This window comes from Solanum verrucosum, unplaced genomic scaffold (assembly GCF_900185275.1).
Source record: "Solanum verrucosum unplaced genomic scaffold, falcon-dt-bn FXZP01000038.1, whole genome shotgun sequence".
Lineage (NCBI taxonomy): Eukaryota > Viridiplantae > Streptophyta > Magnoliopsida > Solanales > Solanaceae > Solanum > Solanum verrucosum.
The window spans coordinates 467,159-539,247 of NW_026020564.1; the positions used below are offsets into that span (position 1 = coordinate 467,159).

A 72,089-nucleotide genomic window follows, 5' to 3' on the forward strand; every position below is an offset into this window, starting at 1 on the left:
ATCCCCTACAACCCCCCCCCCCCCATCCCCAATTAAAAAATTCTTTTATAAAAGGCTCTTAAAAAAATCTTAGTTTTCCCCCTCCCCCAAACCACCCACTCCTTCTCCAAACATAAGATCGATATAATCAATCTATCGCTAAGAATCATCTACAAGTGTAGAAATATGTATAGATATAGGAGAAGAGTCCCAAAACATATTTCAAAATAAGGTACATTGTTACTTAAAATGAAGTAGATCCACACTTGAAATAAAACTGTAGTCAATCGAGAGCATACTGAAAGATACTTTGAACAACCTTGGTTACCCCAATATAGTTAGTTATTTACTAATGTAATATCTCCAATCACTATTGTATTGGTCTATGATCTATAGAGCGATTCATAACTACTATGCATACGTCTCTATAGATGTCCTCATATAGCTTATACAAGTATCCTTTCCAATATCGTTTAACTAAAGAATTTTTCTCCACTCGTGCTTTCAATTAATATTACTAATCCTCAATTCAATATTTGAAAGGCTCCTCACAATATAAATTTATCACTGTTTGTTATTAACCGGCCTCCATTTAATTGCCCCTGCTAACTATATTCAATTTTGCCTTTTATAACCTCTTGATGTATTAGACTTAACCCACCTTGTGACTTTTATCAAATAAATATCAACGTGGTCACCATGACATCCGACTTGAACTATTCAAATTATCTTCAGTATACCTCCACTTTATAGGATAAAAAGGAAATCTGTCATATGAGTCATTTAACAAGTCTTACCCTCTCAAACGTCATTAGAAGCGATCACATTTTATGTCTCTGTCCTTTCTCAACTGCTCCTCATAGACTTACCATAATCACTAGCCTCTTATTTGATCAATTGAACTTCCTAATCTTACATTTCTCTTCAAGACATCAACATTATACCATTTCATTACTGAATTATTCTCTTATCATAAACACGGGTCATAAAATTGTCCTAATAAATTCAAATGAAGTTCAAGTATCTTTGTCTAAATCATACCCCGAGCAAACCATTCTTACTATTTCCAACTTTGTTGATTTCATTCTTTAGAATCAAAAATCCCATTACCAAGTTATTTCTCTATCCCCGTAACATCCATACTAAATTACACGGTATCATCCCCTTTCACTGGGTCAAATTTGAGAATGTTTCCTCACTATTGATGAGAGAAGGAATAAAGTTTTGACCTTAACAAAATCACAAACGCACGATGAGGAATAAAAAAAATTCCTCAAGTCTTATATCCTCTTGAAGATAAGTAACGAGCGTTTTTGTACCGATTTGCAAGACTCTACTAGACTCAGCTCATGTACTGGTGAGACTAATGAACCTAGGGATTTGATACCAAATTGTCACGACACAAATCACAAGTTGTGATGGCACCTATTTTTTCAACTAATAGGTAAGCCAACCCAACAACTTTACTATTTCCATTCATATAAATAAGCGACAATATAATATCCAAATACTACGTCTTTTACAAGTGTGAATGCAGAAAACTGAAATACCAACCTAAGATTTGGTGTCATAAGTACAAGAATTTTAAACTAGGATGCAAGTATAGAACTAAATGACAAACCTAGACGTAAGGAATATTCTGTGTGAATACCAATAAAATAATAACTAAGACATAGAGGGAGGTGTGGGCCACAGAACAACTAAGAAGCTCACCACAATTCAGAGATAACTCAATCTCAACTCTGTAAGCTCCACTGTCACGACCCAGACCGTCGTGATTGTCACCCACAGTAACCCTCCGGTGGGAAAACCATTAATACTAATTAGCTAACCAAGATCTACATAACTAAATAAAAAACTAAGGCATTTAAAGTTACAGAAGCAGGTTTAAATGCTAAAGGAAAAATAAAGTTCCCATAAACTCCAAAGTCTAATCAAACAACTACGAAAATAATGCCTAGAACCTGAAAGTCAATGTATCAAAACTCTAACAAGGATCATAAGTCTAAGGAAATGGGTACAACCCAATTAAACATAAGAATATCTGAAGTACTAGTCTAAGTCCGAAGATGTGGACATAAACGAAAAGAGAACTCATAGTAGCCCGAAAGAACTGGCTCACCCTTGAATTCGATTGATCACTGATCTTTTAAGCGAGGTTTGTCAATAGCCGTCGGGAGATGTCCTGTACTCAACAAAGAAATACTAAGTGCAATATCAGTACACAACCACGGTGTACTCGTAGGATCACACGGCTATCCCAAGAGGCGAAACATATATAAGTCATTACAACATAATAAGCATGCATACACCAAACATTCACAGTTTCAATTATCTCTTACGAACAATGTACAATTTCACAATTCTCAAGATATACAGTTATGTCAAGTCAATGGTCCTCTCATGGAACCCACACCCAAACCGTTAGTGTACCGGTACGTGGTACCCATTCCAAGTTAGTGTATCGGATCGTGACTCCCGTTCCAATGTTTATGCCGGCATGTGGCAACCGATTCCAGTTAGTGTGTCAGAACGTAACACCCGATACATTCTACAAGCCACAATCACAATGTACATTCTCATTATCATACAATCAAGACATGATTCATGGCATACAATTATTCAATCATCCTCATTTACGATTAGTATGATCAATAATGCAACATTCGCATATATACATGAATCATAATGAAGTAATTACAAATACATATCACACCAACATGAAATCACAATCATCACCTACCTCGAACAAATTTTGAATTCCCTAAGAAACTTGTTTCTTCTCTTTCCAGATTCTTTCCGCTTGTTCTTGGTCTACAAACAATCAATATAACACGGGAATCAATAAACTATGTCTAATTACCTGGATTAAAATCAACATTATCAATCCTAGATCACACCAATTATTCCATTATCCAAATTAGGGCTTTTCCGACCATCCAAAAAGTTCCAAAACCTTTCCCCAACAATAATCACCTAAGAAACTAAGTTCTACGGATCAAAAAATGGATTCGGGGAGTGAAAACCTTACCTTTAGTCTCAAGAATAGTGGAAAACTATCAAGCAAACACCCGAGGTCGTTCCTTATCTCTCAAAGTCGAAAAGTGCAGAATAAAAAATTTTGGGGTTTATTTCCGACTTAAGTTGCATCTGTCCTGCCACGCAATCCTTACCCCGCTACAGCAGCCTCGCCCTGGCGGGAAAATCCCGCCTTAGCGGCTTGCACGGAAACAGTGAGCAAATTTAAGAATTCCAAACCCCCATTTCACAACACACCTTCATCCAATGACACTTTGAAACTATCCTCTCACGCTAAGATCGATTTCAGGTGTTCTACTCGCCCAAATTCAATTCTGTAAAGTCGTACGAGTTCATTAACGTCTTAGTTATGTGCTCATACAATCAAACTCATAATTAGATCTCCTATTTACTACCAGATTTTCCTAGACCTCACTGACTCTGATTTCACCCAAATCTGGACTATGTTGGGAAATTTCAAGTTACTACGAAAAAGGTTTCCAGCCCAATTTTTTTCCCCGTTGGCTTTTCTATAACGACAAAAATCAGTCGTTACAATAGATACCAATTTAGCCATCACTCGTCCCTGAGTGACAAACTAGGTAAAATAGGCTAAAGCAAGAGTGGAGTAGTACCTGAATCGACGAACAATTGGGGATACTTATTTCGCATGTCTTTCTCGGTTTCCTAAGTAGCTTCCTCAACTGGACGATATTTCCATTAAACTTTCATGGACTTAATCTCTTTGGTCCTCAGCTTTCGGACATCACGATCAAGAATTGCAATCGTTTCCTCCTCATACTAAAGGTCTTTGTCTGACACCACTGAGTCCCATTTTATGATGTAATCTCTGTCACCATGATATCTCTTCAACATGGACACATAAAATATCGGATGAACTCCCGATAAGTTAGGAGGTAAAGCCAATCTATAAGCCACTGGCCCTACACATTTAAGAACCGCAAAGGGACCAATGTATCGCGGACTTAGCTTGCCCTTCTTGCCAAATCTCATCACCCCTTTCATGGGTGATACCTTAAGAAAAACTTTCTCGACGGTCTGAAATGTCATTTCTCTTACCTTATGTCCTGCATACTTCTTCTGTCTACTCTGGGTTGCTAAAAGCTTAGCTTGAATACTCCTCACTTCATCTTGAGAATCCTTCACTAAGTCAACCCCCAATAGTTTTACGTCTCCAGCCTCGAACCATCCTATGGGTGATTGATCTTAGGCATATTTATATGCCTAGAATGCTAATTATGCCCGCATTTATGCCTAGTTTGAATTCAAAATGTATTTGTTTGTAGTCTTATCGAGCCATTTGCTTATTTATGAGCTAACCAACATGATTAGTTGTGTAGGTATGCTTAATGGGATAAACGAGCACAAAAAGGGATAAAGGAAGAAATCTGAAGATTCGAGTCAAAAGAGAACAAGGAAGAAGCTGAGGAAAATGTACCAAGGCATTTACGTGTTCTCTCCACGTCGAGCGATTGAATGCAGAATGTGGGTTGCAAATATCAACTTCTAGGCAGAACACCTCGTGCTGCTCGCGCATCGTGCAGAAGGAAAAACTATCGTGGACTCGAAATTTGGAAGTCATCGCGCGTCGCGCGCATGAGTACCAGATTTGGTCATTTTGACTTTTAGTATAAATAGGGTTTTATTTTATTTTATTAAGGATATTTTTCTGGGTTTTAAAGGACGATGATTTGGAAGAACGCTTTTCTTCAGTTTTAGGGTTATTTTTTAAACTCTTTTCCTTTCAATCGTTTGATGATTCATAACCATTGTATGATTGATTGTTGGACTATGAGTAGCTAAATACCCTAGTTCTAGGGTTGTGGCTACAGGATGATTGCAATTGGTTGAGTTTTGTTGGGTTTATTATTGACCATCACATGAATCTTTCTTGTGTTCTTATTTTCTGTATTTCATGATTGATCACCATAGAAATAAATTTATTGTCCAAATTGAACTCGGGAGAGGAATAAGAGGATAAAACGTGGGGCATAAGGAGCTTGTTGAATTCTACATAGCTAGGGTTGATTCGTTTCTAAGATAGGGATATACCTAGAGACCTCGCTTGGATCACCATACATGAAGATAACTTAATGCTCGGTAGGTAATCAATCTATCCCCGCTCAATGATGTAGTTAGGGTGTTATCTATCGTAGGCGATTAGAGGTCGGGAGACCATGATGATTCATTGATTCTTTCCCAAATCATTGTTTGAAACCTGTCAAATTGAATCTTGTATTTACATTTTGTTTTAAAAATTTAGAAATAGAAATAAACAACTCTTTAAATCTGGAAATACATTTGTTGTTAACTGAGAACTAGAGAAATTAATAGTTTCTAAGCGTGAGTCCATAGGGGTACGATACCCGACTCTCGAAAAGAGCCACTTTATTACATGTACGATCACGTGCACTTGCGTGTGCAATTAAACCACAACAAGTTTTTGGCGCCGCTGCCGGGGACTTTAGAATTAGAAAGTAGTTGAATTTTTCTTATTTCTGAAGTTGAAACGCAAGTGTTGACATCTTGATCTTAGCATTCCATTGTTGCATGTTGTTTTGAAACTACAAACTGGATGACGATCAAGGATTGTTATCGCCTCTCTCAGAACCTGAAAGATTCGTACACTTACATAGAAGGCAGAGATGATTAGCATATCCGGTTCCTCTAGTTATAGGTGAGCTAGAATTTCCGGGACCAAAAACAAAAGAAGAAGAATTTGAGACAATGGCTGCTGAGTTGAAAGTACGAGACGTGGCAATCTCACGCCCCACCAATGTGACTTTGTGCATATAGAAACCTGAACATGGTGGGAGATTTGAGCTAAAGCAGAGTATGGTGCAAATTTTGCACACGAATGGGCAGTTTACTGATCTTTCACATAAGGATCACATAGTTCACATTCAGAACTTCCTCGAGATTAGTGATACTTACACTCCAACTGGGGTGAATAAAGATTACGTGAGGCTCACCTTATTCCCTTTCTCTTTGCTTGGGGAAGCAAAAAGATGGTTGAACTCAAAGCCTGCAAATTCAATTACCACCTGGGACGACTTGGCACAGAAATTCCTCATCAGATTCTTTCCATCTGGGAAAACAGCCAAGCTAAGGAGTGATATTCTGAGTTTTAGGCATAAGGGTGGTGAGAACTTGTACCAAGATTGGGATAGGTTAAAATTGATGTTGATGAGCCGCCCTCATCATCATCAATCTAATGAGGTGTTAGTTCATACCTTCAATGAAGGGTTGGAGCCTAACACCAAGATTTTTCTTGATTCAACTGTAGGTGGACAGGCCTTAGAGAAGACTTATGCAGAACTGTTCACCTTGCTGAACCGGATCTCTCAAGGTAATCCGGAGTGGAACGGAGGGGGAATGAAACCTGTAGTACAGAAAACTGCAGGTATGCTGGAAGTAGATGTGATGACAGCGCTAATTGCATAGATTCTGCTATGCAGAATATGATTAGTACACATTTCAGCAACATGACATTGGGACAACAACCACCATCTTGATGTGAGATCTACGGAGGTAGCGATCACGGTGCAGAGGTATGTGGTGCAAACCCAGACTCTGTTAATTTTGTAAGGAATGCCTAGAGAGGAAGAGGCCAATAAAACTATGGAAATTCTTATAACCCCAGTTGGCGTAACCACCCAAACTTTTCTTGGGGTGGAAATCAGAACCAGGGCCAAGGGCAAAACCATTATAGGCCACAAGGCAATGCCAATGGTTATCAACCACAGGCATAAATGGAGCAACCCAAGCAGCAAACCGGAAACATGAGTGTGGAGGAGATGCTGAAAAAGATTATGGCTGATCAAGCCCAGTTAGCTGCTGATGTGAGGAATAATCAGTTAGCTACACAAAATCTGGAGAAGCAGTTTGGGTAGTTTGCTAGTGCCCAAAATTCATGATCGCAAGAAGGTTTGCCTAGAAGCACTGACCCAAATCCTAAACAGGTGAATGCATTAAACACACGCAGTGGTTTGCAATTAGAGGAGTTAACTCCTAAGGAAAGAAACACTGAAGTTATAAACACAGAGAGTGAACCTAAAGAGGGTGAGCTTAAGGAGAATGAAGTAGTTGCACCGGAAGAAAGTGTGCAACCATTAGTGAGACCACCCCTTCCATTTCCTCAGAAGTTCAAGAAACAAAAGGAGGATTAATGTTTTGGTAAGTTTATCTCTCTCCTGAAACAGTTCACATTAACTTGCCATTGGTGGATGTTTTGCATAGTATACCAGGTATGCTAAGTATGTGAAAGAGATCGTAGCAAACAAAATGAGGTTGACAGAGTATAAGACTGTGACACTTACTGAAGAGTGCAACTCCAGAATTCAGAACAAGCTGCCCATTAAACTAAAAGATCCAAGTAGTTTTACTGTGTAGATTACTATAGGGCAAAGCATCTATGCTCGAGGGTTGTATGATCTAGGAGCGAGTATAAACTTGATGTCAACTTCTCTGTACAAAAAACTGGGGTTGGGTAGTCCTAAACCAACTACCATAATTTTGTAGTTGGCGGATAGATCTGTAGCTAGACCTGAGGGTGTTGTGGAAGATGTGTTAGTACAAGTGGGATCTCTGATTATCCCAGTAGACTTTGTAGTATTGAATTTTGAGGCTGATCCTGAGATCCCTTTCATCTTAGGACGACCTTTCTTAGCGACTGGTAGGGCAATGATAGATGTAGCAGCTGGGCAGCTTACTATGAGGGCTCATGACAAGTGGAGGTGTTTGATGTATACAAAGCCTTAAAATTGCCAGCTGTGTATGAGGAGTTGTCTGCCACAACCATGATAGATCTTGGGGCAGAAGCTAAATATATTGCAGCTAAGGATCCTCTAGAGCGAGTGTTAGTGGGTGATGACATATATGGGGATGCTGAGGCACATGAAATGGTGTAATTCCTTGATGTGTCTCTTATGGTTGGAGCCTCTGAATAGGGTGTTGGGTCCTCCACCTAAACCCTCCATTGAAGAAGCGCCCAAGTTGGAGTTGAAAACACTGCCAGCCCACCTCAGGTATGCATTTTTGGGTAAAGATGAAACTTTACCGGTTATTTTGTCTGCAGCATTATCTGACGAACAGGTGGAAGCCGCACTACTCAAACATGGAGGTCAAGCAAATCCTCCAAAAGACTGTGAATGCCCAAAGAAGAGATTGGGCTGACAAGTTAGATGATGCCTTATGGGCATATCAGACTGCTTACAAGACACTGATAGGGACTTCTCCTTATCGAATGGTGTTTGGGAAAGCTTATCGCTTACCAGCTGAGTTATAGCACAAGGCATATTGGGCGATTAAGAAGCTGAATCTAGATGCTGAGTTAGCAGGAAGAAAGAGGATCACACAGTTGCACGAGCTAGAAGAGTTTAGGTTTCACGCCTATGAAAATGCAAAGCTGTATAAACAAAAGACCAAAAGGTGGCATGACAAGCACATTGTGTCACACACCTTTGAGCCTGGTCAGTTAGTGTTACTTTTCAATTCTAGAGTGAAGTTGTTCCCAGGGAAGCTTCGGTCTAAGTGAAGTGGTCCGTTTGAGGTGGTGAGAATGACTCAACAAGGTGTTGTAGAATTGCGAAACAAGGATAAGAGCTTTACTTTACTTGTAAATGGTCAACGGGTCAAGCACTACTTGGGTAAGGATGTAGATCATGAGCTTGAAGCGCTCACATTGAATGACGAATGAGTCATGAGATGGGTCGTGTCGCGACGTTAAATCAGGCGCTACACGGGAGGCAACCCGTGAACCATTGTAATAGTTAGGATTTATTTGTTCTTATTTGGTTATTTCAGTTCTTAGGAATTAGTAAAAAAAAAGATATATCAAGAAAAATACAAAAATATGTGTCGTGCCGCGACCAAAACTAAGGCGCTGGATTAAAGGTAACCCATCATGTTTTTGATTAATGGGTGTTGAACTGATAATATGTAGGATGAGGAAATTTTACCCAAGGAAACTCCGTGTAGGGAGCGCATCGTGGAGGTGAGGAATAATTTTGCCTCACCTGGTACCATTTGAGGCAGAGGACCCGTGTATGTAGCGCGTCACGAAGGAGGTCTAGAATTTTGAGTTCGACGGTAAGTTACTTTTATGTCAAAAAGAAGACATTACCGTGCTAGCCCCGCGACGCGGAGCAAGGGCCAAATATTGGCCTCGCCTGGAATTAAATTTCCAGTGGACTCCGTGGCAGTCGCGCCCAAGGTGAGTAACTTTCATTTTTCATTAACTAACCGGGTTTTGCCTGGTTTCATTGGACATTACCCGACCCCAAGCCCTTTTTAACCCCGATTTCTCCCTCTAAATTCCCCATCTTTTTCCCTTTTCACTACAATCACCACGATTTTCACCCCTTTCCTTCACCTCTGCACATTTCTTCAAGGAGTCCCATATCGCGCAGCTACGCCCTTCTTGGTCTTCTTCATTGTTTTGAAACTCCGCGTCGCCAAGTATATGCTCTTATTTTGTTCTTGCGATTCTGGGACAGTTTGAGATGTCTTGTCATGGGTTGTTGGTTAATATTTAGGGAGTTGGGAAGGGTGTTTTATGTTGTCATTATCGTGTGTTTCATGTTGGGCTATGTGTGTTTCGAAGTCTAAGTAGAAATACAGTGTTGCCTGATTCTTGGGTTAAATTGCTAGGGTATAGTATATGGGAATGTTTGATAAATTGTTTTTGGGTGTACTCGATTCCTTACGTGTAATGTGCCTTGGTTAAACATAGGTTTCTGCGTTGGGCGATATTGTGGTTATAGGTGATTTTGAATTCTTGAGTAAAAATCACTTAATGTTCACTGTTGTTGATCTAGCATGGGGTAAAGATTTGTGTGTTATGTTTGCTCGTGATCAATTGTGTCTGAATGGTTAATGATTGATATAGTGTTTGCAGTGAATTGAGTTAGCTTGCTTGAATTGAGAGGTAGTATATGGGTTTGACTACCTCGACTATTGAAGGTTTAGTATCTTGAGTAGATACTATTTTGGCACACACGGAGTGAAGGATTACTGTTGCTAGGAAATGTTGGTTGGGTGGCAGTGTGTACTCAGGGGTCTATATTAGTTGTGTGAAGTCTTGAGTAGCACTTTCCAATTGTTTTGTGGTTATCTCTGATATTGTGATGCCTCATCGATTTGATGAGCTTGGTAATTACTTGAGTATGTTGCTGGTAAATTGCGGGAAGTCTGAGTACCTAAGCTGAGACTGCATTGAACTAAGTGTGGGGTGGTGTGCGCACACCACCCATATTATTATCATTGTTTTGCAGTCATGGGGGCTGAACTTTAGTATATTTTGCAGGTCACCATGTCTAGCTCACACAGACCCAACAAGGAAGTGGCCACATCAAGCAATAGGTAACGTTTCCAACGTGGGAATGTCCCACCCGCACATGCACTTCCCATGGGTCAAACTAGGCGATTTGGGGTGAATGTTGTCACCAAAGAAGGAAAGGCTTGGTATAAGAAGCACACCGAGGCCACTTATTTTTCTGATGTCTGTATTGACAGGGACAGTCTGGCACGTGAGTTCCCCCAGATCCGGAGGCAAATTAGGGAGCTCGGCATGGAGTTCATCTTTGCTGACCCGATCTTTGCTGACCCGAACGAATGTAACTTGCACATTGTCCAGGAGTTTTACGCCAACTGGCACCCGAGGCCCGATCCCACTATGTGACAGAGCGTGGTAAGAATGTGCCCATCACTCTCACAGGTATTAATGATATATTGGGTACACCGCAGGACACCGACCCACTAGTGCTGACAGGGCTGAACATATGCCCTCCATACTAGGCCATCCGACATATGCTATGCGGGCCACAATCCATGGCTCAATGGACTAAGCACAGTGGGAAGAGCTATCATAAATCTCTCCCTTACGCTCACATGTTGCGGGAGACACATGTTTGGCTAAAGGTGATGATGAACTGTCTGATCCCGGGCTTACATTACATTGATATCACGCGTGACCGGGCGTGCCTGGTTTATGCTTTGATGACTGGTATGAAGTGAACATCGAAGCCATCATAAAATCTTCGATGAGGAAGTCCCGGTTTCACAAAGGGCATAGGTATGAATTTGGTGGTCTGATTACCAAAATGTGTCGTGTTGCAGGTGTCCCTGAAGAGAATTTAGATTACATAACACCATTTTATCCAGCACCGGTGGACATCACTCGCACTAGGGGGACGAACACTGACTTCGGCCCAACACTCACCACTGCAGAGCGCCACAGGAGAGATGAGTTGATCATGGCTAGGATGTATGGCCTGGAGATGCTACGACACAAGACTGGTGGTCGACCATCTACTGATCTGGAAATAGGGGAGGTCAACAGGCGATATCTTCTGAATGACCATGCTAAATCATTACTTGGCATTGGTCCTGAGTTTCGGGAGCCGACTGAGAATGATATCCCGACTGATGAAGAGAACTTGCGTACCGGCTCAGATGTGGAGTCTGATTCGGATGAGGAGATAGACCCCATATAGGCCAAGGCTGAGGCCAATGGGGGTGATATAATGGAGGACTGATCAGGGAGTTTCTTTTTCACTTTACCTTTTCGAACTTTATTGAGATTTTGACATGCACTAGGGACAGTGCTATTGTATAAGTGTGGGGTGAAGGTCGAAAGCATATCTGATTTGTACATATATTGGGTCGAACATTGTTTTTTGTTTTGTTTGATTTTGGGTTCCTTGGTAGTTGTTTTTGGTTCTTTAGCCAAGGATAGTCCCTTTGAACCGTACAAAAATACAAAAATATTTTGTTTCTAGGATTAGGTCTGTAGTCATAGATTGAGTCAAGCTACCCAATGATAGATGGATGACGATCGTCTTAAGGGTAATTTCGTCATTAAGTCTTAGGCTTGGTTATGCTGAAGCTGAAAATCTTCGATGTATGAAAAACATGGTTGAAATTGATGTATGAATGCAGTGAATTCATGTATATGATTTGAATGTGCAACTTAAGCTTAATCTGAACCTTCTGCGTGACTTGATTGTGTGTTGTGATTGATCCATTCTGAATACAACTTGTGCCAGGAGCGGTGAGTTTTGTATGATATCCATGATTGCATCTGAGTCTAGAACTTGCCCAGGTTGTTATTGAAGCGAAATACAAGTGGTATTATGTTTGAAAGGCGATAACAGGCTTTCTTTGAATTGTTTGAAATTTGTGCCTGTTCAGAAAAAAGATCCCTAGACTAGCCCAATTGAGCCTTTTAGCCTTGATTTTGTTCTAACCCACATAATAAATCGAATCCCTTTTATTGATACCGTAGTTTTGATCTTAACCCCTAATGCACTATTGTTAGGAAGAAAGATAAAAACAACGGAAATAGTAGATAGAGTGGAAATGCGTAGTTATTAGGGAAGAATGAAAGAAAGGGTAATTGATACCCCATGATTGTGAATCTGAGATTGGCCCTGGTCCTAAAAAGGACAATGTGCACCTTAACTCAAGAGAAATCTCCGAGTAAAGGGTGGCTAGTGTTGAATAAAATAATAATAATAATTTGAGGAAATAAAGGGGAAAGTAAGCAATAAGGCAAGGTTAGTAACACTAGTGAAATCTTATGAAGAAGAAGGGGGGCTAATGAAAAGAAAAAGTTGTGAATGAAAGAAAAGAGCTGAATATAGTGCATTAGGGAGGACGAGTCACTAATCACATCTAAATGAATCCTCCCCCACCTTAAGCCTGCAACACAACCAAACCCAAGTCCTGTTTGATTTTGAGCATTTTACACTTTATTAGTAGAGATGTACATAATGGGCAAGCTTATGGTTCTCACTGCATACATGTGTGATGTTGTTTGCTGAGTGAGAGTGCATATTGTCTGCAAAGTCCTTAAATTATATTCAATGGGCTAACTCGAGTGCATGGACTATTCCTTGGAGTGAGGAGCACTTGTTGTATGAAGGATAGGTGATAGGTAATGGTGCATATGTTGTGAATGCGTTGGTTGCAAAAAGTTGTCCAGTCATCTACATGAGTTATGCATATTATAAATGAAAACATGCAGTGTGAATTGTGAACAGATCCTTGGAAGTTAGTAGTGGATGCACAATCCAAGGTAGTGAGTCTAGGTCTAGGAGTTGTTCGAGGACGAACAAAGCTTTAAGTGTGGGGTAGTGATCTTAGGCATATTTATATGCCTAGAATGCTAATTATGCCCGCATTTATGCCTAGTTTGAATTAAAAATGTATTTGTTTGTAGTCTTATCGAGTCATTTGCTTATTTATGAGCTAACCAACATGATTAGTTGTGTAGGTATGCTTAATGGGATAAACGAGCACAAAAAGGGATAAAGGAAGAAATCTGAAGATTCGAGTCAAAAGAGAACAAGGAAGAAGCTGAGGAAAATGTACCAAGGCATTTACGTGTTCTCTCCACGTCGAGCGATTGAATGCAGAATGTGGGTTGCAAATATCAACTTCTAGGCAGAACACCTCGTGCTGCTCGCGCATCGTGCAGAAGGAAAAACTATCGTGGACTCGAAATTTGGAAGTCATCGCGCGTCGCGCGCCTGAGTACCAGATTTGGCCGTTTCAACTTTTAGTATAAATAGGGTTTTATTTTATTTTATTAAGGATTTTTTCTAGGTTTTAAAGGACGACAATTTGGAAGAACATTTTTCTTCAGTTTTAGGGTTATTTTTTAAACTCTTTTCCTTTCAATCGTTTGATGATTCATAACCATTGTATGATTGATTGTTGGACTATGAGTAGCTAAATACCCTAGTTCTAGGGTTGTGGCTACATGATGATTGCAATTGGTTGAGTTTTGTTGGGTTTATTATTGACCATCACATGAATCTTTCTTGTGTTCTTATTTTCCGTATTTCATGATTGATCACCATAGAAATAAATTTATTGTCCAAATTGAACTCGGGAGAGGAATAAGAGGATAGAACGTGGGGCATAAGGAGCTTGTTGAATTCTAAATAGCTAGGGTTGATTCGTTTCTAGGATAGGGATATACCTAGAGACCTTGCTTGGATCACCATACATGAAGATAACTTAATGCTCGGTAGGTAATCAGTCTATCCCCACTCAACGATGTAGTTAGGGTGTTATCTATCATAGGCGATTAGAGGTCGGGAGACCATGATCATACATCTAACCCTGTGATTCATTGATTCGACAGTTAATAATTACCCATATAAATGATATTGATTGCATGAATCCTGATAGAAGTTGCAGCCCTGGATCTTTCCCAAATCATTGTTTGAAACATGTGAAACTGAATCTTGTATTTACATTTTGTTTTAAAAATTTAGAAATAGAAATAAACAACCCTTTAAATCTGCAAATACATTTGTGGTTAACTGAGAACTAGAGAAATTGATAGTTTCTAAGTGTGAGTCCTTGTGGGTACGATATCCGACTCTCGAAAATAGCCACTTTATTACTTGTACGATCACGTGCACTTGCGTGTGCGATTAGACTGCAACAGTGATCTACATCCTCTCCCATAGAGTGCCTCAAATGGTGTCATATCTATGCTGGAGTGATAACTATTATTAGAGGAGAACTCACACAACGGTAGGAACTTGTCCTAATGCCCTCCAAAGTCAATCACACATGCCCTCAACATGTCTTCTAAAACTTGAATAGTCCTCATTGATTGTCCGTCCGTATGTGGATGGAAAGTTGTACTAAAAATGAGGTGTGTGCCCAATTTCTCATGTAATTTTCTCCAAAACTTGGAGGTGAACTGCATACCACGGTTTGAGATGATAGAAAGGGGCACCTCATGCAACCTTACTATCTTCTTTACATAAACCTTAGCCAATTGTTGAGCATTATAATCTATTCTGACCAGAATAAAATGGGCTAACTTAGTCAATCTGTCAACCACTACCCAAATAGAATCAAACTTTCCCAATGTCTTGGGAAGACCAACCACAAAATCCATAGCTATTCGTTCCCACTTCCATTTTGGAATTGGCATTCTCTGAAGCAAACCTGCGTGCCTTTGATGATCATACTTTACTTGTTGGCAATTTTGACACTTAGCCACAAACTCTGCTATATCTTTCTTTATGTCAGGCCACCAATAGATTCACTTCAAATCTCGGTACATCTTAGTCACACCCGGATGAATGGAATATCGCGAACCATGAGATTCTATCAACAATTCCTGAGTCAAGTCGCCCACTCTAGGAACACAAATCCTTCCTTTAAAACTAAGCACACCTTCCGCATCAAGAGTGGTTTCTTGTGCCTTACCAATCACAGTCTTCTTTCTAAGCTCATTCAAATTTTCATCCTCAAACTATTTGGCCTTGATCTCCTCAATGAACGTGGCCCTTACTTCAATGCTAGCTAACACCCCACCTTTCTCTGAGATGCCCAACTGCATGAACTTAGATTCCAAGGTTTGAATTTTCTTATCCATAGGTCGTTTGGATGCACTCAAGCAAGCTAAACTATCCATACTCACCGCTTTTCGACTTAGTGCATCCGCTACTACATTTGCCTTACCCAAATGATATTAGATGGTCATATCATAATCCTTGAGTAACTCCATCCACCTTCGTTGTCTCAAATTCAGATCCTTTTGAGTAAATACATGTTGTAGACTGCAATGATTAGTAAATACCTCACACTTAACACCATAAATATAATACCACCAAATCTTAAGAGCAAACACTACCGCTGCCAACTCTAAATCATGTGTTGGATAATCCCTCTCATGCACCTTCAACTGTCGCGATGCATAAACTATAACATTCTTATCTTGCATTAACACGGCACCCAAACCTGAATGTGAATCATCACAATAAACTATAAAATCTTTACCTTCCACCTGTAGTGCTAGAATAAGTGTTGTGGTCAATAGAGTCTTGAGCTTTTGGAAGCTCTCCTCGCATTTTTCAGTCCGTTCAAAAGGTACCTCTTTTTTGGTCAAATTTGTCAGATGTGTGGCAATAGAAGCGACGTTTTTCACAAACCGACGATAGTAGCTAGCGAGCCCCACAAAACTTCTAACTTCAGTCACAGAGTTAGGCCAAACCTAATTCTTAATCGCTTCAATCATTTGGGGATCTACCATTACCCCTTCTTTTGAAATTACATGCCCCAAAAAAGCAACTGAAGTCAACCAAAATTCACACTTAGAAAATTTCACATTCAACCTTTGTTTCCCAAGAACACCCAGAACAATACGAAGATGGTCGGCATGCTCTTCCTCACTTTTTGAATACACCAAAATATCATCAATAAAGACTATAACAAATGAGTCAAGAAATGGTTTGAACACACCATTCATTAAACTCATGAAAGCTGCAGGCGCATTTGTCAACCCAAAGGACATAACTAGAAACTCATAGTGCCCATAGCGGGTTCTAAACGTCGTCTTGGGCACATCCTCAGGCCTAATATTTAACTGATGGTAACTAGACCTTAGATCAATCTTAGAGAAAACTGATGCACCTTGCAATTGGTCAAAAAGATCATATATCCTAGGCAATGGGTACTTGTTTCGAATGGTGACCCTATTCAATTGCCGGTAATCTATACACATCCTCATACTACCATCTTTTTTATTAACAAACAATACAGGAGCACCCCACGAGGAAGCACTAGGATGAATGAATCCTTTATCAAGAAGTTCTTAGATTTGAGCCTTAAGCTCTCTTAATTCTTTCAGAGCCATGCGATAGAGAGGGACATAAATGGGGTGGATATCAGGTTCTAAATCAATGCAGAAATCTATATCTGTCCGGATGCATACCAGGCAAATCAGTAGGAAACACTTCTCTAAATTCTGACACCACAGGAATAGACTCAATAGAGGGGGATTCAACCTTAACATCCCGAATATGATCCAAATAAGCCAAACAACCCTGCACTACTAGTTTCCTATCCTGAATGGAGGATATGATCTTAGCTTACTTAGGCTTATATACCCCTTCCCACTCTAACTTTTCCCTTCCCGAAATTTCTAGAGTCACAAACTAGTATTACAATTAGGACAAACACGATAGACATGTATGACTATGACAGACTCTCCAGTTGGGGTATAAACATGGATGGAGGGCATCAAGTATATCGCAAATCATAGCAAATTCTGAGGCAAATCGCACGGACACATAAGAATAAGTAGAACCCGGATCAAATAACACATTAGCCATCCGGTTACAGACAAGAATAGTACTTGTGATCACGGCGTCATACGCCTCTGCCTCGGTCTTGCCCGGAAAGGCATAACACTGAGCCATGTTATCATGACGGGCGACTTCCCTGCCTGGCTGCACTGTACCCATGCCTGCGTTACCATTTCCCCTACCTCCACGGCCTCACTGATTTTTTCCTCGCCCACATTGTGGTCGCCCTCGACCATTATTACCATTTCCCGCGGGTACCATTGCTCTCGTCTGCTGTTGTGCGGAATCTATCATGTGCGGGTGGGGACAATCTCTCCTCATATGCCCAGGTTTTCCACAATTATAACAAGTGCGATCAAAAGATGGTCTGCTACCCGCTGAAGGTGCGGCTCCCTGGCTATCCTGAATCAAATTTTGAGGTGGAGTCCCTGAGTAATTACCTGTAGAAGTGGGCATAGCAGACTTTATTGGCCGAGCTGCAAGTATCGGCCTCCCTGAACCTCTGGAGTAAGAACCCTGAAAGTTGCCTGAATTATTGGCTTTCTTTGCCTGACTGTCTCGCCTCACCCCTCTGTTTTCTTCACAAAACTTGTTACCTCATTGAAGCTTTTTCCTGCAGTGGTCATATGAACATACAATACTTGCAATTCAGAATTTAGTCCCTTAACAAATAGGCGGATCCTCTCTTTCTCAGTAGTCACCAATTACGTAGCATATCTAGACAAAGCATGGAACTTAGCCTCATAAGCAGCCACAGTCATACCACCTTGTTCCAAAGCCATGAACTCATCTTTTTTACGATCTCTCAAAGTCTGGGGCACATACTTCTCGAAGAACAAAGCATGAAACTGGGTCCAAGTAAGTGGGGGTAAAATTGAAGGTTTGCATTCCACATAAGCTCTCCACCACTGCTTAGCCTTACCTTGAAGTTGAAAAGTCACGAACTCCATGCCATGTTGATGGACAATTCCCAACTTATGAAGCCTCTCATAACAATCTAGGATGAACTCATATGCTTCATCACTCTCAGAACCATGGAACACAGGCGGTTTCAATTTCAAGAACTTAGTCAACATCTCATGCTTATTACCAGTCATAGCAGGACCCAACAAAGGATGGAAGAAAACATCATTACCTACAGTTCCACCCACCTTGGGGATAGTGATAGCAATAGGGGGATTGGTGGGAGCTTGAGTTTCTTGAACAGAGGGAAGTACTCCAGGACCAACCAATTCTTTTAAGAACGACATAATCTGTTGAGCTAACACTGGGTCTAAGGGATGAATACCTGTAGTCTCAGCCTGTACCTCTTCCACTTGTCTAACATTCTCTTCCTCCTCAACTTCTCCATTCTCTTCGATCTCTTCATGATGCGCAAGAGAGATCTCATTTATGGGAGCATTCTCAACTGGAGCTCCATCCTAGTAGGTGCTACCCTTCCTCGGCCTCTCCCCCTTGCTCTTCCTCTACCCCTGCCTCGACCGCGACCTTTTGCTGCAGATTCTTCAATTGGCGCATTGACGGGAGCTACGGGCCTGATGTCGTTGAACCTAGTGTTAACCATCTGCGGACAGAAGAGTTAAGGAGATTAGATACCAATTTGAATCGCCAGATACCAATTGAAATCAAGTTATAGCACGAAAGAAGGCAAGAGAAAACAGAGAATATAATAATTTTATTATTATTATAAACTTATCAGGGACTAAGAACACAAAGAATCTCTTACTTCTATTCTTATGTTTGCACACTAAAAATTACAGTTGACAAAGCAAACTTTAGCCTTCCGATTACTTGAAAATTTTGATTGGCATCAACTTAATTCTTTAAAGAGTTTATGTTATCTTATTGTAATATTGTTTTATATTGATATATAAGTTTTATTTGTATTGTAGTTAATTTAAATTTTATATAAAATATAGTTATTTCATATGCAATTGTGCATATTTAGACATTGAAAGCAAACAAACTTAATTATTTAGTGTTCAGATTCATAGACTACGTCTTAATATTCAAATGTACATTCAAATTCGGACATTTAGATCTTAATGTACATTTTAATATTCAGATATGTATTCAGATTCATACAACTTAATCCCAATGAAAATAAATGAGGCTGTAATGTGTCAAGTTAGCGAAACGTATCGAAATGAGTATTTAAAATGTACAAAATTTACTTCAGGTGTCTAAATGAAAAGTCATGCTTCAATTTTATTACTCCATTGGTTTCAATTTTTATGATTCACTTTTCTTTTTGGTCAATTCAAAAAAGAGTAACGCATTTGTTATATTTAGTTATAATTCAACTATAAAATGTTCATTTTTATCCTTAATGAAATAATTTATAATCACACAAATATTTATAGTTTATTTTAGACCATAATTTTTTGTATACCTCATAACAAATCAAACTAAGAGCCTATTTGACATTGTTGTTGGGAGACTAAAAGTGTTTTTTTTAGAATTTTTTTTTAAAAAAAATCCAGTGTTTGACAAATCCTTAAAACTGCTTTTACATAGAAGTAGAAATAGTTTTTCTGTTGATAAGAAGAAACTAAAAAATTCTGCTTATTAAGAAAAGCAGAAGCATGAAATTATTTTTCTGAAGTCTAAAATATCCCTTTCATATATTTATATTTACCAGTATATCCCTTATTAATTAATTAGCATATCTCATAAGTTTGCTCAAGTTTCATTCAAGTTTTTTTTTTTATATATATAATTATTTTATTTTATGTTTATATATTATTATTTTATATTTTATATATTATATATTATTTTACTTTTTATTTTACAAAATTAGAAATAAAGGTAATAACAATATTTTTGCAGAATTAAAAATATGAACGACTTTATTTGTTTATGGTAAAAAAAAAATTATGTAGTGATTTAATTCGCGGAATGGTTTTTGAATTTATTTTGCTTGCTATATTTTTAATTATATTAAAATCATCATGTTAATATTGTATTAATATTTTATTTTATTTATGTATAATATTGATTGAAAATTTCAATATATGCATTTTAATTAAATTTTTTGAAATAGATATTTAAAATGATTTCTCTCTATATAATAATCTTAATATTAAAAGTACATTAATACTTACCCCTTTTTTTGTAATTTGGCTTTCAAAAACACTTTTTTTTTAAAATTAGTCAAACACACTTTTCAAATGAATTAACTAAACACAAATTATTATTTAAATTTCAAAAGCAGTTTTTTTAAAAAGAAAATCATTTTTAAAAAAGTCATTCTAAAAATAAGCAGTTTTTAGCAACAATGTCAAACATGTTCTAACGTATATAATGAAAGAACTATAGTGTATGGGGTCGTTTGGTAGAGTGTATTAGTAAAAATAATGTGTGCGTTAACTTTGTGTATTAATAGTACCTTGTTTGGTACACTTTTTCATACCATGTATAACTAATGTTTACATTATTTATATACTCTATTGTGTATTAAATGGTGCATTACTAATACCATGGATTTCTAGGTATTAGTAATACAAAGGGTTTTAACACTTTCATTAAATTTACTAATGACAAAACTATCTTCAAAGCTTTCTCAAAACATTTCCCAATACTTTTCCACCGTAAACTGATATTATTCTCAAAAGGTAAAATTGTGCCAACAATATATGCACAAATTGCAGTTAAAAATAGATAGATTACTGCAAATATTAGATTTTTGATACGGAGAGTTTTTGTTTTGATAAAATATTTTTGAAAATTAAAAAAATGTAGCTGCTCCACATTGTACTTCAAAGTCTAAACACAATTGACAAAAGGTGCTATGAAGGGGCAAAATACAATAGAACAAATACACGTACTATTACTTCTAGGGACGAGTTACTTAAAAATGGATACTGAGAACGTAATTTGAAACAACTAGTTTGCTTGATTTTGTGATTTGAATTCGTAATTTATACGTATTATATGGGACTTTGTCATTGCTCGAATGCTCTGCTCCTTTCAATGCCAATATGTGGTACAAACATAAAAAATAACAATAAATTAGTATCACATGTTAGAAACTCAAAATATGGTTCTATTCCTAAAAAACATGAAGATGGACAATAAGTTTGATTAAAAAAAAAAACTCTTTGTCACCTTTCCTCAAAAACATTTTGAAATATTAACAACTATTTAATTTATTTTTAGAAAAAAAAAGAGTTAATGATGTTTTAGCAAATAATTCTGATGTGATATTTTATTAAAGAATCTTGTTGTAATGAAAGTGTACAAAACGAAAAAGTGTGAATGATATTTTTGTAAATAAATATTTTTTTAATAAAAAATATACCATGCTTATTATTTCTAATCTATCAAACCAAACAATATATAAAAAATAATATAACCATTACTAATATGTCATATTTAGTAGAGTATTTTTCTTACACACTCTACCAAATAAGCCGGTATGTATTTGTGTTTTTGATGGTATGTTTAGTGAAAAGTCAAAACCCCAAATTTTTCCTTGAAAACCCTTAGCGTCGTCGTTTTTAACTCCTATCTATAGTGGACACTGGACAGGTTGAGTTGTAACAGAGAAAGAGGAAGAAATGGGAGGAGGAGAAGAAGATCAACAGAAATTGAAGAACACAGCAGCAGCAGCGTATGACTACGAGAATGATCCAAGATGGGCAGATTATTGGTCAAATATACTCATTCCTCCTCACATGGCTTCCCGTTCTGATGTCGTCGACCATTTCAAGCGCAAGTTTTATCAACGATACATAGTCAGTATTTGCCCACCTTAACTATTTTGGGATTTCGGTCCAACTTGATAATTGTTCGTTGCTATATTCGAAATCATTCGACTTCAGATGGGGTTTACTGCCAACTTTCTTTACTACATGTCTTTTAATTAATATGTCAATCTCGAATACTGTTGTTTATACTTTGTTGGGACTTGGCACTCCAGTTTTTATATTTTGAAGCCTTGCTCTTAGTTCTAAATTTTTCTTGATTCAATTTAACCAAAGGGTTTTTGGAAAATATTGGGTTTTGGGTAAATTGTTTAGGTATTCAGTGGCTTATAGGTCATTCCAAGTTGAGGGGTTCATTGATTATTTGTTAAAATGTGTGCTATGGATGAGTTTAATGGTATTAGCTTGTAACTCCGAGTTGATTGTATACAAATTTCAGGGACTTTTACTCTCTGCACTGAAAATATCTGTAAAATTTTCCAAATATTGCACCTCTTTTCTTTGTGGAATGGATTGTTTAAGTATGTCATTCTTCAAAATGAAGATGAGTTTTTAAGGCCTTTTGTTTAGAAAAAAGAGTCCTTTAGTTTTGTCAAAAACTCTATTTTTTTTTGGTTTTCCACCCGGTACACAAAAAAATAAATAATAAAGTCTACTTAACTGTAAGTTGTTGCACTACTTTCTTTTTCCTAGCACTTCCTGATGTGGTGTGTCATGAAATTCATGCAGGTTTTCTTATCATGTGGGATCTTTTTCCTAATATTATACTTTAACTCCATTGTCATCCTCGTTGTCCTTATCTTTTACTATTGACCAAGCTTATTCTCGTCTTATTTCTTACTTTTATTGTATCCTTAAGTACATGGAGTTCCAGAGATTTTGGCTTTTTAAAATTTCAGAGGAGAATTTCAACTCTGCTTTTCCCCTCCTCTCCAGCTTCTACTTTCTTTTTCTCTTTTTCTCACTTGTGTTATATATCTTTGCCTTCAACATTTTTGTCACTTATCCTGAGGTATAGTACTGTCTTTTCTTTTGGATAATTTAATGGCTTAGATATTTAGTTGTCTATTGATTGAGATTATTGTTGGATGTATACCTTATTTCACCCGATTAATTACCTCATCTCCCTTTTCTTGGGGGAACAGATGAAAGTCAGAAGGGAGGCTCCTAATCATGTCATATAATAGTGTGTGAATACTCCTAGGCTCCTAGCAATGTAGACTGATACCAAAATGAGATTTTTAATACACAATAATGATAAGAGTGGGGAGTCAGTTCAAGTTCTTGAAGTAGCAGTTCTGCAATTTTGATGAATCCTTGAGCTTTGTTGTACTTAAAATACCATTTCAGATATCTGCAGTGGGACACATCTTTACATTCTTAGGTTGATCTTGGGAGATTGCTTTGGTTTGTTTGATTTTATATCCATTATTTTCAGGACCCTGGTCTAGTGGTTGAGCCAATGACTACCAGCAGTTCGTCCCAACCAGCAAAGCCATCAGCTGCACAACCATCATCATCATCATCGTCCACACCTTCTAATAACCAGCCAAGACAGCGTAACTCTGGTATGATTTTTTTTGAATTTCGACTAAATGGAATGTGCCCTTCCTTCTGGAGAAATTATTCACTTCAGATATAAACCTTTGGTTCATTTTAATGCAATTTATATAATTTTTCTTGTGTAGGTCAAGCTAGTAGAACTTCGGGCACGTCAACAACCCCAACTTCAAATCCGACATCACTTCGATGGGACCGAAAAACTATACAATTTTCAGTGAATGCTTGGGTACTGTATATTCACACGTACACTAGAGATGGGAAACATGTGGACATTTTCTTTATAACTTAAACACAATAATATTGTAGAAAATCATGTTTGAGTTAGAATATTGAAGTTTTTGATACACCGTAGAAGATCAAATGGTCAACTTATTATTATTAGCAGTAAGGGAAAGGTGGAGTATATACAACAAGGATAGAATCTTTATGCCTTTAAACTAATATATCTCGTGTACCTACATATGCCAACTTTTTTGTACTTGTGGATGCCCTCTTTATGAGTATGGGTGTGTCTATGGAAAATTTCAGTATAGAATTATTTCTTCCCAAGGATCTTCTACAGCCTTGTTTTCAATTTATTTGTTATTTGAAATCTGTAGGCAGGGTCATAAAATTGAAAAAGAAAAACAGAAAGATTGTGAGGAAGAGTTGATTTTAGTATCAATTAGAGACAACTTTGCATCATAGCCTTTTATTTCTTGAGGTCGCCGAGATATCAAGAATAAAGTAATGGTTTAAGTTATTCTAGTGACTAGATGTCTAGATCTATGAAATAAACTAGACTCATGTACATGTCTGTGTCAGATTTGTTTACTTTAGCCTCATTCGTTGGTTATTCTAGATGTCATGGTGCATTAATTCTTTCTGCACTCCACCCTCACCCCCTCCAAAAAAGTGTCTTTTGTGGTCTGTTGCATAAGTTGGACACATGTCATAGAAATTCTATGCTAAGACCTCTCGGAAACTTGTGAGTCAAGGTTTATTGAAGCTCCTATCACCATTTTGCTTCTCTAAGGCTGAGTTTTCATTATCATGTCTTCGTGTTTCCTGGTATATTCTCTTTTGCCTTTGAACTGAAGTTTGGGACACACTGAACAAGATATTGATGATTGGATTTGACACTGTTGCATTGGTATTACTACAAAAAATAGTTAGAGAGTTCTTAAATTGCTTATTTTAATGAAGTAGTTCTGAAATTGCTTTCTGGTATCTTCCTGCAGGTTTTTGTTGTTGCAGTTCTCTCAATATTTCCGCTTACACCTGCAAATCTGTCAAACAGAGCATACCGACTGTCCTTCTTGGGAACTGCATGTTCTTCGCTATATTCATTATACTCAGTATATGGGGTAAGTTTTTTTAAAAGAATTATTTTGTTGAACTACATATGTGGGATCAGTTTTATGTCCTTTGGGCTAATGAGGCTATTTCTGATCTGGTAACTTTTTGTAGAAACCGAGGGCTTGGAATTTACAAGCAGTGCAAGTTTGGTTGCAGTCAGTTATTGTGACGAAGGATTTCATCTCCTTCCTTTACTGTCTCACTTTTGTCACTTCCCATCTTTACCTGAAATGTAAGCTATGCTCCAGTTCGTGTTTTTTCTTTTGATGCTATATTCTTCTTAGAGTATAGCAGCTGTGTAACTTCATTTAATAATTTGTTCATGACCAATGATATGCAGTTTCTTTGATTCCTGTTATATGCCGATCACTTGACCATGTTGGTAAATTTCTTCGACGTAACTTCAGCAGATCTTCTTTGTACAGGTATAAAGCTGTTTTGTTGTGTTACCACTTACCAAAGAAATTAAAAAGCTGTTTTTCTTGAAATTGTTAGTCAGATCAAATAATCATTTGAAATCAACCCACATTCCTGATTAGGAGAAAAGCAGTACAACAATCCTATTAAATAATCAAATAACTGTAGTACAGGAATCTTTATGTTTCAAACGAATCTGTGATATAGGTTTCTGTAACAGCTCATTCTTACTGCTAATATGGATTAATGAAATGTGTCTGATGTATTATGAATAAAACTAAATTGTAGCTGACCTGCAATTGTGATTGCACAAAAAAAATTTGTATATCATCTCTTCTTGAAGTTCTCATCTATGTGAACCTTCTAGTTGTATATGACCTTTTCCCTTCCTGTCAAAACATTGAAAGCTTTGTACATTTGTGATTATATGTAAATGCCATCTGGTGAATGTTATTATTTGATACCCCTTCCCTGCTCATTTCTTATTGATGGTACGTTGGGTGTTTCAGAGTTATTTCATGTCTGTACTTGTTGACCACCTACAGGAAGTACTTGGAAGAGGCTTGCGTATGGGTCGAGTCAAACGTAACTACTCTCAACATACTGTCTTCACAGGCTGAAATTGGACTGGGATTTCTTCTGGTTGTCTCTCTATTATCGTAAGTGTCAACTTATTCCTGGCCCTTACTGGTGCTTGTTATCTTGCTTGACGTTCTTATTTTAGTTTTTATATGCATCTTAACTGTTCATGTTCATGAAATTTCAGGTGGCAGCGTAATATTATACAAACATTCATGTATTGGCAGGTTTGTCTTTTACTTTCATTTTCATTCTTTTATCATTGGCATCTTTGCCTTTTATATATGATCTATTTCTTTGATTGAAACAAGCGATTAAAATTTTGAGAGCATGTTGTTTCTTTTTTCTGTCTCTGTTTCCGTGTTGTTTAATGGAAACATTTGTTGTTGGAATTGACATTTGGTTCAGCACATAGTTGGATGCATGTAGTTGATTAGGGTTAGGTATGCACCTATTTATTCCAATGACCGCACCTCATTTGCCACCCCGCATACTTTGATAGCATCATGATTCAGAATTTTCAGTTGATGAAATAATAGCAGTTATAGTTTCTTAAATCTTGTCCTTTTTCCTTGGTCCGGTACATGTTACCTTAGGCAGCTTCAATATCCAACTATTCCCATTTGTCAAGATATTTTGTTATAATGACTAGTATGCAACTCTTCGCAGATATTGAAGCTTATGTATCATGCTCCTGCTACTGCTGGTTACCATCAGAGTGTGTGGGCTAAGATCGGAGGGCTTGTAAATCCAGTTGTTCAACATTATGTCCCGTTCTTGAATACTCCTATTTCAACTATTCAGAGATGGTGGTTCAGGTAGAAGACTTGCTGAAAGATATACAAGAGTTTTAGGGGCAGAAAATACTTTTTTGGGATAATACTTTGTCCTGAAGGTCGACTATAAAGCTAGAATTGTCTAATTAATATTCCTAATAATTGCCTGTGGGAGTTACTTCCAAGTTTTCCCCTTTTTGGGATGTGATTTTTCCTCTGTTTTAACTGCTTTATTTTGTAAACCAAAATTGTCCAAGAACTGTTGTTTTAGTATCAACTAATCACACTTCTATTCCTCTTGCATGTTTCGATTTTTGATCCCTATTCCTATGTTGTCCCATGAATGGTGATCCTTTGATTCGTCGATAAAGTTATGCTGGGATTATAATCCATGTATTGTCTAAATGTATATGACCTGCATATACTTCTTTAGTGTCTACCTCCTCTGATGTAAATGTAAGGTTTGCTATACTCTACCCTCTCATGACCGGATTATACTGGATATGTTGTTGTTGTATACTTTTTAGATGAATATTTGGTTCATAACTAAAGACGTGTATTTGGTTTTAAGTTTGGATAGGGTTTTGTTTGCTATCTCACCATTTATCTATAAAGTATATAAAATTATAAGGAAAGATAATGATCTTTTAGTTGTGTTATCCAAGTGTTGCTAGTGTTAAATTTTCATAATGTATAGGTCATTGTGCTTTGAGGTGTTTATGGTTTGATTAAAAAAGGACCAAAAATGAAAAATCAAACCAACCGATAGTTATTTGGGTTTGGTTTTGGATTTAAAATTTTGATAATATTTTATTTGGTTTTATATAAAAAAAAAAATCAAACCAAATTGATAAATTGTATACACATATTTTAGAATATTATATAGCTATAATTAATTTTAAATATTTTAATTACTTTTCATAATTTTTTTATTTATAATAGACTAATGAACTTTATACGTTTCAACCTATTTCTTAAAAGAAATTTATGAATTCAAATTTGTTTAGTAAAGAAATAACTAGTATAAGATTTATCTAAAAAAATTTATATATTATTCACTTAATTACAACTTAAAGATCTTGAGAGATTTCTCCCTAATCCAAGAGAACTATGGCTCCTAGTCTCCTATAATAAAAGGGTAATAATGGATAATTGGAAAGCATAAAATAGATTTTCCTAATCGTAGAGAGGGGCGAGGGGACCGAAAGAGAGAAATATATATTTTATATTTTAAAAAACTAAACAAATGGGCAGTAACCAAATCAATAAATATGTGTTATATTTTATTTGGATTGATTCTAATAGTTTAAAATTTTTGATTAAATTAATTTAATTTTGATTTTGATTTTAATAAAAAATCAACTTAAAACCGACCCATAAGCACTCCTAATTGTAGTACCAAACAATTTTGGTATCACATATATCTAAAACAAAATTAATTTAAATGTGTGGATAAAATAATTTTGAATTTTATACCTGATTAATTACAACAATTTATTCTATCGTTGAAATTACAACATGATATATAGTAAAAGGATATTAATCAAGAACAAAAAATAATTTGCATGTCAATTGATCTGGTTTACTGATGGGTGTGTTTTCACATGAGAAAATACTTTATTTCAAATTTCTTTGGTGTAAAAATAAAGATTACTCAATAAAAATGTAATATAATTATAAATAATTATAGCTTCGGAGGATTCAGATCTCTTGATCACTATGAAATTAATAAAAAAAAAAAAAATCATTTTTGGATCTCTTATTGCCAAAATGTACCCGGCCACCGTCACCCCATCTTACATTCATAATATTTTGCTAGATTACATATAAATATTTTTGAGATAATATTTTATTTATAAACTTACCAAATACTAGATCATTTAATTTATAAAAATGATCATTCATAATTTACCGCATTCACCATAGAGGTTAATTAACCGCTCTGCACTTGGTTTTTTTCCTACTCTTTTTCAGTTTGTGCGTTTGACAATGATGTCTCTGCATATTCATCTTGCTTCCCTGCTTTTACTATTATCACCACTTCCCCAAATACTTTCAGGTATCACTTTGTATTATATATGTAAGTGAAAATATTTGACACATATTGTTGGATTTTTGAGAAGTATAGGTTAAAATAATAACGTGGAACAAAGGAAAGCTAGTAGTATTTATTTGTTATGATATAGATTTAACTTATATACACTCACATGACAGAGTGAAGATTTACTAATTAGTAAGATATAAAGCGAGTTTTTCTGCGATTAACATATATTGAAGTGTTCCTGTGCCACAAGTTATATTACATCAAGGGTGGAGATAGAAGCTCAGGTATGGGTTCGGCAGAACGCAATAATTTGTGTTCAAACAGTGTATTTGTGTAAAGAAATTCATTAAATATGTGTTAACACATAAAAATCATCGTTTTAACATCCACAACTCATAAAGTTGAATACATTGATAGTGTAATCTTTTTGGAGAGCATTTGAAATAGTTTTACATTGTTTTCCTCCTTTTTGTCATTTGATCTTGCTGTTGAATTTTGTCCTCATTGTAATCTTAGATGCATCAAACATAGCTCGCAAAAAAAAAAATGCTTTTAATACGAGAGATTGAATCATTCAACGTTCTAAAACCTCGTGAATTCTTACATTTGTTTTCTTTAGGTCAAGAATCTTTCAAGAAAGCTGCATATAAGCTCAGTAAGCCACTGATCAGTGATGATGGGAAGGTTTATTTGTGTTCAGAAAAGAACTTTTTTGCCTTTGAAAGCAATGGTTCTGTCGCGTGGACGTTATCTCTCAGTTACAAATGCAGTCCAAGTATAGCTCCAGTTCAAGGAGAATCACGAAAGGCAAGGCTTCACTTTAAAACTGACTTACACTCTTATGTTGAATTAGTGAATCTGATAAAATGGTTTTATGGACTGTCATATGAGCAATTAGACTTTGACATATTAATCATGTGAACTGTGAAGTGTATAATACTTTAAACAAATAAGTTATACGAAATGTTATGTATAAGCAAATGATCTGTTAGGCCTGTATAAGTTTTCTATAAAAATGCTATTATACTGTTTGTTTCTCCCTCTCGGGATGAGGCAAAGAGTGGATGTCATGCCTGTAAGTTTCAACATTCCTCTATTCTGGAGTTGTTAACCTCAGACTTTGGCAATGTCTGTATGAAAATGCATATAAGCCTCTTATTGTTGTTAACTCATTTCGATCAGACTGTTTTGGTCATTATTTGTTAAACTTTTTCATTGATGTACCCTTGTTTGTTCAATTAGTTGGTATTATTTCTTTTAGTAGTTGTGTTTGGTTTTTAATTATGCAAAGCTACTTTTGGTAGATATATGTGATTGCAGAAGACAGAGTGCTGAAGATCAACCCGTTGAACGTAGGAAGTTCTGAATTAGCTGTAGAATTATTCTTTGGTTCGGAATATGAAAGACTAGGGGATATTATTGGCCTTGCAGTAAGTATATCCAGTTCCTGTGTACTTATCAATGTCAAAAACCGGGGTCTCTTTGCTTACCGGTTGCAAGGAAAGCTGTACTGGAGTGTTGGCCCGTTGCTTTATCAGCATGGATATCGTCAAGGTTGTAGGAAAAATATCACAGAATGTTATTTTTCCTCAGTCCCCGTGTTCGATCACTGTGAAGCTAGCATATATGTAAGGTTTTCGTGTTCCATGCTTTTAAACTTGTTCTTTGCACTAGGCTCTATCTCTGCATTTTCAAAACCGTTTTTCTTTTCAACTGCAGATTTCTAACAATCAAGGAGAAATTTATTCTTTGTCAACTCGTAGTCCACATTTTAAATGGATACAAGATTTCAGTTCATTCGGAAGTACACTTACCATGAAAGCTGGGAACAACGGTCTGTTGTATGTTACTGTAGCAGCTAAAGCTCTGATACTAGCAGTTGATGTTTCCAGGGGAAGCATTTTGTGGCAGAAAAGCTTTGGACAGCTAAGTATGGGAGATTATGCCCCTGCTGTTGATTCTAATGGTAATATTAGTCCTTACCATATATCACGAACTTCTACTTGAATCGAGCGTTCAAAGGTATTCATGTTTATGTCAAATTCAATTCCAGGTTGGATATCTATTGGTTCATTGGACGGATACCTCTATTCGTTTTCACCAAAAGGAGTTCTCAAAAAGTTCCCTAAAGTGCTTAACATGGATTCTGTTATCCAAGTCAGTCCTGTTCTTGATTGCTCAGGATATGCAATCTATGTTTCTCAGACACAGATTGAAGGAAAGATTACTCAGATAATTGGAGATTACACTTACATCTCCGCGATGAAATCAAAGGGTGTTATCTTCACACTGATTAATCCAGCTACTGGGATCATCTTTTGGTCTGAACAATATCCTGGTATCTACCCTCCGTCCTTCCCCCTAGGCCCGAATCGATAAATCTAGTACTCTGCAGCACTCTAACATCCATTATTTTTTATTGCATCAGGCCTATTCTCCTCAGAATTTTTGAGAAGTGACCTGCAACATTTTCTCCTGGATGAAAGTGTCCTCCTCACCTTTTTTGCAGCTTCAAGTGAGTTTCTTCACAATAATGGATGTTCTGTATTTTCATTGGACACATGATGACTCGAAAGGACTCAAATATTTCATATGATTGATTAAATAAATTTCCATTTCTGGAGTTACACGTAGAATCCTAAAGAGAATTCCATCTGCAATTCATTTGTGCTTAATGTATATCTAATGGAGATGGATTTCTGTGCAGGTACTGGGAACCGGCTGCCATGCCGAAGCTCACGTAAAATTCTGTACCTTTAAATTTTTTATCTTAGATTGTAGCTAGACAATCACGAGAAATTCCTAGCATCGTCTCGTGTCAGATGTCACATAATTCTTTTGCATCAGGTCAGAAGTTTGCATTAAGCTGCTCACAGATTACACCCGAAAATTTCAGCACCTACACAGGTAACATCCTACATTTGTGTAGTGATATAGATAACCAATTGATGTACCAGAATAATTCCCTTCGTTTCTTCAGGGAACAAGAAGACAATTTTGCTGTTTCTGATCTTTGAATCTCTCATATTGCTAGTACTAGCAATAACAGTAAGATTTTGCTGCATGTTTTGGAAGAAAAAGAAGCTGCAAAATCAACATCTTGGGAAATTCTTAGATAAAAGAGTAAGCTGAGCTATATTCCCACTCTCTTTTCACCTTTATGTCTTTTTCTTATATGAAATCTGATATTTAAGCTGGAAGCCACATTTTATGGATTCAGCTTCTCTCTATGTGCTTCCCCACAAGTTCCTTATATACTGTACGAAGTATCTTAATTTTACCCTTCGTTATGCTTTGGAGTCATTCATACTCTAGCAGTCAACAAATTTTCTCGTATTGTACCTTGGCTTTAGCGGAGCTCAGCTCTGGTCTAAAGTTACCTCTATTATACTTCATGTTGGAGCTCCATTGGGGTCAAGGACAAATACGAGACGATTTGTTGACAACAAGAGTAGGAATGACCTCAACATATAATGGAGAGCAAAAGTAAAGTATTTTGTATAGTAAAAAGGTATTTCTGTCCTTTTTCCCTTTCGTTTGTTCTGTTACTCCACCTTCTAGCAAAACACTGAAACTGAACTTGTCTTTTTCTTTTGGGCCCAATGTTTCAGCGATCACTTCAACTTCAGAAGAAAGTTTTTGATAGATCAATCACAGAGCTTCAGCAAAAGGCTGCTGAGGATGCAATAGCTAATGAGGTGCTGGAAAAGTTGGGCAATCTAGTTAAACAAAGGGAAAACATTGAGAGGAAGCTCTCAACATCATACAGTTTGGGAAGGGATGAAATTGGTCCTCGTTCACCATCTCTCCTTCCCTTGTCTGATCATAAAACAAGGAGTTTCTCATTTCAAGGAGCAAAGAAAGAGAGTGTTACTTTGTTTCACACAGTCAGTGATACTTCTTCTGAAACTAGCTGGAGCGAAAGGGACTCTGACACGAACATATCGGAGGATGAAGAGGAAACAGACAAGGGAAAGTCACCTATTGAAATATTCAGTAGCAGTGATGATGAGATTTACCAAGAAGAATATCAGTCTAGTACTCCATCTTTCTTTGCTTCCACTTCGCGACAGGTTACTGAAATAGAAGAAATGAAGCCAGGAGATCAAAAGGACTCCGTTGATCATCCCTTACAGAACCGCAGCACAAGCATAAGGAAGAGGAATTCATATTCAAGTAGCTAGTATTGCATTATGTGTGTTAGTTATCCAACTGTACCTTTGTCCAACTTTACTCCACTACTGATGCCTAACTGGATAAAAAGCATTCTATTTTAATGGAATTCCACAATTGCATTAACTTTAGTTAATTGACAAGTTTCAATAGCAGAAGCTTAGATGATCACTCAACGTTGTTAAGGAAGAGTTCATCTGGTGTAGCTAGATAACACATATTTTACATTCCATGTCCTATAAGCGTGTAAAATCAGAATAGTACATGCATACAGATAATAATGTCATTTCTCAAGCCAAGACAATATTTCATTATTCATAAACAGCATTACGGTATAAACTGCATCTTGTATTCATTGTAAGATTGAAGAATAAGGAGTAAAAAGGTTACCTTTTTAACAAATACATATGAGTGCGTTGTGCTTAAGTGATGAAAGTGTATAAAAAGACTTGTGCATTGACTTGAGTAAACAATAGGTTATCTAATTCTCATCGTAGCAGTTGGATTAACTTACATATACTCGGTGTTTACATCAAATTTACCATAATTAAGTGATAAATTAATGTAAAAAAAAAAAAGACATGTTCCATTGATTTAGTTTGAACATTAGATGCTAGAAAATAAGTTCTATTTCAGAGGTAAAAAAGAAGAAGAAATAATGAAAGAAGAAGAAATAATGGCATCTAGACATGTTTCCAGTCGCATGATATAATGTCAAATCCTTCAGGTATATATTCATATTAAGCTCTTTAATGATTCTTTTTTAGTTGATCGTTATGGTATTACATTATATTATATCTTCTAAATATTCTTGTTATATTAGATAAGTGAATGATTTCGTGAAAAATAGACAGTACGCTATTCTTATCTAATCTTATGGAGAAACATAAAATATGTTCAACCGTTATCCCAATAGGAATATCTCAGTGATCAAAAGATTATTATAATTCAAAATGTGTTATTATGAGTTGATATTCCAAAGACCATCTCCCTTGTTATGTTTAAGAAAATAACGGAACAGTTAGGCAGTGTCAATGACAGGTCTAGCTTGTGTTTCATTGTTTCGTTTCGATATAAATGTGTGAGAATTGAGATAACTGCTCTGCATCTAACTCTTTCCTTTTAACCTTTTGTGAAATAAATGTAGGCATGCAATGACTTGGGAGATGTAAATGGACAAAGAGTGTGTCTAGCTGAAAGATCAAGAACTGGAATGACTGAATTGTATTTCGCGTTTATAACAGTCAGTATAGAGTTGTCTGTAGTGTTTTGTTGATGAATATTTTGGGGCCACGTCTTGTCAAAGTTCATCTCTACCATATCTAATACTAAGTGCAGATTCTTAAAGTTAACTGGTTGAATCAGCTTCTTCTTTTTAACCAAGTTCTATCAAAATGTACCTTGTGGTCGCGTCTTGAATTATACTATGAAGGTGGAGACCCCGTTTGGAAGTGATAGATGAATTGTTTTAGCCATTGCATAATCTACCACACTTGTAGACATTGGTTATATTATTGAGCAGATCAAGGACTATTTGGCTGTGCAATGGAAATAGGAGCAACAACATTGATCCATACATTAACAACCTCAATTAAGGTTTAACTTCATTTTCACGCGAATCAGTATGAGCTATGAAACACCATGTGGCTGCACTAATAAACGTCAATAATTAAACGAGGGTTCTCTGATATATTCCACAAGTTTTCTCAATACAATATATACATGTTCATTGAATCAAAAGCAGAGAGAATTTAATAGCTAAGAAGCCTGCAAATGCAGCAAGGATGTGAGGAAATTACAAAGTTGCATATATACATTTAATGAAAGCAATCTTGTATGGTAGGGGATAGCAGATACCGGTGGAATAGTTGAGGTGTGCACCTTATAATTGTTGTTGCATCCTTAAATACTCACCATAGAAGCGAGCGCCACTTTCTTCTTGACTAGCATCGTAGGCATAACCTCCGTGACAAGAGATATCAAGACCAGCAACCTCCTCGTCCGATGATATCCTCAAAATTCCAAGTTTCTGAAGTAGATAAAACAAAGGCCCCATTGTCAAACTTACCCAAACCACAATACTCAATAGTTCAACTATTTGTGCCCCAAACAAACCCCATCCACCTCCTAAAATCAGCCCGGAAGGTCGTATAATTTGTGTTTTACCGGAATTGTAAGCTTGCAACACAAATTCTTCTTTAGCAAACAACCCTGTAAATATCAAACCCCAAGCTCCACACCCTCCATGCAACTGTGCTGCTTCTAACGGATCATCGAATTTGAATTTAAGCGCTAAAATGTTCAATCCAATCAGTACCCAAGCTGCACAGAACCCACACACAATTGCAGCCCATGGTTCTACCACTGAACAACCTGAAGTGATTGCAACAAACCCACCAAGAACTCCATTACAAACATCCATTGCATCCCAATGTCCCACCAATAACCTTCGCCCAAACAAGGTAACAATCCCCGCGGTGGAACCAGCCAGGGTAGTCGTGACAGCAGTCCTTCCCACAGAGGTCCAGTTACCTTGATCAACCATATGTGGGTACGGAACAAGAATTTTGTCGAATGATCCAGGATTAAACCCGAACCATCCAAACCACAACAACAATGTTCCAAGCACTACTAGAGTAGCATTATGGCCTCTCATTTTCACAGGATTACCAAACGCATCAAACCGTCCCACTCTTGGACCCTCTACAATAGCACCCCAAAAACCGGCAATCCCACCAACCAAATGCACAACGCCACTACCAGCAAAGTCAATAGCACCAGAACCAAAAAGAAGAGAAGTCGAATTTGGACTTAACCAACCATTAGAAGACCAAAGCCAATGAGCAACAACAGGATAAACAAATCCAGTAAGGAAAAAAGAGAAGAAAAGATAAGCAGTAAATTGGGTACGTTCAGCAATAGAACCACTAGTAATTCCAGCAACTGCAATAGCAAAAGCCCATTGATAAAGAAAGAAACTGTAGTCATAAGAACTAGAAGGAATGTCTTTAAGAGCAAAATAACTAGCACCAATAAATGGATTTGAATCGCCGAAAGCAAAAGCAAAACCGAAAAGATAGTATGAAAGACTACCAACAACAGCATCAACTACATTTGTAAGCATAATATTCATCGCATTCTTTGCCCTAACAGAGCCAGCACAAAGCATGGCAAAACCCAATTGCATTACAAAAACCAAGTAAGCAGAGAATAAAAGGTAAATTGCATTTATGGAATCAGTTACACTAGCTTCCCATGAAGAATCCATTATTCCTTGCTTCACACAAGATTGAGATGATGGATATTTATTTAAAAACAGGTGAACTGGAATATTCAATGGGGTGGTCCAGAAAACTTGGAGGAGAATATTCATAGCGGAGCCAGGTAGGATCGAGGGGTTTATCTATCCTCCTATTTATACCTAATTAAAGTTTTTTTTTTATTAGGTATATACCATAGATATTGAATCCTCTTTTCGTGTGTCTATTTCTTCGTATTGAGAACTTTTTAGCGAAAGTTCTGATTCCGCCACTGAGTATATTCTGAAGAAGTTGTTTTGACAAGTTACTCATTTTCAGTCACTGAAGAAGTTTTGGTATGGATAACATGAAAATGGGTGGTTGATCTGTTGCTTTAAGGATAACAAGGATATCAACAAAGCTGGACAACTTGCTTCTTGGACATCATACAAATGAATAAGTCGGGAAGCTTAAGGACATTTTTTTTTCCCAAAATTTCCAAAGAAGCAATAGAATATATATATATATATATATCATCATATCTATATCTATATCTATATCTATATCTATATTACCTTAAAAACATGAACTCCTAATTTAAATGTTAAATTACTATAATATCCCTAACTTAGGTTGTGACTTTTACGATGAGTTGTGACTTTTTTCAAATGATTGTGATTTTTCGATGAGTTGTAACTTTTTCAAAGAGTTGTGACTTTTACAACAAGTTGTGACTTTTTCAATAAGTTGTGACTTTTCGAAAGGGTTGTGACTTCTCGGAAAGGTCATGACTTTTCAGATAAAACACAAAAACAGTTGTTCATACTACCCTTTGTTGACTATAAATAGAGGGGTTTCCTCTCATTTTTCAACCACGATTCTTTTAATTTTCTACTCTTCTTCTTCTTGCATTTTAAAAAATTTCATGTGATTTATTGTCGTTGAGTAAGTTCGAAGTTTAGCGGAATATGATGTACCACTATTCTGATGAAGTAAATTCTTCTATCCTAAGAGGGTGTATTCCTTAACCTCGAGTACTTGAGGAAACTAATTGTGATGATATAATAATTATTTTTTTGCTTAGTATATAGATTAGTATGTAATGTTTCAATATATGAAGTTAACATGATGTAGTCTAAATTTATTTGTTTTTGTTAACAATTTCTCTTGTGATGTAGATATATGCTTCTGAATATCTTTTTCAAAAATTATTAAACTTCTCAAGAGTTAGAGAATTGTCACGATTTGTTTTTTTGATGTCAAGATAAAATAATGACTTTATTTTTCAATGTTACTTATATGATTTCGATTGTCAGGAAGTTTGCTTCAAAATAGTTATTACTATATAAACATTGCCCTTTTGATTTACTGATTTACTATTTCTTAATATTTAAGTACTTTCGACGAAAAAAAGTTTATATGACTTGTAATAACACCAATTGAAATTTCTATTAGTTTAATTCTTATTGTAGTCTTAATTCATTTGTTTTTGTTTACAGTTTCACTTGTGATGTAGATATATGCTTCTAAGTATCTTTTTCCAAAATTATTAAACTTCTCAAGAGTTAGAGAATTGTCACGATTTGTTTTTTTGATGTCCAAGACAAAAGAATGACTTTATTTATTAATGCTACTTATGTGATTTAGATTATCAGGAAGTTTGCTTCAAAATAGTTATTACTATATAAACATTGCCCTTTTGTTTTACTGATTTACTATTTCTTAATATTTCAGTATTTTCGACAAAGAAATGTTCATGTGACTTGTAATAACGCCAATGGAAGTTTGTATTAGCTTAATATTTATTGTAGTCTAAATTCATTTGTTTTTGTTAACTATTTTTCTTGTGATGTAGATATATGTTTCTGAATATCTTTTTCCAAAATTATTAAACTTCTCAAGAGTTGGAGAATTATCACGATTTATTTTTTTGTGAAAACATGTAATATTAATGAATCATTTAAAATATATCATTAACAAAATAAATTTTATATTCAGTAATATGGAATAACATTTTCATTTTGTCCCTACACTAAGTAGGCATTTGGCCATGCGATATCATATCACGCTATGGTATCATGAGATGGAATCAGCGTTTGGACATGCGATTTTACGCTGATTTCATCTCATGATTCCATATCATGAGATGTGATTCCATAATCTCCAAAATCATGATATGGAATTATATGAGAATTTCATATCATGATTTGAGATATTTTAATACAAAAATTGATCAACAAATTTATATTTTGTTAAAACAACCCCACATTTATATCTACTAACCATTTATTTCATATGTAAATAAAATTTATAATCACATGATTGCTTTTTAAAATTTATTATTCTCACCAACATATAGTCACTTTAACTCACACCAACCGATTGTTAAAGTGATGAAATATTTATGGTCTATGAGCATGAAAATATAGTTGTGGATGATATTGATCAACAAATGGCTCAAAGTAACAATGTTGGTTCGTCTTCTTGGTCACATGATCGAGAAATGCAAGTTCAACGTGAGGAAATTGTCCGTACTATGTGGGAGGATTATATTAAAGACTAGTACACTACAATTTATGTTCAATTTTTTTTATTAAATTAAAGTTAGATGAAACAATTACTTATGTGGAGAACAAATAGCTTTGTAATAATTTATTTTGCGATTTTATAAATTTTTGTTTATTGATAAGATTGAATAAACAACTGGGGCTATTTTAATAGTTTTACAACTTATGGGATTTTTTATGTTTATGAGAAAATATACAATACAAAAATTTCATATCGCATGTCCAAACAAAACTTCAATTTCATCTCATGATTCCATATTATGATACCATATCATGATTTCATATCATGATACCATATCGCATGGCCAAACGGGCCCTGAAAATTAAAATCTAATAACTATAAAGAAAATAGTAACATTAATTAAAATTCCTATTTATTTATGTAAGTATAAAATTTACTAGAAATTCATCTACTGTACATTAATTCTTTAGTTATAACATTATAAATTCTCTTAGTTATTACTAATTATTGCAAATGTTATTCACACTCTTTTACATTCTTTAGTTATAATATTATGAATTCTCATAGTTATTACATTAGTTATTTGTATTTTTCATCTTTCCTTATATTAACTTTTGACCAATAATTTTTCATATTATTACACCACCCCTATATATGTGCTAACACATTGTTGTTATTTTTCCTTGGACGAATCATTCTTGGTTGAATAAATTGAAAATTATTGACAAGTATATGAACTATAGCTCTGTCGGGTGTAAGATAAATAGGTGATTATATACATGATTTCACAGATAGAATATATTCTTTAATTTTAATTTTTAGTTTTTTTGAGTAAAAAAAATGAAACCTTTCTTAGTTAATTATTGACAGTCAGATAACTATCTTTGATTTATGTACACAGACAATCGAGAAGTCAAATATGACAGTCAACAAAAAGAACGTCATCTATTATGTTATAACTTATAAAATAAAAATTAATATACAAAAATAGTTCTAAAAAATAAAATGTAGTTGTTCTCCACATGATCATATGACATTTAAACAAATTAAGTGGAATACACGTCAAATCTGGTTAGATGACAAGAAAAATACACAACAAATATCATCTATAAGGTAATATTAGTGAGATATGACTAATTACATGATTGAACCTCATCAAACTGAAATAAATATATACATTATTGCATTTAAATAAATAAAAAATCCATTGACTATCTTCATATGTTTGTGTGAATAAGAGATATATATGACGATCTACATTGAACATTCACAAAAGAATCTGCAATATTATTTTGTGCAAAGCTTATTATTCAAATCTTCGCATAAATTTTCTGAATTGATAATCACGTGCAACGCGCGTGTCGAGAATCTAGTATTACTAAAAGTGGGAAGCTCCTAACCTCAAAGTTGGATTACCATTTTGCCCTTCCACTTATCCTAACCTCAAAGTTGGATTACCATTTTACCCTTCCACTTATCCTAACCTCAAAATTGGATTACCATTTTGCCCTTCCACTTAATTAAAATGATTAAATGTCCAATTAAATAATAATATTTTAATTACATAAAAACATAATTTGAATTCCAAGAGTTGTACTTTAATTCTTTAGTTATGACATTACACATTTCTTTTGTTTTCTACTTCTTTTTAGCTTCCATATGTTAAAAAACTTTTCATATCCTTTTACCTTCTATAAAACCAATAGCTTTAGCCTTTGGTCAATTGTCAAAATTTTTTAATGCTTTAAAATTTTGAACTAAGACTCGAACCGTTCTTCACTAGATGTAGCACCTTGAGTTTCAAAAAGAACTAAATTGGAAATAGCAAAATCTGAAATTTTGCAAGTTATGCTTAAGTTATGAGTTTTGGGTCAACTTCAAACGACCATAACTCTTAGTACATGATGCGTTAGGTGTTCCATAAGATGGAAAATGAAAGTTCTTTGAATTATCTTTCCAACGCCACCGAGTTTGCTAAGTTTCAAGTTCGGATAAGTGAGATATGCCCTTTTGACGTTAAGTTGTCCAGTTAAGGAAAGTTACCCGAAAATAGTGAGGGGTATTTTGGTCTTTTCCTTACCAAATCAGATTCAATTCATTTTTAATAAGGTTTTAAGGGTCTAATCATATAAGGTTCAGTTTTATAATCATAATATACGCCTAGGGTTTTAGTTGAGAGTTCAAGAAGAGAAAATAGGAGAAAAGAGGAGAGGATCAAAGCGTTCGTAGAGGTTCTTGAGTTTTGTTGTGGATTTTCGCCATGGGTTTGATCCCTAAGAGGTATGTAAGCTTCCATAGTGTTGGGTTCTGTCACGATCCGAGCCTACACCCCGGACGTGACAAGGCGTACAAGACTCCGAAGAGCCTCATACAAGCCTCATAGCATTCATAACATAAGAACATAGAAAAATAGTGCGAAATTTAAAACTTTTCTTTACAATCGAAGTCATTTTCAAAAAAGCAAGAGGAAGTCTTTCTATACTTTGTCTCAAACCATCTACAACACTTTGAATAAAAACTATGGGACATAGCCCATACAAAAGCTCTAAACATAAAATAAAAGACATAAAGAGAAAAGTGGATTTGTCCTTGAAACTATGAGGACATCACCAAATCTTCAACTCCTTGCTCCTTAGAAACCCATCTTCCAAGAATAGAACATCAAGTCTCCAAACCCTACACTTTTGTAAAAATGTAGAAATATGGGTTAGCACACAGAAATGTACTAAGTATGATAGTCATGCAAAAACCATGCTTAAAAAGGACATTTTGGTTGAAAACCATGCTATATGCCAATTTTGAGAAACATCATGAACTTTAGTATGAAAGGCATAAGATACAATCACATTCAACATATAAACCATTTCATCACATTAGAACCATCACCTTAGGTAACCCTAAGCTATACTTGTACAATGTAAGAATAACATCCTGTCGCGCCGCGTTTTTCTCAAAACGGGTTTTGGTGCACAACCTAACAACTCTTTTGGGCTTTGGAGGATTGAAGAGTCGCCACCTAACGAATTAAGGCGCGTTAGGGCACCTATCTAACCTAGCTAATTCTAACTAAGGTCAACGAACCAGAGATCGGGTAAGGGTTCAAGTTATCTCGAGGGGAAGGTGTTAGGCATCCCTCGAGGTCCACAAATGTGGGTCCCGGCCGTATCTCATGCAATTTATGTGGGGGTTACAAGTAGCAATTAAGGTCATTTCATTTATTATTTGGTTAGTTAACATGCTAGCTAAGTGATAAATGACATTCAACAGTTAAGGTTACTTCAATAATTTATTTAATTAATTAAGCATGCAAAAACTATGTGATAACATAATATTTAACAATTAAGAGCACTTTAGTTATTTTAATTAATTAGTTAAACATACAAGACTAAGTGATAACATAATATTAAACATGAAATAGTTATAGAGAATAAGCGAGAAGACAGAATATACACCAATAGATAGGAAAATAATCCGATTTTATTTATTACGCTACCCCCAAACAAGCGTAAGATGTGCAGAAGATAAAGTTTTGAAGATTGAGTAATTTATGAATAATTTATTTTTATTTTATTTTTTAAAAAAATAAATGTTTGTTTCTTTATAGGGATGATACCACAATATTGTTAATCGCGCTCCTCCACCATAGAAACAAATTTTTATTTGAGGTCGGTCTTAGAAAAATTTAATAATAGTTTATATTTTGAAGACGATTGAAAGGATTTAGTTTCATCATATAAGCACATAAATATTTACATATAAATACACATAATCCCTTTTTTGCAAAATCTTGGGTGGGTGGTACTCCCGGGGACGCATCGGTTTAATTAGAAAAAATGGAATTAGACCTCGAAATTCCTTTTACTTTCCCACTAACTATGGGTTAGGAGATAGTATTTTTAGATAGTTTTAAAAGTCATGTTCAACCCAAATTTGAAAACCGGATTGAACAATGATTTAGACAAAGAGAAAATATAAACAACATGATTATAATTTTATTTTATTTTTTTAGAAAGAAGATTATTGCAGAAAAGTCAAGAATGTAGCAGCAGATTATTAGATGCCGAAATCCAGTAACTGATTTTTTTTAAAAGTGGCAAAATTATGATGCAGAGGTTATTATTTAAAGCAGAGTTGAATTAGGGTAGCAAGTAGCAGATGCAGAGAATGATTATTAATTGATTTTAGGAGGCAAAACAGTTTATTAAATTCGAGCAAGATTTAACTGGACAATAGATATCAAAACAATTTAGCATGCTGGAAATAGCTGATCGATTTTTCTTAACTGGCAAAAAATACAGATGCGATGCATAAATTATTTAACAAGGAGCAGGAATATGCAGCAAATTACTCCAGTTATTCAACATGCTGGAAAATTATTGTTAATTTATTTTTTATTTAACATTCAATTAATTGGTACGACAGTTAATTATTAACCCTAAGGCATGATTTCTAACCCAAAAAATAAAAAAAACGGATTGAAACCTATAGGCATATACACAGATAATTTACTAAGAATTATGTAACTCCTATAGGCATAATTTCTAAACTTCATATAACACAAAGAAAATAAAAAAATTAACGAACTACTATCGACGTGTAAATTCTAATTTAGCTACAGATTGACAATCCTATGAGCATGAATTCTATAGCAAACTTATTAAAATATTACAATTATTGAGAACAGATGAATAATTTCAAATTAGTTATTAAAACCTATAGACATGGCAGAAAATATATTTTCCATGGATTATGACAATATTCACAATTTTGTCCATTTATTATGTAAAATGGATAAGGAACATTAAATGGAACAAGGAGCAGACATATATCAATTTATTTAATAATTAAGAAGGTCATTAATGTCAATCCAATAACATATTATAATAAGAAATTACGGCATGGTCAACTTTTAAACTATAGTTAAAAGACTAAATAGATGATTAATGACAATTACCTTATTTTATTTAGGCCGATCTTGAGTGAAGTTATTAGAATAGGAACGATTTCATCAAAACACAATCATATAGGCATGCTTTCTAACAAACAAGTAAGTTTACGATAAAATAACAATTAGCATGTAATTCCCCTCCCCCCTTTAGACGATCCCCATATATATATATATTATATAGAGAGTTTAGAGTTTACAAATTATTACAGAACGATGATAAAAAAATTAAAATAATAAAAATAGTAAAATTATGAAATCAACCTGTCTATCGTTTCTCTATTATGGCGACTCTTCATATCTTGAGCTTTTAGTTCAACCCTGCTAAACCAAAGAAAGGAATACTACGAGTACATATAGATATAACAGAAGCAAATATTATATAAGATCGATTATATAGACAGAATCATGAAGCAAACACATAGTCATATTAAAGCACACAATGAAAGGAGATGGGATATAAAACGGACATGGGTGTCTTCTTTTTTATTTATTTTCAAAAATATAATCATACAAACAATGCAAAATCAGATTACACTAATGAGAAGGACTAACCAATTAAACAGAATATTTTATCAGCAATGAAGTGCTAGCAGCAAATCCAATCGGAACAGCAACACAGCAAAACGGTAATTAGAGAGGGGGAACTTTAATATTTTTACCGAAAAACTTAATTCTTTAAGCGAGAAGAGTGATTTTTAGTATTTCAAGTATGCATATATGAGAGCAATATCAGAATGTAAGAGTGATCGTGAAAGTTAGAATGTGTAGGTGCCTTTATAGTGAAGAGGGACATATGTAAGGAAAATAAATATTTTAAGGAGTCAATTAATAAACAATTTCCTTATTTCAAAGGAGCTAAAAATCAGTCCGCAGGCATAAGGTAAGGAAACAAATCAAAATGTTAGCTACCAAAAATAAAGACTAAAAGCAAATTACTAGTACCTCATGATACGGTCAAAATTTTACCAAAATAGACTAAGTAAGAATCTGTCCATAAATAAATAAGGCAAGGATGTATTAATTTAAAATCAACACAAATAATTTTATAAGGAAAGAAATAATCATCACCATAATTAAAACTCACATGCTTTATTTATTAATTTATATCTTGCCATAGGCAAAGAGAGGATTCCAGTAATTACCCCCAAATTAAGCATAGACAACAACAATTTATGGAAAACTAAATTTCGTCCTAATAGCGAAAGAAAGCATGGAACTAGTAATTAATTATTTTAGCAAATTAAGGAATTAGTCAAGATGCTAACTTAATCAACTATGGTGATTATTATAAAATCAATCCAATGGATGATAATATATATAAGCAATTCTAAAAACGGTGATTTCAATTAAAAACTATTATTACCATATGCAATCAAATGCTAAATTTCAAAAGTATATCAACATCAAAGTCACACTCAACCAACTTAAGGAGAGCATGCTATTTCAACACAACTACAAATACACATACTTTCGAAATTCAAAAAATCCTTAAGAACAGTCCATAAGATCAAGCAAATCCCGATTTATCTTATGCTTAAAACAAGAACATGATTCTAACGATAACGATACTATAGAATTCTGTATAGAGCAGTCATGTAATGATAGATTAATGATCATAATAGGCAATTTAATAGAATATTAAAATGAAAACGAACCCACACAGATCTGTTTAGATCTATTTTCTCAGACGACTAGGACTTCGAGCTGACCTCGCCGGAGTTGCTGTTGTTGTCGTCGCTGCTCGCTGAGGAACTCTCACCGGAGCTGCTGTTGATTCCAGTCGAAGTGCTGCTAGTTGCTGGAGTTGTTGTCCGGCCGCTGGTGGTGGTGTTCCTGCGAAGAAAGGAGAGAAAAGAGAAGAGAAAGGGAGAAACGAAGGAGAGGCGGAGGGAGATGAGAGGGAAAGAAGGCGCCGGAGCTGCTGGTCGAAGCAGCTATTGCTGCTGATTTCTCGAGCTGCTGCTGGCCGCCGGTGAAGCTGGCTGGCTTTGTTTCCTTCGATGTGGCCGCCGGTGAAGCTAGCTGGCTTTGTTTCCTTCGATGTGGCCGCTGGTGAAAGGAGGAGAGAAAGATGAGGGGTGGCGGCTTTAGAGAGGGGAAATGATGAATGAAAAATGAGTGTTAGGGTTGGTCTTTTGGTAGCTTGAAAGGAAAGAGAATGTTGATTCGATCTTGACCGTTGATTTAAATAAGATGTAAGGCTGAGATTTTATAAATAAAAAAAATCAAGGGTTAGGATTAAAAGATGGGGTGTGAGATTTGGATTGAGTTTGGTCCGAATTTGGTTATAATTGAAATAACAATTTGAATTGGATTGGCTAGAATTAAAATGAATTAGATAGGAATAAGGGCAATAATCTAAATAAATTGAATAGAAGGGGCTACCATGTAAATGATTTTGAGGAAAATTGAAGAAATGCTATCCAATTAAAGTAATACAAATATTATGATATAATTAACATCACTTAAATTTTAAAACATTTGAAATAAAATAATTATTTTGTGTTTTTTCTGCTAATATTTTTAGAAATATCTTAATAGTATTCACGATAATTTTATAAAGCATGCATACAAAAATATATAATTTTTAGACAAAATTGATTAAAATTTTAAAACTCAAAATATTTTCAAGAAAATTCGTATTTAATCGAATAGCATTCAAAAAATTGCTAAAAGTCGGTCAAAATTGGGTGTCAACAGCTGCCCCTTGGTTGCTTGGGAATGAAGGATGAATTGTCGGGCAACCAACATTGACTTAATAGCCGATTTTGTCCGACCGATGAGAGATGTTAGTGGGATCAATTGAAATGACATAGAGTCGAAAAAGGGTACGACCGAGACTTTGGTATAAGTCGCTTACATATCTCTGGTTATACGAGAATCAGGTCGTGTGTAGTTCTAGACTCAGGAGCAGACGAAACTCCTGAGAATTGAAAGAGCGGTACGATATTCGAACGGGAACGATATTGGCTTGAATGGATAAGATTAGAATAGCGAGAAATGCATGACAGAGAGATTTCCAATTTAAGAGTGTGGAATCCTGATGATAAGCGGTAATATGAGTAGCCAGGGATCAAATGGAAAACGGTAATTGAGTAGCAAAGAATTGATAGGGCCTTTGTTGCGATGGATGTTAGCATGATAATTGTAGCCGAGAGGGAGATTGATCTCGCCTGCAAAATGTTAGTCTCTGCAAATCTGTAGCTTATAATATTATTAGAGCAAATATATCAAACAAACGATAAAGGTAAACATGATGCAATTTCCCATATCGACAATGATGTTTGTCATAAGACTATGAAAATGATGTCTTAGGTTATGATGTCTAGGGCCATGATACGCCAAAATTATATCCTCAGGTCATGAAAATGATGCCTTTAGACTATGACACCTTTGGATCATGAAAAGTAGACAGTAAATCCTTAGGCCATGATATGATGTCCGCAAGCCAAGAAAAATGATGCCTTTAGACCATGACGCCTTAGGAATATGAGCAATGAGTAAAGAAAGTGTATCTGTAATTCGGGCATCTGTTGATACTTGTAGCTTATTTGGAGTTTATTCAGACATATGCAATTCTCGAGCATAATGCAATCTCGGGCACATGCAATATCGGGCACAATGCAATCTCGGGCACAATGCAATCTCGGGCACATACAGATCTCGGGCACAATGCAATCTTGGGCATAATGCAATCTCGGGCACATGCAATATCGGGCACAATGCAATCTTTGGGCACATGCAATATCGGGCACAATGCAATTCTCCGGCACATGCAATATCGGGCACAAGACAATCTTTGGGCATTGCAATAGTTGATTGGAGTCATAAACCTTCGTCTTATTGAGGATTGCGTGTCATTAGTTGACGAATTCGGAATATTGTAGCTTTGACCCTTCGTTTGTAAGGACTGAGTGCAGTTGAATGTTGATTTGTCGGGCTTGATATTAAGTAGTTTGATTCTTTCGTCTGATTGGAAAGATGTACCAATAATTAGCGATCTGTCAGGCTCAAAATAACTTGGCCCTTCATCATGTCGGAAGGATAGTATGCCATTTGACTGGCGATTTATAGTAGCTCGATCATTTTCCTATTGGAAGAACATGGTGTCGCTGGTCGGTGATTGTCGGACTCAATATAAAGCTTGGTCCTTCTGTTCGATTGGAAGGATAATGTGCCATTTAGTGGCGATTCATCGAGCTTAATAGCGGTCAGGCGATGTTGAAGTTATCTTTTGTATTTGTCCCTGTCTTTCCTGTATTCAAAGAAAAATTGTGAGTTTAAAAATGGGGGAGGTTGATCTGCTCCGACCGGTTTGGCTTGCCATCCAGACCTTTCCGGGCATTTGCCTTGAAGAGAAATGTAAAAATAGAAAGAGAATTTTTCAAAAAGCTTTTGAAAATATTAAATTGTAAAAAGTAATGTTGAATCTTTGACCATGGCACAGTTTGAGACTTTACAACATCTGACTTACTATCAAATTTGTTATCTGATCTTTGTTGAAGATTGTAGCTTGATTGCTGTGAATTTTTTGAGACCCTCTCAAAAATTTTGCCACAGTCTTGATGTGTACAGAAAAATGCTCGTTTAAAGGAATTTTTGAGACCTTCTAAAAAATTCTACCCCAGTTATCGATTTGTGAGAAGAAATGCTTTTGATGGAATTTTTGAGTTCCTCTCAAAAATTCTGCCCCAGTATCGTGATTTACAAGAAGATGTCCTTTTGATGGAATTTTTGAGACCTTCTCAAAAATTCTACCCAGTTAACAGTCAAAGGGGAAAATGAAAATTTTATTATGATAAGACCGAACTCCAAAGGAGCGCCTACGTGTCCCCTCTTAAACGAGAATCAGGTCTGACGTAGTTGCAAATACAGAGTAAAAGAGCATGAACAATTTAGATGTAATATCTCTTCACAACATTTGAGTTGATGGATTTGGGCCAAACTTCTCCATCCATTTCTGCAAGTATGAGGGCTCCGCCTGTTAATACCCGAGAGATTATGTATGGACCCTGCCAGTTTAGTGAGAATTTACCCTTTGCTTCATCTTGGTTTGGAAAAATCCGCTTCAGAACCAGTTGCCCAGGTGAGAAATGTCTGGGTCTAACCTTTTTGTTGAAAGCTCTGGCAATTCTAGTTTGATAGAGTTGACCATGACAAACGGCGTTAATCCTCCTTCCATCTATCAATGCAAGATTTTTCGCCCGAAGTTGTATCCATTTAGCATCATCCAGCTCCGCTTCCTGAATAATCCTTAGAGATGGTATTTCCACTTCGGCAGGTATGATAACTTCATTACCATATACCAGAAAATAAGGCGTAGCCCCAGTAGAAGTTCTGATGGTCATACGATATCCCAGCAATGCAAAGGGTAACTTTTCATGCCAATGTTTGTGATTATTGATCATCTTGCACAATATTCTCTTGATGTTCTTGTTTGCAGCCTCAACAGCTCCATTCATCTTTGGTCTATATGCTGTAGAATTCCGATGACTGATCTTGAATTTTTCACACAATGATCGCATCAAATCACTATTTAGGTTGGTTCCATTATTAGTGACGTTTGATTTAGGAATTCCAAACCTACAGATAATATTATTTTTGACAAAATCATCCACAACCTTCTTTGTTACTGATTTGTGAGAGGTAGCTTCGACCCATTTGGTGAAGTAGTCGATTGCAACAAGAATGAATCTATGTCCATTGGATGCCGCTGGCTCGATTGGACCAATGACGTCCATGCCCCAAGCTGCAAAGGGCCAAGGTGAACTAGTAACATGGAGTTCGTTGGGAGGAACTCGGATCATATCTACATGAGTCTGACATTGGTGACATTTTTGAACATAACAGTTACAGTCTGTCTCCATAGCTAGCTAGAAATATCCCGATCTCAAGATCTTCTTCGCCAAAGTAAAACCATTCATGTGAGGACCACATGTTCCTGCATGTATCTCTTCAATCAACCTGTTGTCTTCTCTAGCTTCGACGCACCTTAACAACCCCAAGTCGGGAGTCCTCCTATAAAGAATTTCTCTACTTAGAAAGAATTGATTCGCCAACCTCCGAATTGTACGCTTTTGTACACTTGTTGCATCTTCTATATATGCACCGCTCTTCAAATATTCTCGTATGTCATCGTACCAAGACTTTTCATCAGGCTCTTCCTCAACGTGAAAACAGTATGCTGGTTGCTCATATATGTAGATGTGAATAGGATCAATGTAGTTGTGATCAGGATGTTGAATCATGGAAGACAAAGTGGCTAAAGCATCTGCGAATTCATTCTGGATCCTTGGTACATGCTTAAATTCCACTTTGATGAACCTTTTGCACAACCTATGCATGCACTCCAAGTATGGTAACAACTTTCAATTCTTGGTAGCCCATTCGCCTCGAACCTGATGGATTAATAGGTTTGAATCCCTTATTATCAACATTTCCTGGATATCCAAGTCGATAGCGCGTCGAAGCCCCAATATGCAAGGCTCATATTCAGCCATATTATTTGAGCAGAGGAACCTGAGTTTGGCTGATACCGGATAATGTTGCCCAGTTGGTGAGATCAAAACAACTCCGATGCCGGATCCGCTCAAGTTCTTAGCTCCATCAAAGAACATCCTCCAACCATTATATTCTTCAGCAATGTCTTCCCCTACAAAAGCTACTTCTTCGTCTGGGAAGTAAGTCTTCAATGGTCTATAATCATCATCTACAGGGTTCTCCGCCATGTGATCTGCTAACGCATGCGCCTTCACTGCCTTTTGTGTAACATACACTATGTCAAACTCGCTCAGTAATATCTGCCATTTAGCCAGTTTACCTGTAGGCATGGGCTTTTGAAAGATATACTTCAGAGGGTCCATCCTTGAAATCAGATAAGTAGTATGCGATGAGAGGTAGTGTCGCAGCTTCTGGGCGACCCAAGTTACAGCACAACAAGTACGCTCCAATAGAGAGTATCGAGCTTCATATGATGTAAACTTCTTACTCATGTAGTATATCGCCTGCTCCTTTTTTCCAGTCTCATCATGTTTCCCAAAAATACAGCTGAAAGCATTATCCAACAATGATATGTATAACAACAGTGGTCTACCAAATTCCGGTGGAACCAACACAGGTGGATTGGACAAGTAATCTTTGATTTTGTCAAACGCTTGTTGACATTCGTTTGTCCATTTCACCGCAGCATCCTTCTTCAACAGTTTGAAGATAGGCTCACAAATGACAGTAGACTGGGCTATGAAACGACTGATGTAATTTAGTCGTCCTAAGAAACTCATTACCTCTTTCTTACTCTTCGGCGAAGGTAGATCACGAATGACTTTGATTTTCGATGGATCCAATTCTATACCCCGACGGCTGATAATGAAACCCAAAAGCTTTCCAGCAGGAACCCCAAAGACACTTTGCAGGTTTCAACTTCAAATTATACTTGCGTAATCTGACAAAGAATTTCTGTAGATCATCCAGATGATTTGAACCCTTCCTTGATTTGATGATGACATCATCCACATAAACTTCAATCTTCTTGTGGATCATGTCGTGAAACAGAGTAGTCATCGCCCTCATGTATGTAGCACCAGCATTCTTTAACCCAAAAGGCATTACCTTGTAATTGTAGACACCCCACGGTGTGATGAAAGCAGTCTTCTTAGCATCATCCTTGTGCATCTCAATTTGGTGATAGCCAGCGAAGCAATCCACGAATGATTGTGTTTCATGCTTAGCACAATTATCAATAAAGATGTGTATGTTGGGCAATGGAAAATTATCTTTGGGACTAGCTGTATTGAGATCCCGATAATCCACACAGACTCTAACCTTTCCGTCTTTCTTCGGCACTGGAACGACATTTGCAAGCCAGGTCGAGTACTCCGACACTTGAAGGATTCCAGCATCTAATTGCTTCGATATTTCTTCCTTGATTTTCAAACTCAACTCAGGCTTGTATTTTCTCAGCTTCTGCTTCACAGGAGGACATGGTGGATCAGTAGGCAGTCGATGAGATGCGATTGAAGTGCTTAACCCTTTCATGTCTTCATAGGACCAGGCGAAGATATCCTTATTCTCCATGAGACACTCTGTATACTTTTTCTTGTCATCTTCTGTCATATGGATGCTTACTCGGGTCTCTTGTACCACTTCTGAATTTCCCATATTTACCACCTCTGTTTCCACTAGATTCGGGTTGGGTTTTTCCTCGAATTCCTTAACCCTTTTGATTAACTCTTCAGGGACCTCACTTTCTTCGACTTCCTCTAAGTCATTAATGTTAAGTTGTGCAGTCTCATTATATGCCATAGTCTTAGATTCAACATTTTTATAATAGATTTTGCTGGAAGAAAGAATAACGCACAAATAAATATAAGATATTAAATAGATGGGAAAAGAACTTTATTGATTAAAACTCAAGAGCTTCATAAAACTAGTATTTGAAAACAATAACATAGAACTGAAATTTAAAATTGTTTATTGAAAACTTTAAAATTTGATAGAAAAATTTCTTCCACAACTACCCAGATGCCCGTCGAGGTCTGGATGGAGTTGAGGTCCAAATGCTGATGTTGATCCCTGCTTCATTGCTTTCTCTAGGGTCCCCTTTCTCCTCCTCGTTGATCATGACATTGCAACCCTTTCCTTCCTCCTTGGTCAGAGATAAACCATTCATGTCTTTCAAAAGATCACCGATGATACCTCCCATGAAACCTGCTGATCGGAATGATTAGTGCAACGTGGTATCGATTTCTTCAATGGATAGTAGTATTCATCTCTAGGTGGTTGCCAATCAAGCCACTCTTCAGTAGTATATTTGTACCCTAAGCCAAAAGTGGTTGAATGACGAACGGGTTGTATAGGTTTAACTATTCCTTGTAGATTGGCGCCCAAACCTTTCCCGAGCTCAAAACCAAACCATGCCATCATATCTATGATCTTCTGGCTAAACCAAGGTTGCAGTTCAATGTTGCCAACAAGCTCAATTGTATGGTACATCTCACTATCTAGATGACCCCTTCCTTCTATCGCATATACAGGATGTCCCTTTTCCCCATGGACTACAACCTCTTCATGGTCCCATTCAAACTTCAAGCATTGATGAAGAGTAGAGGGAACGACTCCAGCCATATGAATCCAAGGATGACCCAACAATAGGTTATATGAAGATGGAATGTCCAAGACCTGAAAAGCTATTGGGAAATTAGCAGGACCAATGATCATGTCCAAGGTTATTTCCCCAATAGTACCCCATTGAGAGCCATCAAAAGCTCTCATATTCATCTTCCAGGTTTGAATCTTTGCACTATCCACGCCTAGCCTTGTCAACGTGCTCAGAGGGCAGATATTCAAACCCAAACCTGAATCAACCAAGGCTTTGGTGATTATCTTGTCCTGATATTGAGCTGAAATGTACAAAGCCTTATTGTGGGTTGTTCCTTCAATTGGCAACTCATCTTTATGGAAAGATATTCGGTATGCCTCAAAAACCTGCCCGACCATTTGGGCTACCTCTCCTTGAGTGATGCTAGATAGGACATAGGCTTCACCCAGGACCTTCAATAAAGCATTCCGATGAGTTTCGAAAGATTGTAGCAATGATAGGATGGATATTTGAAACTGGGTTTTACTCAATTGCTCAACAATAGAGTACTATTTTGCTTGCACCTTCTTCCAAATTCCTTGATTTTCAAGTTCTACAATTGGTGCCTTAGACTTGCTGGAGCTCCCCTGCACCAAGTTTTCAGAAGTGTAAATTCTTCCCGATCTAGTAACTCCTGCTGCAGTGTCTGCTTCTTCCACTTTTGTTTTTGCCTTTCTGTAGTCCCATGGAACAACATAGGTATCATACTGGACAGGGGAAAGCGCCTTATAAATAGTGAATGGAGGCTTGGGCATGGCAACCTCAACCTCAAATGGAGCACGCCTTTGCACTTCCATTGGAGTCTGGGCTGTAACAGTTATTGATTCTTCTGGCTCAAAGACCCAGATGGATTTCTCCCAATCCGAGGTATCATCAACTTCTACCATGTTGACCTGATGGTTAGGCAGAGGGTTGTTTGCAACATTTGGTGCTGGATCTTTGAGTTGGATGGCCTTAGTATCAATCAGCATTTGAACCTTATCTTTCAGGGCTCTGCAAACTTCGGTAGTGTGACCTTTCATCCCAGAATGGTAGGCACAAACCTTGTTAGAGTCATACCATTTTGCGCGGACATCCACAGGCAATGCAGGAACTGGGGTGACATAGCCAGCCTCTTTCAGTCTCTCATAAAGCTGGGCTATGGGCTCAGCTAGAGGGGTATAGTTCTTCGCAGGTCTTCTTTCATATGGAGGTCTGTTTCGATAGTTTGGTGTTTGAGTAGGTGGCGGGGTTTGGAAATATAATGGCTGGGCATTATAGACAGGATATGAAACTTGTTGATATTGAGGAGGAGCATTTTGGTAATATAGTGGCATAGGGTTAGGAGATATAGGTGGTGGAGCTGAAGGATATGGAGTTTGGGGATACGGAGATGAAGGATATGGAGATGGAGGTGGGGTTGTTGATTGGTACTTATAAGGGGTTCTGGTTTCCTGAGCCATCATGAATGAGCCTGTTTTCTTCCGATTTTCTGCCATTCCTCCGGATTGCAGAGCTTTGTTGGTGGCTTGCAGGGCCTCCAGATTGATGATAGTCCCATTTTTTATGCCTTCTTCGATTCTTTCACCTAATTTGATAATTTCAGTGAAACTTTTCTCAGCTACAAGCATCATCCTATCATAATATTATGGTTCTTGAGCACGGATGAAGTAGTCTTTCATCTGAGATTCTTCCATGGGAGGTCTGGCCCTAACCGCCTCAGACCTCCATCTTATCGCATAATCCTTGAAAGATTCACTGGGTTTTTTCTTCAGGTTTTGGATGTAGAACCAATTAGGTGCATTTTCTACATTAAATCAAAACATGTTCATGAAGTCTGTTGCCATGTATACCCACTCATCCCATTTCCGAGGGTCTTGTTCAATATACCAGGATAGAGCCTCTCCGGAGAGACTCCTCATAAACAACTTCATGAGTATCCTCTCATCTCTCCCTACCCCTACAAGCTTGTCACAGTACATTCGCAGGTGGGCTTTGGGATCTCCAATGCCATTAAACAGTTCGAACTTTGGAAGCTTGTATCCTTAGGGAAGTTCTACGTCGGGATGTATACATAAGCCCTCGTAGCTCAGTCCTCCCAACCTCTTGCTTCCTTCCACATGTTGCACCCTACTGGCCAAGTTATCTAATCTCTCGGTCAGGGTTTTTATCAGAATGTCCTTTTGGGAGGACTCTTATTCATGGTAGTTATGGGTCAAGGGAGCAGTTTCCACATAGATGGGGTTGAGGTTGTTATTTCCGGGAGTATATGAAGGATTTGCATTTGGAACTGGTTCTGGAATAGTTGGCTTAGTTTGTTGGTGGTAGTGGTAAAATGGGATTTGGGTACTTTGGGCATGAAGTGGTGGGAAGATATTTGGATGAGTGGGTTCAGGTCGGGGTACATTGGTTGGGGGATTGTTTGGCATGGTTGTTTGGTTAGAGGGAGGAGGATTGTTTATATTTTCGCCAAACTGGGTTCTGAGAGAAATAGACAACTTGGCCAAATCACGCATATGCGCGCGCTACTTCTTTTTCCAAATCTAAAATCTTGCGCTCAAGCCTAAGGACGAGGTCACTTGGAAGTTGCCCTCCCTTAGAAGTTTCTACCCCTTCGTTGTTGCTGTTGTTGTCAACCATTTTACCCTTGTCTCTGTAGTCCGCTCTTTGTGGAGGAGGAGGAGAAGGAGGGGTCCCTTTCGATCGTGTATGTGCCGGAATGAAGGACAGATCAACCTTAGGAATGGGAAAAACAATGGAATCAACATAAAATAGTGTTAGTGGATTAGAGCAAATAATAATAGTAATAGCACATTGTTTGAAATAAGCGCCCTAGATGCAACGGACCTCGTTGAGCCAGAAGTAGCCCTAAGACGACATATAAGTGATGCATAATGATTAATTCAAGCCTTATTTGCCAATTGGAGTTTAGAGTTAGAGAAATAAAACGATCTTCATATATTGAATAATTTCAATTTATTACATCAGACTAAAGCAAAACTAGAAATAAACTAAAGGGCTAGGGATAACATGGGAAATAAAAATCCTAAAAAGAAACAGGGTCAATGCTGGTCTCCAATGTTAGGCACAATCTGCTGCCTCATTTCTAGAGTGATCTCACAGTCGCGGTTGAGGAGGTTGCGAGCCCATCTTCTTTCCTTTTCATCACCAAAACCTGGAAGGCCTTCTTCACTCAAATTTGCATGTTCTACGTCCTCCAAAAGCCACACATAATACTCTGGTGTGCAGAAGGGTCTATGCTCTCGAACATTAATAGTCACTACTCTTTCCCACCTTCGCAATATGGTGCCCACTTATGGTATTTCTAGCCCAAAATCATACCCATATTGGTCCATATGGGATCGCAGAGGTATCATTTGGATTTGACCAAACTGTCGGAGGACTCGGAGTGGTGCGTATGGTTGCACGCCATTTAAACCAATGAGCTCGATAAAGTAGAGCTCATTACCTCTTATAATGACACGACGAGGCTTCAACCAATAGTATTTCCATTGAATGTTGATGGCTGAACGTTCTCTCAAGTACACAAACCAGTCCTCCGTTCCCAGAGGGGAAACAAAATATTTCATCCTTGAGGTATGATTGATGATTTTATTTCCCATAGTCCCTCTAATGATGTCTACCGAATTAGCCCTTTGATAGAAATGCTCAACAACCCAGAGTTGCAATAGAAAATTACACCCTTCGAAATACCTTTTGCCTTTGGTACACTTGGTGAGTGCCCTTATAATTTCTGTCAGTATCATGGGAACTATAGTCTTTCCGCCTCGAGCCATCATACAAACCACATAACTTAGGCTAGTGTGTATTTTTCCTCCTTCCCTAGGAAAAACTAATGAGCCCAACAGTGAGACAGCGAAAGCATTAAGACGGTATAGAAACTCTAAAGCGAAAGCATTAAGCAGGAGATCAAGCAAATTCTCTGTGGAAGTTCTCATGGCCTTCCTCATCTCCAAAACGTGAGTATAGAAACTCTAAAGAAATCCATCCTTCTTTCAGACAAAGCAAACTCGGATTATGACGCATGCCCATTTGTTTCAGGAAGGACCTTGGAGTTGGCATGTGTGGCACAATCATTTCACGATCTTTGTAAGGGAGACCAAGAAACCCACCAATCTCTTCAATCGTCGGGGTTAGTTCAAAATCCCTAAATTTGAACACTAGCCTCTCAGAATCCCAAAACTTCAACAATGTCTTGATCAAGTGACGGTCTGACTCGACGGAGATTAAAGTAGTAAGGTCACCTAGTAGTTCATTTGCCTCCAGCTCTCGATTTCTCTCAATATCCTTCCACCAAAATTTCAAGGTAGGATTCACTTTGACCACTATTTGCGTGTTTGGAAAATGAGGATAGGCCATGACTCTGCAAACAAACAACAAACAAAATCTAAATTCCATGTTGGCAAATTTGGCTTAATTTAATTATTATGACCACATTGACACATAAATATGCAATTTGTCTAAAGGGTGTTGGGGTCCTTTAGACAATAAGGTGGCTACTAATTATGTGGATTGACACCAAGGGTCAAACCACCTAGGGTTCATGCAGCATGTATGAGCTAAGTAGGATTTCTAAAAGTTGGTTTGACACAGACTTGAAAGGGATTCTATGCGAGAAGGCTCGTGGTTTCCCGGTAGTAAAACTATTCGTTCCGTCCACGCATATGCCGACTCTCTATAATTGGGTGTTTGAAGAGAAATGGAGTAGTTGTGAAAGGTGCAAAGGCACAACATCACGGTATCAAAATAAAAAAGGAAGAGGGTCCCAATTGGGGGAAGTATGAGCGGAATGTCAGTTTATCAAAGCGGTAACATTTAACATTTAGATTGAAAGCGGTAACATATAGACAGTTTATGAAATGCGGTAAATAAATAAACAAATAAATACATGCATAAGTAAAAAGGAAAATAAATATACGAAAATATTAGATAATCAAATAAGTAAGGAAAAAGGGTACGGGATTACGCAGGCAAGTAAACAAATAAGGGAAAAGGGAAAGGGCGAAACATGGAAGTAAATAAATAATAATAAAGGGAAAGAGGTGGAACATGGAAAAACAAACAATAAATAAGGAAACAAATAAACAAGGAAAACGAATGACACCTTAGCATGCTAATAACCAAACAAACAATGAAATAACCAAGTAAACCCCACATAAAGCATGAAACACGTAGTGGTAAGAACATAATATCCCCAACGGAATTGCCATTCTGTCGCGCCCCGTTTTTCTCAAAACGGGTTTTGGTGCACGATCTAACAACTCCTTTGGGCTTTGGAGGATTAAAGAGTCGCCACCTAACGAATTAAGGCGTGTTAGGGCACCTATCTAACATAACTAATTCTAACTAAGGTCAACGAACCAGAGATCGGATAAGGGTTCAAGTTACCTCGAGGGGAAGGTGTTAGGCATCCCTCGAGGTCCACAAATGTGGGTCCCGACCGTATGTCATGCAATTTATGTGGGGGTTACAAGTAGCAATAAAGGTCATTTCATTTATTATTTGGTTAGTTAACATGCTAGCTAAGTGATAAATGACATTCAACAGTTAAGGTTACTTCAATAATTTATTTAATTAATTAAGCATGCAAAAACTAGGTGATAACATAATATTTAACAATTAAGAGCACTTTAGTTATTTTAATTAATTAGTTAAACATACAAGACTAAGTGATAACATAATATTAAACATGAAATAGTTATAGAGAATAAGCGAGAAGACAGAATATACACCAATAGATAGGAAAATAATTCTATTTTATTTATTACGCTGCCCCCAAACAAGCATAAGATGTGCAGAAGATAAAGTTTTGAAGATTGAGTAATTTATGAATAATTTATTTTTATTTTATTTTTTTAAAAAATAAATGTTTGTTTCTTTATAAGGATGATACCACAATATTGTTAATCGCGCTCCTCCACCATAGAAACAAATTTTTATTTGAGGTCGGTCTAAGAAAAATTTAATAATAGTTTATATTTTGAAGACGATTGAAAAGATTTAGTTTCATATAAGCACGTAAATATTTACATATAAATACACATAATCCCTCTTTTGCAAAAATCTTGGGTAGATGGTACTCCCGAGGACGCATCGGTTTAATTAGAAAAAATGGAATTAGACCTCGAAATTCCTTTTACTTTCCCACTAACTATGGGTTAGGAGATAGTATTTTTAGATAGTTTTAAAAGTCATGTTCAACCCAAATTTGAAAACCGGATTGAACAATGATTTAGACAAAGAGAAAATATAAACAACATGATTATAATTTTATTTTATTTTTTTAGAAAGAAGATTATTGCAGAAAAGTCAAGAATGTAGCAGCAGATTATTAGATGCTGAAATCCAGTAACTGATGTTTTTTAAAAGTGGCAAAATTATGATGCAGAGGTTATTATTTAAAGCAGAGTTGAATTAGGGTAGCAAGTAGCAGATGCAGAGAATGATTATTAATTGATTTTAGGAGGCAAAACAGTTTATTAAATTCGAGCAAGATTTAACCGAACAATAGATATCAAAACAATTTAGCATGCTGGAAATAGCTGATTGATTTTACTTAATTGGCAGAAAATACAGATGCGATGCATAAATTATTTAACAAGGAGAGAAATATGCAGCAAATTACTCCAGTTATTCAACATGCTGGAAAATTATTGTTAATTTATTTTTTATTTAACATTCAATTAATTGGTACGACAGTTAATTATTAACCTTAAGGCATGATTTCTAACCCAAAAAATAAAAAAAAGGATTGAAACCTATAGGCATATAGTCAGATAATTTACTAAGAATTATGTAACTCCTATAGGCATAGTTTCTAAACTTCATATAACACAAAGAAAATAAAAAAATTAACGAACTACTATCGACGTGTAAATTCTAATTTAGCTACAGATTGACAATCCTATGAGCATGAATTCTATAGCAAACTTATTAAAATATTACAATTATTGAGAACAGATGAATAATTTCAAATTAGTTATTAAAACCTATAGACATGGCAGAAAATATATTTTCCATGGATTATGACAATATTCACAATTTTGTCCATTTATTATGTAAAATGAATAAGGAACATTAAATGGAACAAGGAGCAGACATATATCAGTTTATTTAATAATTAAGAAGGTCATTAATGTCAATCCAATAACATATTATAATAAGGAATTACGTCATGATCAACTTTTAAACTATAGTTAAAAGACTAAATAGATGATTAATGACAATTACCTTATTTTATTTAGGCCGATCTTGAGTGAAGTTATTAGAATAGGAACGATTTCATCAAAACACAATCCTATAGGCATGCTTTCTAACAAACAAGTAAGTTTGCGATAAAATAACAATTAGCATGTAATTCCCCTCCCCCCTTTAGACGATCCCCAAATATATATATTATATAGAGAGTTTAGAGTTTACAAATTATTACAGAACGATGATAAAAAAAATTAAAATAATAAAAATAGTAAAATTATGAAATCAACCTGTCTATCATTTCTCTATTATGGCGACTCTTCATATCTTGAGCTTGTAGTTCAACCCTGCTAAACCAAAGAAAGGAATACTACGAGTACATATAGATATAACAGAAGCAAATATTATATAAGATCGATTATATAGACAGAATCATGAAGCAAACACATAGTCATATTAAAGCACACAATGAAAGGAGATGGGATATAAAACGGACATGGGTGTCTTCTTTTTTATTTATTTTCAAAAATATAATCATACAAACAATGCAAAATCAGATTACACTAATGAGAAGGACTAACCAATTAAACAGAATATTTTATCAGCAATGAAGTGCTAGCAGCAAATCCAATCGGAACAGCAACACAGCAAAACGGTAATTAGAGAGGGGGAACTTTAATATTTTTACCGAAAAACTTAATTCTTTAAGCGAGAAGAGTGATTTTTAGTATTTCAAGTATGCATATATGAGAGCAATATCAGAATGTAAGAGTGATCGTGAAAGTTAGAATGTGTAGGTGCCTTTATAGTGAAGAGGGACATATGTAAGGAAAATAAATATTTTAAGGAGTCAATTAATAAACAATTTCCTTATTTCAAAGGAGCTAAAAATCAGTCCGCAGGCATAAGGTAAGGAAACAAATCAAAATGTTAGCTACCAAAAATAAAGACTAAAAGCAAATTACTAGTACCTCATGATACGGTCAAAATTTTACCAAAATAGACTAAGTAAGAATCTGTCCATAAATAAATAAGGCAAGGATGTATTAATTTAAAATCAACACAAATAATTTTATAAGGAAAGAAATAATCATCACCATAATTAAAACTCACATGCTTTATTTATTAATTTATATCTTGCCATAGGCAAAGAGAGGATTCCAGTAATTACCCCCAAATTAAGCATAGACAACAACAATTTATGGAAAACTAAATTTCGTCCTATTAGCGAAAGAAAGCCTGGAACTAGTAATTAATTATTTTAGCAAATTAAGGAATTAGTCAAGATGCTAACTTAATCAACTATGGTGATTATTATAAAATCAATCCAATGGATGATAATATATATAAGCAATTCTAAAAACGGTGATTTCAATTAAAAACTATTACTACCATATGCAATCAAATGCTAAATTTCAAAAGTATATCAACATCAAAGTCACACTCAACCAACTTAAGGAGAGCATGCTATTTCAACACAACTACAAAGACACATACTTTCAGAATTCAGAAAATCCTCAAGAACAGTCCATAAGATCAAGCAAATCCCGATTTATCTTATGCTTAAAACAAGAACATAATTCTAACGATAACGATACTATAGAATTTCGTATAGAGCAGTCATGTAATGATAGATTAATGATCATAATAGGCAATTTAATAGAATATTAAAATGAAAACGAACCCACATAGATCTGTTTAGATCTGTTTTCTCAGACGACCAGGACCTCGAACTGACCTCGCCGGAGTTGTTGTTGTTGTCGTCGCTGCTCGCTGAGGAACTCTCGCCAAAGCTGCTGTTGATTCCAGTCGGAGTGCTGCCAGCTGCTGGAGTTGCTATCCGACCGCTGCTGGTGGTGTTCCTGTGAAGAAAGGAGAGAAAAGAGAAGAGAAAGGGAGAAAGGAAGGAGAGGCGGAGGGAGATTAGAGGGAAAAAAGGTGTCGGAGCTGCTGGTCGGAGCAGCTGTTGCTGCTGGTTTCTCGAGCTATTGTTGGCGCCGGTGAAGCTGGCTGGCTTTGTTTCCTTCGATGTGGCCGCCAGCGAAAGGAGGAGAGAAAGAGGAGGGGCGGCGGCTTTAGAGAGGGGGAAATGATGAATGAAAAATGAGTGTTAGGGTTGGTCTTTTGGTAGCTTAGAAAGGAAAGAGAATGTTGATTCGATCTTGACCGTTGATTTAAATAAGATGTAAGGCTGAGATTTTATAAATAAAAAAAAATCAAGGGTGAGGATTAAAAGATGGGGTGTGAGATTTGGATTGAGTTTGGTCCGAATTTGGTTATAATTGAAATAACAATTTGAATTGGATTGGCTAGCATTAAAATGAATTAGATAGGAATAAGGGCTATAATCTAAATAAATTGAATAGAAGGGGCTGCCATTTAAATGATTTTGAGGAAAATTGAAGAAATGCTATCTAATTAAAGTAATACAAATATTATGATATAATTAACATCACTTAACTTTTAAAATATTTGAAATAAAATAATTATTTTGTGTTTTTTTCTAATATTTTTAGAAATATCTTAATAGTATTCACGATAATTTTATAAAGCATGCATACTAAAATATATAATTTTTTGACAAAATTGATTAAAATTTTAAAACTCCAAATATTTTCAAGAAAAATTGTATTTAATCGAATAGCTTTCAAAAAATTGCTAAAGGTCAGTCAAAATTGGGTGTCAACACATCCCATACTACTATTCCTACTAAGTACCACTTTGTGGCCACCATAGATGAATTTACCATTCTTCCTTGATCATTTTATTTAGTCCATACTCATACATAAGGAACATATACCTTTCATAAGTCATGACAAGGAAAGTAACTTATAATACAATCCAAGTAAAGCATGCATCATTACATTAGGCATTTAAGTTAACCTTCTCTTCATTAAGAGCACATTCATTCATTAGACATTAAGACATTGGAGAATCACACCATAGCCCTCTCAAAACCTACTGGTGCAATGCATGGATGGCATCCCATACTACTACCCACACTTCATAGAACTTCGCAAGTAACCATAACACGTATCTCACATGATGGGAATAAGCTTTAACCGACATAGACCATGTGAGCTTAACATGGAATCCGATGTACTATCCCACATCGTAAGGGTTAGTCTACTTGCCTAAGGTAGGACCGGTAACATTTTAGCTTAGGTGAATCCACTAGCTAATAAGCTATGTGGATCTACCGATTCATGTTCATTAAGTCAAGATACATTAGTGACACAAGAAGAGGGTGGCTAAGCCTACCAATTCAAGGTACTTCAATTAAGATCACTTTCATTTACACAAGAAAAGGATGCCCTAAGCCTACCAATTCAAGGTACATCAATCAACATTGCTTTCATTTACACAAGAAGAGGATGCCCGAAGCCTACTAATTCAAGCTGTAACATTACATTGAAGAAACCTTTCACATATAACATCATCATTCATAAGTGTATAATTGAGAATAACCTTTCAATAATAACACAATTGCATTGTAGACATAATCACATTGCTTTCATTGAATTCACATGCATATACATAACATCATAATCATACATCAATCCTTCATACTTTGCCCTTCAAGGCGATGAATCACAATTCACCAACACACCTAGAATACTACAATTTAGGCATGAATAATGACATAATTCAATAAACTACATCAATATAGACTTAATCTCTTCACATGCTTCCATAATCAATCAATCACAATTCACAATTTAGTATTTTGGGGGAATCATGGGTTCATAAGGAAATTCCATCTTAAAACAACATTAATTCATGAATTCAATCACAATTCATCATGATTCAACCTTTGAAAACGTTTAGAAATTGAACCCATGACTAAGATTGAAACCCTAACTTTTGGGAGATTTTGGAAACTTTGAAATCATCTTTTGAAGGGGCTCCTTGGGTGGAAACTAACCAAGGATGAAAACTACCATACCATGATTGAAGAAACTCCACGAAATTGAATGAGAAATAGGATCTATTGAGCTCCAAACATTGATTTCTTCTTCTCCAATGGAGGTTTCTAGAGAGAGAATATTTGGAGAGGAGGTAGTTTCTAATTTGAGTTTTTGGGAATAATGAGTTGTAAAGGGAGTTTAATGACTTAAAAAGTCTTCAATAAGTAAAATAAAATAATATAAACCGTCCCCAACTCATAACTAATTAATTGAGAACTTACTAACTTGTCCCTCCTAAGACCGAGATTGGGCAGATTGTGCAGGTGTGATCTACTCCCCTTGACCCACGGACCGTGGGTGGGCTCACGCCCCGTTCTGCAGGTCCGTGGGTGGGTTTAGCAAATGTGAATTCATAGAGACTTGACCTACGGACCTCCTCCATGGGCGTGGATGGACCTACGGGGCGTAGGTCCCATCCGTAGGTCCCAAGTTTTTTAACAACTTTTTGGTTCTTCGGGTAGCCTTGGGGTTAGGCTTTAGGGTCCTCCTCAAGGACCCTTGGTTGGTCCTTGGGGAGTCGTACCTTGACATTTAACCCCTAAACTCCTTAACCTAAGCTCAGGAACTCATTTCACAACACAAAACCCCATATCAAACTCAGCAACACACTCGTAAGGCTCTAGTTTCACCTACTAGTTTTCCGAGCCATTACATTATCTCCCCCTTAGGAACATTCGTCCTCGAATGACACTTTAAACACTTTAGGGAAAAAAACTCAAGCCTAGCAGCCCATCATGCATGAAACATCATAAACAATGCACAAAACTAGGAGGAAACATCAACTCCATCTCAAACATGCTTCATGCAACACAAGAAGGTAGGAACTACATCTACAAATTCATTATGCATGAAGACTTCAACATTTTTCATTTCATTGGAGGAATTACCTTTTCCAACTCAAATCATGCTCATCATAACATCATGAAGTCAATTATGCAATTCTTCTCAAATGTACATGTAGGCATGTTCAACAATTCACCTCATGAAGCATATATCATACTAAATGCACTTCAACATGAGGAATATAAATCATAAAAACTCATTTTCTCATTCAAACATGAATTCATCACGAACATGCATAGCATAAGGAGACCATGGAAACACATAATCACACATGACTCCAAAACATGAAACAAGCCAGAGGGAACTCTTTGTCTTAGGCTTGAATAGGAATAGAAAGAAAGAGAATGAGGATATCAGGATTTCTCATTGCCCCTTGGCCTCCCAAGCAGCACCCTTACTAAAATACTACTCCTCAACATTTTCATGGAAACAACTTCCTTACTCTTCAATTTCTTAACTTGCCGGTCTAAGATCCCAACTGGAACTTCTAAACTAAGGAGATTCTCATTAAGCAACTCTTGCTCACAAACAACCTTACCAACATCACTCAAGGTCTCAATTCAAGTCAACCTAAATCATGAACATCAAGAACACTCCCCGACCTTGCTATCTAAGCACATTATCTCCCCCTTGGGAGCAAGCCTGTACAAACTCTTTTAAGCATCACTTCTTCAATTTTAAGGTCGGAGCAAGTCATTACTAAATCTTCACACTCATCACACAAGATGATTCTAAACCAAGGTGAATTATACTTCTACCCTATTTTTAAAGGAGTCTACTCACTCAACACATCTAGGTATTTCCAAAACACCTTATTCACCCAAATCTTTCAACAAAACACATAACCATAAAGCAACCCATCTATACCAAAGTATTTCATCTAACCCACCATATCAAGTCCTATCTAGTTACATTGCCACAATTGGCATCACCACTAACCTTTTCTCCCTCGATCCTTGTAGCATGAGCCCTTCAAGTGGTCATATCCTAAAGACCATCAGATAAGGAATAAGAGAGAGACCTTATAGAGTTAAACTCTATTGGCACGACTTGATAAATGAAGAAGTGAGAGATTTTCCTAACATCCAATAGCCTCTTATTTATAAATGTGGCGCACTTCACACTATGAACAACACTCTACTAGCTAGATGTGGTTTGAGACATCGTAAAACCATCCCAAAATCTTGTGCTTTGACACCATGTTTGTCACGACCCGAGCGTACACCTCAGACGTGACACGGCGTACAAGACTTTGAAGAGCCTCATACAAGCCTCATATCATTCATAACATAAGAACATAGGAAAATAGTGCAGAATTTAAAACTTTTCTTTACAATGGAAGTCATTTTCATAAAAGCAAGTGGAAGTCTTTCTATACTTTGTCTCAAACCATCTACAACACTTTGAATAAAAACTTTGGGACATAGCCAATACAAAAGCTCTAAACATAAAATAAAAAACATAAAGGGAAAAGTGGGTTTGTCCTCGAAACTATGAGGACATCACCAAATCTTCAACTCCTTGCTCCTTAGAAACCTATCTTCCAAGAATAGAACATCAAGTCTCCAAACCCTACACTTTTGTAAAAATGTAGAAATATGGGTTAGCACACAAAAATTTACAAAGTATGATAGCCATGCAAAAACCATGCTTAAAAAGGGCATTTTGGTTGAAAACCATGCTATATGCCAACTTTGAGAAACATCGTGAACTTTAGTATAAAAGGCATAAGATGCAATCACATTCAACATATAAGTCATTTCATCACATTAGAACCATCACCTTAGGTAACCCTAAGCTATACTTGTGCAATGTAAGAATAGCATCCCATACTACTATTCCTACTAAGTACCACTTTGTGGCCACCATTTATGAACTTACCATTCTTCTTGCTCATTTTCTTTAGTCCATACTCATACATAAGGAACACATACCTTTCATAAGTCATGACAAGGAAAGTAACTCATAATACAATCTAAGTAAAGCATGCATCATTACATTACACATTTAAGTCAACCTTCTCATTAGCTTCATTAAGGGCACATTCATTCATTAGACATTAAGACATTGGAGAATCACACCATAACCCTCTCAAAGCCTACTCGTGCAATGTATGAATGGCATCCCATACTACCACCCACACTTCATAGAACTTCTCAAGTAACCATAGCACGTATCTCACATGATGGGAATAAGCTTTAACCGACATAGACCATGTGAGCTTAACATGGAATCCGATGTACTATCCCACATCGTAAGGGTTGGTCTACTTGTCTAAGGTAGGACATGTAATATTTTAGCTTAGGTGGATCCACTAGCTAATAACCTATGTGGGCACATAGTTATGGGATAAGAAAGATGTTCAGTGAAACCCGGCCTAATGTAGGGAGAGCTTCCATCTTAACAAATCCACTAGTTATGTCACGACCCGAGCCTACACCTCGAAAGTGACACGGTGTACAAGACTCCAAAAAGTCTCATACAAGTCTCATAGCATTCATGAACATAAGAGCATAGGAAAAATAATGCGGAATTTTAAACTTTTCTTTACAATCGAAGTCATTTTCATAAAAGCAAGTGAAAGTTTTTCTAAACTGTCTCAAACCATCTACAACACTTTGAATAAACTTTAGGACTTAGCCCATACAAAATCTCTTAACATAAAGTAAAAGACATAAAGGGAAATAGTGGGTTCGTCCTCGAAACTATGAGGACTCACCAAATCTTCGTCTCCTTGCTTCTTAGAAACTTATCCTTCAGGTATAGAACATCAAATCTCCAAACCCTACACTTTGGTAAAAATGAATAAATATGGGTTAGCACATTAAATGTACTAAGTATGATAGCCATGCAAAAACTATGCTTAAAGAAGGACTTTTTTGGTTGAAAACCATGCATATGCCAATTTTGAGAAAACTTCATAATTCCTAAGCATAAGAGGCATAAGATACAATCACATTCAACATATAAGACATTTCATCACATTAGAACAAAATCACCATATAAGCCATTTCATCACATTAGAGCATTATCAACATACAAGCTATTTCATCACATTAGAGCCTTCACCCTAAGTAACCCTATGCTATACTTGTGCAATGTGTGAATGGCATCCCATACCACCATCCATACTAAGTACCACTTTGAGGCCACCAAAAGTGAACTTACCATTCTTTCTTTTCACCTTTAGACAATACTTATACATAAGGAACACAAACATTTTGTAAGTCATGACAAGGAAGTAACTCATAATACAATCCAAGTATAGCATGCATCATTACATTAAACATATAAGTCAACATTCTTACTAGCATCATTATAAACACATTCATTTCATTAGTCATTTAATCAACATTCTCATTAGCATCATCATAGATCATTCATTTCATTTAACATTATGACATTGAGAATCACACCATAGCCCTCTCAAAGCCTACTCGTGCAATGCATGGGTGGCATCCCATACTACCACCCACACTTCATGGGACTCCTTGAGTAACCACAGTACCTAACTCATATCGTTGATCATAAAACATTATAACATAAAGGAACACACCATGACTACTCTCAAAGCCTACTTGTGCAATGCATGGACGACATCCCATACTACCACCCACACTAAGTAGTGCATTCTTGAGAAGTCATAGTTCATTATCATTCTTTGTGGGGGTAAGCCTTAACTGACATAGACTATGTGAGCAGTCATGGAATCCCGATGTTACCCACACCGAATAAGGGATTCCTACTTGCCTAAGGTAGGACCGTTAACATTTAGCTTAGGTGGATCCACTAGATATAAACATATGTGGGCACATAGTTATGGGATAGGGAGATTGCTTCTAGATACCCCACCTCAACTCACAGATGAGCATCCATCTCAAGAGATTGTTACTAGATACCCCGCATCAACTCACGGATGAGCATCCATCTCAATCCATATCCTCTCGGTGCTTATCATTATTCCCCACAAAGTACTTAACATTCATTAATTTAGTTCATTGTTATGAGATAAAAAATTATTACTAGATACCCCGCCTCAACTCATGGATGAGTATCCATCTCAAACCCAACATTCATTCATTAGATAGCTCATATATTCAAAGATGAGAATATCCTTTCAACTAAGAATTCCTATATTGTGAGAAAGTCCTTTCACAACATGTCATTATCATTCATTAGTGTACAATTGAGAATAACCTTTCAATCAACACATCATTACTAACATAATCATAGAAAATTCATTCATCCTTCATTCATGAGTGTGTGTATGAGAGAATAACCTTTCACATATATCATCATCATTCATAAGTGTTAAATTGAGAATAAGCTCTCAATACTAACACAATTGTATTCTAAACTGGATCATTCTACTTTCATTGAGATCACACACATATACTTCACATCATAATCATACATAATCCTTCATGAAATGGACCTTCAAGGCTATGAATCAATATCAACCCAAACATCTAGAATACTACATTAGATAAGGGAATTAACATGATTCAATAAATAATCCAATATAAACATAAACAATTCAACATACTTTCATGATCAATCAACCTAAATCACAAACATCCAATTTAGTATTTGGGGGGTAACATGGGTTCATAGGGAAAATTCACCATAATTTATCATTAATTCAACAATCTATTCATAATCCTTTATATATAAACCTTTCAAAACGTTTTGGAATTGAACTCATGCATAGATTGAAAACCCTAGGTTTTTGGAGGATTTTGGAACCTTGAAATCATCTTTTGATAGGACTATTTGAATGAAACTTAATCAAAGATGAAAACTACAATACCTTTAGGGAAGAAACTCCATGAAAATTGAGTGAGAATGGTGAGATCTTGAGCTTGAAAGCTTGAATCCTTCTTCTCCAATGGTGGTTTCTAGAGAGAGAATATTTGGAGAGGTAGTTTCTAATTTGAGTGTTTGGGAATAATGAATTCAAAAAGAGGTTTTAATACTTTTAAAAGCTTTAAAATACTTTAATTAATCAATAAATAACCATCTCCTAACTTAAATATCCTTAAAAGGAATTTACCATTTAACCCTTACCTTGGCCGAAATTTGACAGCAAACCAGTGGTGACTCACGACCCTAGACCTACGGACCGTAGGTGGGGTGACGCTCCGTCCTGCAGGTCCGTGGTTTGGGTCTAAGGGTAACCATTTGAGGCCTTGACCCACGGAAGCCATCCAAGGGGTGTGGATGGACCTACGGGGCGTAGGTCCCATCCGTAGCTCCCAAAATTTTGACAACTTTTGCTAAGTTGGGGCAGCCTTGGGGTTAGGCTTTAGGGTCCCCCTCAAGGACCCTTGGTTGGTCCTTGGGGGGTTGTACCTTGACGTTTAACCCCTAAACCCCTCAACCTAAGCTCGGGACATCATTTTACAACGTCAAACCCCATATCAAACTCAATGACACATTCATTAGGCTCTAGTTTCACTTACTAGTTTTCCAGATCGTTATATTATCTCCCCCTTAGGAACATTCATCCTCGAATGACACTTTAAACAGTTTAGGGAAATAAAGACTCAAGACTATTAGCCCATCATGCATGCAACATCATAAACAATGCACAAAACTAGGAGGAAACATCAACTCCATCTCAAACATACTCAATGCAACACAAGAAAGTAGGAACTATATCTACCAACTCATTCTGCGTGAAAACTTCAAAATTTCTCATTTCATTGGACGAATTACCTTCTCCAACTCAAATCGTGCTCATCATAACATCATTAAGCATATTATGCAATTTCTCTTAAAAGCACATTCAAGCATGTTCAACATTTCACCTCATGAAGCATACATACAACTCATACTAAATGCACATTAACATGAGGAACATAAATCATAAAAACTCATTTTCTCATTTAAACATAAATTCATCTAGAACATGCATAACATAGGGAGACCATGGAAACACATAATCACACATGACTCCAAAACATGAAACAAGTTACAAAGAAATCTTTGACTTAGGCTTGAATAGGAATAGAAAGAAAGAGATAATGATATTGGAACTCCTCATTGGCCCTTGGCCTACTCCAAGTAGCACCCTCAACCATAACTCTTACTAAAATGCTACTCCTCAACATTTTCATGGAAACATCTTCTTTACTCTTCTATTTTTTAACTTGTCGGTTTAAGATCCCAACCGGTACTTCTAAACTAGGAAGGTCCTCATTAAGCAACTCTTGCTCACAAACAACCTTACCAACACCAATCAAGGTCTCATATGAGTCTAGCAAACCGGGTCTAAACTCCTCAAACTCACTACACCTCTTAAAGTGAGAATTTCAAGCAAACCTAACTCATGAACATCAAGGATACTCAATGACCTTACCATCTAAGCACATTATCTCCCCCTTGGGAGCAAACCTATATAAACTCTTTTAAGCATTACTTCTTTCAATTCTAAGGTCGGACCAACTCATCACTAATCCTTCACACTCATCCCACAAGATGATTCTAAACCAAAGTGAATTACACTTCTACCCTTCTTAGAGGAGTCTACTCACTTCACACATCTAGGTATTTCCAAAACACCTTATTCATCAACTCTTTCAACATACCTCAAAACTTATCATGACTAAGTCGGGTTCTAACATCAACTAAACATAACCATAAAGCAACCCATTCATGCTAAAGACAATATCACAATATATCATCTCAAATCTATCAAGTCACATAGCCATAATTGACATCACAACCAACCTTTTTCTCCCTCGATCCTTGTAGCATGAGCCCTTCAAGTGGTCATATCCTAAAGACAATCGGATAAGGAATAGGAGAGAGACCTTATAGAGTTAAAACTCTATGGCACGACTTGAAGAATGAATAAGTGAGATTTTCCTAACACCCAATAGCCTCATATTCATAAATGTGGCGTGATTCACACTATGAACAGGACTTTATTATATGTGGTTTGAGACATCCTAAAACCATCCCAAAATTTTATGCTCTGATACTATGTTTTTCACGACCCGAGCCTACACCCCGGAAGTGAAACGGAGTACAAGACTCCGAAAAGTCTCATACAAGCCTCCTAGCATTCATGAATATAAGAGCATAGGAAAAATAGTACGAAATTTAAAACTTTTCTTTACGATCGAAGTCATTTTCATAAAAGCAAGCGGAAGTCTTTCTAAACTTTGTCTCAAACCATCTACAACACTTTGAATAAGCTTTGTGACTTAGCCCGTACAAAAGGTATAAACATAAAGTAAAAGACAATAGTGAGTTCGTCCTCGAAACTATGAGGACTTACCAAATCTTCATCTCCTCGCTCCTTAGAAACCTATCCTTCAAGTATAGAACATCAAATCTCCAAACCCTACACTTTGGTAAAAATAAAGAAATATGGGTTAGCACATTTAATGTACTAAGTATGATAGTCATGCAAAAACCATGATTAAAGAAGGACATTTTTGGTTAAAAACCATGCATATGCCAATTTTGAGAAAACTTCATAATTCCTAAGCAT

The 72,089-nt window shown here is 36.4% G+C and overlaps 3 protein-coding genes across 3 annotated transcripts; 2 read left to right on the forward strand and 1 right to left on the reverse strand.

Annotated features, from left to right (window-relative positions):
• The first annotated feature begins 19,202 nt into the window (after positions 1 to 19,202).
• LOC125810261 (protein GAMETE EXPRESSED 3-like) lies at positions 19,203 to 32,768 on the forward strand. The gene is given in 21 exon segments (XM_049489773.1): positions 19,203 to 19,262; positions 19,813 to 19,887; positions 21,683 to 21,871; positions 23,280 to 23,409; positions 24,484 to 24,536; positions 24,625 to 24,750; positions 24,854 to 24,974; positions 25,083 to 25,167; positions 25,705 to 25,818; positions 25,926 to 25,965; positions 26,408 to 26,556; positions 29,006 to 29,064; positions 29,178 to 29,365; positions 29,863 to 30,186; positions 30,278 to 30,524; positions 30,612 to 30,896; positions 30,987 to 31,073; positions 31,266 to 31,298; positions 31,406 to 31,465; positions 31,539 to 31,681; positions 32,170 to 32,768. Coding segments are annotated over 21 exon segments (3,141 nt in total). The 3' UTR covers positions 32,743 to 32,768.
• Positions 21,575 to 26,817, forward strand: LOC125810233 (uncharacterized). The gene is made up of 9 exons (XM_049489739.1): positions 21,575 to 21,871; positions 23,280 to 23,409; positions 23,530 to 23,630; positions 24,625 to 24,750; positions 24,854 to 24,974; positions 25,083 to 25,167; positions 25,705 to 25,818; positions 25,926 to 25,965; positions 26,408 to 26,817. The coding sequence occupies exons 1-9, from the start codon at positions 21,695 to 21,697 to the stop codon at positions 26,558 to 26,560; spliced, it is 1,047 nt and encodes a 348-aa protein (XP_049345696.1). The 5' UTR covers positions 21,575 to 21,694; the 3' UTR covers positions 26,561 to 26,817.
• A 1,625-nt stretch (positions 32,769 to 34,393) lies between the features above and the next one.
• On the reverse strand, positions 34,394 to 36,196 carry LOC125810228 (ammonium transporter 1 member 3). Its single transcript, XM_049489732.1, has one exon. The coding sequence runs from the start codon at positions 36,102 to 36,104 to the stop codon at positions 34,614 to 34,616; it is 1,491 nt and encodes a 496-aa protein (XP_049345689.1). The 5' UTR covers positions 36,105 to 36,196; the 3' UTR covers positions 34,394 to 34,613.
• Between the last annotated feature and the right edge of the window lie 35,893 nt (positions 36,197 to 72,089).

Excerpts from the sequence above, each read along its gene's own strand:
- LOC125810233 (XM_049489739.1), top strand. The coding sequence starts at position 21,695 with ATGGGAGGAGGAGAAGAAGATCAACAGAAATTGAAGAACACAGCAGCA. Across the intron at positions 24,751-24,853 it reads CATTATACTCAGTATATGGG|AAACCGAGGGCTTGGAATTT; the intron begins GTAAGTTTTTTT and ends AACTTTTTGTAG. Across the intron at positions 25,966-26,407 it reads AAACATTCATGTATTGGCAG|ATATTGAAGCTTATGTATCA; the intron begins GTTTGTCTTTTA and ends AACTCTTCGCAG.
- LOC125810228 (XM_049489732.1), bottom strand. The coding sequence starts at position 36,104 with ATGAATATTCTCCTCCAAGTTTTCTGGACCACCCCATTGAATATTCCA.